The sequence below is a fragment of the Vigna umbellata genome, chromosome 2, assembly GCF_029865625.1.
Source record: "Vigna umbellata cultivar VRB3 chromosome 2, Vumbellata_1.0, whole genome shotgun sequence".
In the NCBI taxonomy this organism is placed as follows: Eukaryota; Viridiplantae; Streptophyta; class Magnoliopsida; order Fabales; family Fabaceae; genus Vigna; species Vigna umbellata.
This window is the reverse complement of record NC_142166.1, coordinates 45,019,632-45,091,260: the sequence shown is the minus strand read 5'-3', so window position 1 is coordinate 45,091,260 and position 71,629 is coordinate 45,019,632. Positions and strand designations below refer to the sequence as shown.

General features: G+C 33.4%; 6 protein-coding genes and 1 pseudogene across 8 annotated transcripts in view; 3 read left to right on the top strand and 4 right to left on the bottom strand.

Annotated features, from left to right (window-relative positions):
• MYB3R-4 (myb domain protein 3r-4) overlaps positions 1–5,151 on the top strand; it is a 7,960-nt gene extending 2,809 nt beyond the window's left edge. The window contains exons 7-12 of the mRNA XM_088107036.1: positions 479–607; positions 1,240–2,914; positions 2,988–3,265; positions 3,918–4,032; positions 4,115–4,348; positions 4,806–5,151. Of these exons, the coding sequence (XP_087963162.1) occupies positions 479–607; positions 1,240–2,914; positions 2,988–3,265; positions 3,918–4,032; positions 4,115–4,348; positions 4,806–4,925 (2,551 nt within the window). The 3' untranslated portion in view covers positions 4,926–5,151. The remainder of the gene's footprint in view (positions 1–478; positions 608–1,239; positions 2,915–2,987; positions 3,266–3,917; positions 4,033–4,114; positions 4,349–4,805) is intronic.
• Positions 5,152–6,370: 1,219 nt separating this feature from the next.
• On the bottom strand, positions 6,371–11,153 carry ASP3 (aspartate aminotransferase 3). The gene is made up of 12 exons (XM_047292382.2): positions 10,777–11,153; positions 10,260–10,331; positions 10,024–10,085; positions 9,852–9,935; positions 9,653–9,752; positions 9,442–9,562; positions 9,169–9,332; positions 8,761–8,898; positions 8,410–8,531; positions 7,920–8,014; positions 7,511–7,631; positions 6,371–6,600 (listed from the first exon to the last, which is right to left on the bottom strand). The coding sequence occupies exons 1-12, from the start codon at positions 10,981–10,983 to the stop codon at positions 6,516–6,518; spliced, it is 1,371 nt and encodes a 456-aa protein (XP_047148338.1). The 5' UTR covers positions 10,984–11,153; the 3' UTR covers positions 6,371–6,515.
• Positions 11,154–22,584: 11,431 nt separating this feature from the next.
• LOC124846963 (RNA polymerase I-associated factor PAF67) lies at positions 22,585–26,059 on the bottom strand. Its single transcript, XM_047324335.2, has 5 exons — positions 25,099–26,059; positions 23,733–24,221; positions 23,522–23,615; positions 22,935–23,006; positions 22,585–22,839 (listed from the first exon to the last, which is right to left on the bottom strand). Exons 1-5 carry the CDS (start codon positions 25,938–25,940, stop codon positions 22,795–22,797), a joined length of 1,542 nt encoding a protein of 513 aa, XP_047180291.2. The 5' UTR covers positions 25,941–26,059; the 3' UTR covers positions 22,585–22,794.
• Positions 26,060–27,415: 1,356 nt separating this feature from the next.
• On the bottom strand, positions 27,416–31,270 carry LOC124846964 (uncharacterized). Its single transcript, XM_047324336.2, has 3 exons — positions 30,587–31,270; positions 28,292–28,372; positions 27,416–28,166 (listed from the first exon to the last, which is right to left on the bottom strand). Exons 1-3 carry the CDS (start codon positions 30,963–30,965, stop codon positions 27,742–27,744), a joined length of 885 nt encoding a protein of 294 aa, XP_047180292.1. The 5' UTR covers positions 30,966–31,270; the 3' UTR covers positions 27,416–27,741.
• Positions 31,271–39,097: 7,827 nt separating this feature from the next.
• Positions 39,098–52,752, top strand: LOC124840597 (TOM1-like protein 9). The gene is made up of 10 exons (XM_088107035.1): positions 39,098–39,465; positions 40,473–40,551; positions 48,047–48,145; positions 48,242–48,355; positions 48,620–48,780; positions 49,823–49,904; positions 50,103–50,188; positions 50,334–50,558; positions 51,130–51,614; positions 51,905–52,752. The coding sequence occupies exons 1-10, from the start codon at positions 39,365–39,367 to the stop codon at positions 52,486–52,488; spliced, it is 2,016 nt and encodes a 671-aa protein (XP_087963161.1). The 5' UTR covers positions 39,098–39,364; the 3' UTR covers positions 52,489–52,752.
• Positions 52,753–59,098: 6,346 nt separating this feature from the next.
• On the top strand, positions 59,099–62,209 carry PEX4 (peroxin4). 2 transcript variants are annotated; one of them, XM_088107033.1, is made up of 6 exons: positions 59,099–59,237; positions 59,346–59,366; positions 59,648–59,767; positions 59,851–59,979; positions 61,181–61,310; positions 61,882–62,209. In XM_088107033.1, exons 2-6 carry the CDS (start codon positions 59,361–59,363, stop codon positions 61,968–61,970), a joined length of 474 nt encoding a protein of 157 aa, XP_087963159.1. In that variant the 5' UTR covers positions 59,099–59,237; positions 59,346–59,360; the 3' UTR covers positions 61,971–62,209. The 2 variants fall into 2 exon arrangements, with proteins under 2 accessions (XP_087963159.1, XP_087963160.1); XM_088107034.1 differs by having other exon boundaries at positions 59,139–59,237; positions 59,330–59,366.
• A 3,026-nt stretch (positions 62,210–65,235) lies between these two features.
• On the bottom strand, positions 65,236–69,044 carry LOC148204096 (uncharacterized; annotated as a pseudogene). Its single transcript, XR_015784393.1, has 14 exons — positions 68,810–69,044; positions 68,647–68,720; positions 68,432–68,548; positions 68,326–68,355; positions 68,104–68,247; positions 67,771–67,860; positions 67,070–67,122; positions 66,599–66,689; positions 66,453–66,523; positions 66,292–66,361; positions 66,103–66,155; positions 65,865–65,958; positions 65,662–65,759; positions 65,236–65,576 (listed from the first exon to the last, which is right to left on the bottom strand). The product of XR_015784393.1 is annotated as an uncharacterized LOC148204096 (transcript).
• Between the last annotated feature and the right edge of the window lie 2,585 nt (positions 69,045–71,629).

The following is a 71,629-nucleotide window of genomic DNA, read 5'->3' as shown; positions in this document are numbered from 1 at the left end:
TATCCCAACCCATAGGCTTATTGGTCCATTCTTGAATAATTATATTTTTTATATTAAAAATTATATATTACATTATTATATTTTTTTAAATTAATTATTAACTCAACATAACGATTTGTTTTGATAAGATGAATCCAACTTCATATAAGTTTTTAGATAGTCTCTTGAGTGATGTTTAAGGATTACTCAACCCTCTACTTTCAGTTGACCTATATTTGTCTCTGTGCCACATGATAATGTGTTCGTGTTACATAATAAACGATGGTGTTACTTATTTTTATTATTGGTTTTTCTGGTATTACAATCCAGGGGATGAAAAGTACATTTGAGTCATGTCATAACATGTATTAGATGGTTATTCAGGATAAGTCAGTAAAAAAGATGAAAATTTAAAAAATTGATAGAGGAACATAAACTATCTTCAGAGAATTTCAAGGATGTAGTTCATTTTTATTTATATGATTTGCATAATGTACAGGTGGCATAATCATCTTAATCCTACCATAAATAAGGAAGCATGGACTCAGGAAGAGGAGTTGGCTCTCATACGTGCGCATCAGATTTATGGGAACAAATGGGCAGAATTAGCGAAGATATTACCTGGAAGGTATATCGAGTTTTTTCCTTTTCTTTGAAAGAGGATTAGATTTTTATATTTTTGGGGTGGGGGGTTTGCCTTGCGAGAATTCCTTGTTTCTTTCTTCAGGAAAAATGGGCCTTGTACACAAACTTTCGTTATTGGGCCTTATAGCATAAAGGGGTGTTTATGCACCCCATCAAATTTTTCTCTGCATCCCATCATAGACTTTCCGGAAACTTTGATCCAGAATAGGAGTGGGATAAGTGTCTTCCGGAAAAAAATTTCCGGAATTAATCTATTGTATTCCAGAAAACAAAATTCGATTTAATGGGGTGAATTTTATTAATGGGATGCAGGAATAAACACGTCTAAAGTTGTAGTGGAACAAGTGGATGAGAAAAATAAGTCACATTTTCAGCAGAATAATAATTTTGAAAAAAATAAAGAGATATGTTCTTCAAGTTTGGACTATTTATTTAGGCATACATTTTAGCGGCCTTCACTCCATTTTTGGAGTTGTGGTTTCGTATGTAAGTTATGGGACTGATTTCGTTGGGTTTCTTCTGACCGGAACGTTCTTGGTTTTCCATGTGCGGTTGAAGTTCGTTCTTCTGTTTAGCTCTAAATATTTGTAATGTGATTATGCTTTGTGGAAACAGGACAGACAATGCTATAAAAAACCATTGGAACAGTTCCGTAAAAAAGAAATTGGATTCTTACTTGGCATCAGGCTTGCTTACTCAGTTACAAAATGTACCACTTGCTGGAAATCCGAATCAACCTATTGCTTCCGTCTCTTCGAGGTTGCAGCAGAGTGGAGAAGATAATGGTCCAAGGGGTACTGAAGGAGAGGAAGTTTCACAGTGTAGCCAGGAGTCGGCTAATGCCGGTTACTTTTCATCAGCCAGAGATATGAACAGTGTTGCTTTACGTACTGGAGAGGAATACAGGCCAAATGAAGAGCCTAGTCAAGCATCCTGTTCAGAGCCATATTACGTGTCTCTGGATGAAGTAACTGTATCCCTTCCAGACATGGCTGACCAAGAGATTTGCGTTGAACAGAAATATTCACACAACCCTGGAAATTCCAATAACGGGGAAGGCCAACTTGATTTAATTGACTTGACCAATATTTCCTCACTGGACTTTGGGCAGGAATCATCACAGTTCCAAAATGATTGCATGATGAATGTTCCGTTTCAGACTTCGGTGGGGTTAGGTGTCGCAACAACCATGCAACCGACATCTATGGACTCTGTTAAACCCGAACACATGTTGATGTCAGACGATGAATGTTGCAGAATCCTATTTTCAGAAGCAATAAGCGATGGATGTTTTTCTTCTGAAGATTATAATAAATGTGTAAATATGGTTGATTTATTAGAAGGCCCCTCATTTCTTTATCAGTCATCATTACCATCTGTCCCCTCAGTTGTTTCTTCTACTGGAGATAGGTTGATGTATACGGCCGAAGCCAATCAGTTGGTTGGCTCTGAGGATCAGCAGTTTGTCTCCAGAACGCAGGATAACATAATTTATGCCAGTGAATTGTCCAGTCCTCCTTGTATCCGTAGGATAGACAACACTGAAATGCAAGAGCCATCGGACGTTGTCAAAGATGATTCAAAATTGGTCCCTGTAAATAGTTTTGGCTGTGGATCAGATGCAAAGTCAACTTCATATGTGCATACAGAACAGGACACAGGTGCTCTATGTTATGAACCTCCCCGCTTCCCAAGCTTGGACATTCCTTTCTTAAGCTGTGATCTTATACAGTCAGGGGGCGATATGCAGCAAGAATTCAGTCCCCTTGGTATCCGCCAATTTATGATGTCTTCTATGAACTGTCTAACTCCTTTTAGATTATGGGACTCTCCTTCTCGGGATGATAGCCCAGATGCTTTGTTAAAAAGTGCTGCTAAAACGTTCACAAGTACACCATCTATATTAAAGAAACGAAACCGAGATCTCTTATCTCCATTGTCGGATAAAAGAATTGACAAGAAACTTGAGATTGAAATGACATCAACCTTGATAAAAAACTTTTCCCGATTGGATGTCATGTTTGATGACAATGAGGCTCAGGGAGCAGATTTGATTCCTCCATCTTCAATGCCGAAATGGGACTCTGGTACCTCTGTTGAAGATGATAAAGAGAATTGTGGACAAGCTGTTAAAGTGGAATCAGTAGGGGAGAAAAATAAGCATGCTATTTTGGACGACAAAAAATCTGAAAAAGATTCAGGTGATGGTAGTTCTCAGGAAAAAATTAAGCAGGAACCTGTTTCTGTTGATTCTGCGATCGATAATGATGGTAGCGCTGCCGAGGAGATTGTAAGTATTGCTCTGTTCTAATAAGCTGTTATAAAAAACTTGCAAAAGCTTATGCCATTATTTTGTTTGTCAGGTCCAACAACCGTCTGGAGTTTTGGTTGAGCATGATGTGAATGACCTATTAATGTATTCACCAGATCAAGTAAATTTGAAATCAGAAAGAGTTCTTAGTTTAAGTGCGAGAACTAAAAAAAATCCATGCTCAAGGATTAATTCACCATCTGTTTGGTTAAAGGAGCATGAAAGACTTTCAGTTGCCGTTACCTGTATACATTCTGTCAGTTCATCAGGCCCGGGGGAGAATTCGGGTGATCACACTGGAAATGATGGTGGTCTGGAAACATGTAGCATGTAATTTTCTTCAAACTAATTGTATTATAATTTTGTGTTACTGCCAACTGTTCATTATTTATTTTATTAGGGTATGTGTGTGTGAATTTTCGATCAAACTTTGATAAGGAGTGTGAGGTTTTGTGTTAGGATTTAAGTACAAGAGGAGAATTTAACCCAAAAGACCAGTCCATTAGGCAGAAGAATCTCTAAACATGAGTACCACATCTAAGTTTATTGTATTCAACATTGGATTCCTTATAGACCCGGTGGTTGTCCTTTTCTTCTTTAGACGACTTCACTTATTTTGATTATGATATTCAAGTTTGCATTTTAATCCAGACTGTAACTTTTTTGGTAACTCAACCCTCATTGAAAACACGACTTGTTAGGATTGAGTACAAAAGGAGTGTCCAACCCAAAATATTAGTGCAGTAGTGGTAGAACCTCTAGGCTTAAGTACCATATCAATTTAATCCGTTTAACCTTATATGATGATACTGTTGATTTTCTAAGTAGTTATCTCATTGCACAGCACTTGAAAAATTCATTTATTTAGTTGTTATTTGCAACGTTTTGAACTCTAATTGGTACCATTGATATTATGCTTTCATTTTAAAATTATTCAATGTCAATTTTCAGCGTTTCTGTCTGACTGCTTCTATGATTTCAGATTTGGTGGAACACCATTTAGGAAAAGCATTGAGTCGCCTTCAGCATGGAAATCTCCTTGGTTCATCAACACTTTTTTGTCCAGCCCCAGGATTGATACTGAAATTACAATTGAGGTACTGCTGGTTCTGTTGGATATTATTTATCTTGAAGTAGATTTTAATTTGACCACAATAACAAAAAAGAGCATTTTAATAGGATTTTGGGTACTTTATGAGCCCTGGTGACAGAAGCTACGATGCAATCGGGTTGATGAAACAGATCAATGAACAGACTGCTGCTCAGTATGCCAGTGCTCATGAGATCTTAGGAAATGAAACTCCTAAGGCGTTACCTAAAGGTAAGTCCAGAAACGATGGGGATGAAGACCGGGAAGATATCGATCCTAATAATCAGCGTGGGGACTGTTCTCAGTCAGCTTCAAGTGCCTTGGTAAAGCTTAATTTATTCCTATCCTTTCCCGTGAGACATAACCCTTTAATTTATTCTTGAAAGCTGAAACATATTTTGATATATGTTACGCCATATGCAAGAGAACCAGAGACAACATATAGTTAGATTATAGATCTCCTAATAAAGGGAAACATAACAATCTTAGTTAAAACTATCAGAAATTTATTATGAGGGATGCGTTTTCCTGGACCGTTTTCACGAAATTGCATCGAAGATGATTTAATTAAAGCTACAGCCCAAGTCTCTCCAAGCTTTTGGAGGAGGGTGGATACTTTTCCAGTCGCAAAAGTGAAAAAATCTTTGCTGTTAATTTTATTTTTCACACTTCAATTTTTAATGAACCACGAGCTTAAGAAGATTTCAGGATCCCTTTCTTGTGCAACAAATCCAGGAGTTTAGTCAATTTATAGCTTAAAAGGAATTTATTTGTTTGCAGATGGAACGACGTGTGCTTGACTTTAGTGAATGTGGAACTCCGGTCAAAGGTGATAGCAGCAAATCCTCAGCTATGAGCTTCTCAAGCCCAACTTCGTATTTGTTGAAGGGCTGTAGATAAGTTGGTCGTGAACTCAAATGCCAAAGCCTCCTGTTATTGTACCTTCATCTTCAAGTATAATTTACATATAGTTTACTATTTTTGAAATATTAATTTTTTTTATCCTGTTTATAGTGACAAGACTTGAATGCGTAATTGTAAGAAAAAAAAATTCTATTTCAATTTGTGACGGATCATGATTCTTAGTTTGTCACATCTATATAGTAGTCAAATACACATTCATGGATTTAGACTTCTCTACTGCAAAAGTAGCTACAGATTTGTCACATTTCATAACATTCTTCTTAGTTTATATCCTCTTTGCCAAATTTCCGCTGCACCCTACATTTTCAAACAGCTACGGCGGAGAAGGAGCAAGGAAAGCTCATTCTTCCTTTAGAAAAGAGCTAACAAAGAATATTTTTTTATTGATCCTACAGCTGTGTATTTGCCTTGTTAAAGAGGTTTGTTGGCTGGTCAAGATGATTTATGCGTGAAGCATATTTATGACATGAAAATGTTTTGGATGTCACTATATAAATTATTCAAGAAGCCAGCAAATCCAAAGGTTTTCAACACTAGAATCAACAAATGCACAATAGTATACTTAGTGTCCTAAAGTAAGGAGTAATGACACCTGCTAAAACATAAGAAAGTTCCTATGGATAATTGAACTGAAATTAGTGGCACGTCAATCTGAATTTGGAAGTAGAAAAAAATTGACCATGAAGCAAGGTATTTTTGATATGACAACTTTAATTGTATATTGAGGAATAATCATAAATTAATTAGTCAATTAGATTGTACGAGGATCTAATCCTTGTGTAATAATTTTGGGTTCCATAATACTGTAGTACATTATTGATCATAAAAAAATTGATATTGATTTTACATTATATCGAGGGACATACAAAAATGTCATAAGAATCAAGAGTTCTATGCTGGTTGATCAATGTTGGTATCTTAATTAAAAACCAATTATTATGAATTCTTGAAAAAGAATAAACTTTCCAGTGAGACATTCAACTTATTCTTCTCCAACGAAAAGAAAAGGTATTAGCTTATTATGGAGATTACCAAAGTAATTGTTCATCTTGAAGGAGTGTGCTGAACTGTGTTGGTAAGTCCAACTAATGTAATCAAATGGAAGAATATTAGACTTGGGATAGAGTCCATGATCAATTGTAATGATAAAATAATATCATAATATTAGTATAAATCGGATTCATGAACTTCTTATAAAAGTTTGCCATTATTAATAGTTCTAATTATAAAAATTTCCTCTCTTTTTTACATCAAAACCTAGAATGATAGAACTACCACTTTTCCACAATAAATACCAATGAAAATTGATTCTTAACCTAACCCTATGAGATATTTACTCATGCAACATTACGTTTATTATTATTTTCACTAATCAAAACTTAGTTTATTATTATTTTCACTAATCGAAACTTAGTTCCATATGCTAGCATCTCAAATGCATAAATATTGCCTTTAAGTCTCATGAAAGAAGGTATCATAGTTGATGTTGACAATTATTAAACAAAAAGATGGAAGTCTTCCTGTGGGACTACGGAGAAAGTTGAAAACTGCAGTTAGCAACATGTTTTAGACACCGCCGGTTACAGCTGCATGGATCGCATCAGCCAGATGTGGGACCGTTTTGGAACTTAGACCGGCCATACTAATCCTCCTGCAAAATAAACAGCGTATGTTAAGTCATATGGAATTCCGCCATAAATGCATAATTGTATATAAGGGTTTCTGAAGTATTAGCTTATATTGTAGGCAAGATTAACCCCAATAGCCAAATTATTAGCTTATTACAAACTGCACTCAATATATTATAATGTGGATGCAAGAAAGGAAAAGTCATTCACATCGAAAGGAACTAATCTTGCAACAAATCTTCGAATGTTTTGCTATCGTAGCAAATGAATAATGAACCAAAAGTTTAGCAAACAATACAACTGAATATCTATGGTACTAGCGTCTCTTGCATTACAAGGATCACGGAATTTAAAAACTGTACTTGATAATAAAAAATAAATTCTGGATGAGCATACGACTGTACTAAAAATACCACGGAAAAGACAAAAGAACATATGCACGACTTGATTCTGAAAAAAGCAATCGGAATAGTATTACTTAGAATACTGGGGATATGTTTGAATTTTCTCTTCGTTTTTTGCTTACCAGTTATTTGAAAGTTAAAATTCAAAAGTTTTAAAAGTAAAGCAGAAGTTGTCTGACAATTTTCATTTCTTATAATTTAAAAGTGATGACCCTGACATATATAATAGTCTATAGACGTATACTAGCTTCTGAAGCATTCAGATTCAGGTATACAGCAATGTAGTTATTCGTGTGTAACATTTTTTCCCTTCTTTATATTATCTTGTGTCAAAAAGGGCTTCAAAATGCAACCCCCCAACATGGGGGCATATTCAACTTCATGTGTATTTTACACACCCAAAAAAAAAATACAGAGGTGCGTGCTTCCATATTTACAATTCACTGGACCATAAAACACATCAAAATAGAATGCTTATCATATTCATTTGAACTCATTCAACAGAGTCATAATAAATATAGTATCTTACCCATCAGATGTCATGTATATATGATACTCATTAGTCATGAAGGAAACTTGTTCAGCATTCAATCCTGTGAAAGTAAACATGCCAATTTGTTTGATAATGTGACTCCAATCACCAGGTGTTCCTGCCCAGTTAAAGGAAAAATAAGTATAACTGCGACATATGTTTCACAGATACAAAGACAATACAGAGTAGGGGAAGAGAATAAAGAATGAGCAAACAAGGAATAGCCTCTGGCATACTGGAGCAACAACAATGATACAGATCAACCCAAAATGACAAAACTAAAGGAATTGCAAAAGGAACTCAATAGAGCTGACCTCGGGAATGTGAAGAGTTAAGAGTGCTCCAGGTACATTCCAAAAAGACAAAAAAATAAAGGAATTGTAGAAGGAACTCTGTATAGGCTTACCTCTGGAACGTAAAGCATCAAAAAGTTGTTGGCGCATACTGATAATTCGATCAGCCATTCCTTTCAACTCGATAGTCCACTCATTGAACAAATCTCTGAAAGAGAATAAAAAACCAGTGGGAACTTTTAGCACGGGAAAAAATTACCTAGCAAAAGAATGTGCAGTAGGATCTCCTCCTTGGAATTATTAAATATATAGACAAGCAAAATATGTGATGACCCCATCACAATCAATAAAATCACCATCTTAGATAAAGACAATGTTTACCAAATTCTACTTGTAAAACACATACATGAAGAATGAACTACGTAAATACCAAAGTGGTTACACAACTACAAAATACATTACCATTTGACTGTTCCATTTCAAGACTATCATTGGACTTATTGGAAAAAAAAAATGCAGGATAGAATAAGATAGTCAACATTAATTTTTTTTTTTTTTCTGCCTAGGTTCTCTTAGGAAAGCAGAAGAATCTTGGCTCATTACCCGTCCTTGAGAATGGCAGCTACAATGGATGCACCGTGAATGGGAGGATTCGAGTACATGGGCCTAATAACGAGTTTCAGCTGGCTCTCAACCCTGCTTGCAACATCAGCTGACTTGCATACCTAAATGGTTTTGATTATTTTATAAAGGGGAAACTTATCAAAACACTAGAAGCTGCCAGTCATAAAAATTAAAATAAAAGTATAACTGTAGATTAAAAAATCAGCACTAAGGATACAAAGATTCACAAAATAATCAAGAAACTAATAAGATTCAAGGAGACAAAGAACATTCACTTGTCACCAATGACAAAAATCTTATAGTCTCCATTTAATGCTTCGAAGTTCTTACAATGCTTAAGGCTCCAACACGTTCTCCATAAAGACCCAGATTCTTTGCATAACTTTGTGCTACCAGCAATTCACCCCCATCAGCAACAAACAAACGAACAGGTTGGGCATCTGCATCTAGACTGCCGCTAGCAAAACCCTTTAGAGAAAAAAATGATAGTTTAAAAATATTTTTTGAACAAGGCATCTGAAACATCGTAAATATAAATTCCTGTGCATGTATGATTCATCAATGACATTGTCAAGAAAAAGGAAGCTAGCACTAAGAGTTTGATTCTTTTTCAACCCACGCAAAAGATCAGGATCCCATTTGTTTCTACTGGACATATTTGAAATTTTAATGTAAACGCAAAATTCTAAATGTAAGAAGCCAGAAGCAAGACATTAGTAGCACACAAAAGAGGCTTGCCTGATAAGCACTGTCAAAGAAAGGTAACAAAGCTTTTAATCTTATTAGCTGCCTAATCTGCTCCCATTGCTCGAGGGTTGGATCAACACCAGTTGGGTTATGTGCGCATGCATGTAGCAAAACAATAGATCCAGATGGAGCAGAACCAAGATCTTCTAGAAGTCCTATAAGGACCGGAGGGTAAAATAATATTAAATAAACTTGATGAATATGAAATTGATCATGACACAATACGTAAAAAACACTTCACAGCTTGATACACTAATTTCCAACCTTCAAAGTCAAGCCCCCGTGTTGCTGGAGCATAGTAGCGATATGTATTGACAGACAACCCCGCTAAGTTGAAAACCTTGTGGTGATTGCCCCAGGTTGGTGCTGGCAAGTATATAGTCCGCTGAACAGACAGGTGCAGTAAAAATGTTAAAGTGACGTTAAATAAACTTCAGTTAAAAAAGAGAGAAAAGTCAAGAGCAAAACACTTTACTTGGTGGTAGTGTTTAGCCAAAAATTCACCCCCAACTCTTAATGAACCGGTCCCAGATAAGCATTGTACAGTGGTAACCCTGTTCTCTTGAATAGCAGGGCTATAACAAAAAAAGGTAAGCATAAACAATTAGGTACTGACTGATCAGGAAAAATCTCTACAAAGAAGAAATCACTGATTTTTTTTTTCTATTATTAACCTGTCAGCCCCAAAAATAAGCTTAGCACTCAATTTATTAAAATCAGCAAGCCCAACAATTGGAAGATATTCCTTATTGCGTGACCTGAAAATAATGCAGAACAGAACATTCTAAAAAGTTCCGCATAATATCATCGGAAACGAGAAGGGAGACAGTATAGTCAGGTACTAACAAGTCATTTATGAGTAGCTGCTCAACCTTCCTCACTACATTCAAAACAAGAGGTTTTCCTTCCTGGAACAATTTAAAGTATTAGCAAGAACTCACAACTTTCCAGTAGCCAGCCAAATAATATGCACAATGACTATATAATTGTATTTACGAATTAACGTAATCTAGTTTATCTCATTCTAAATAATGTAGTACCAGTAAGAAACAAACACAAGTGTAACAAAATATCAACCTCACCTCAGTTCGGTAAGCACCAACGCCCAAGTTGAGCTTAACTGGACTCGGATCTTTGTTATACGCAACCGTCACCTATTTTCAAACACGCAATCAGAGTAAGCCAAACTAACCAAATAATAACAAAACTAGAAAAAAATTCATGTGATTAGACGCCTCAGTATCAAATCACGTGCACTATCTTCAAAGGCAACGCAACACGGCATCGGCGAAACGTGCCGTGCGGCCTCGAAATTCACACGCAATCAAACACGACTACACAGCTCAAGATCACGCAACGAAACGGTAAAGTTCCGCAATAATCTAAACCTAGATTCATTAAATAAAAACAAGTTCGAATTAATCACTCAAACGATGCTGTTGTATACATGTCAAGAGCGCGATCTCACGAATGAGAAGAACGAAACGAAGAAAGTAAAGAACGCGATCTCATCTAATACGCGATCTCAGCTAATACGTTGTTACATAATCGTAATTGCGATGATTTTGAATATATAGCGACGCGAGAAGAAAATATTACCCCGAGGATAGGATCTTCAGGCGCACGAACGAGGTGGTTGAAGACGGAATCAGAAGCAGCGGTTGGCGAAGCGGAGATGCCATCGTTAGAAGCCATTGGTTGAAGAACGGTAATGAAATGTCTGGCGAGAGTGTTGAGTCTGCGATCACAGGGAGAGGTATAAGAATCAGAGAGAGAGGTAGTTTTGAGAATAACCGGTGGGCGCATGCTGAATGTAAACTCTCTATTTTCTCGGGTTTTGTTGGTCCCTGTAATAAAGTGCGTGCGTGCGCGTAATGAATAAAAGAAAAGTATTCCCTCCACAAATTACAAAGTTGGAAATGGAAGCAGAGTTTATTTCATTTCATTCACATTTTTCTCTCACTCTGATCTGACGATGGAAGAATGAATTTGTTTTGTCTACGCTATTACTATTATGCAACTGACAGATGATTAAAACGTTGCCATATGTGTCGTTTTGTCGGTGGGTCACGGGGGGTCACTCTATCGCCTTCTATTATTCAATTTTCCCGATGCAATAATAGCGTGACATTACATACCACCTTCTAAAATAAGCATTATAATAAACTAATTATTGAAAAATATCACCGAACAATGCGACAAGGTGTCTTGAATTTAAGGTAAGATAGGAATAACTCTTTGTATGATTTTCTGTACCTTCGTCATTGAAAAAAGAATGACAATGTTGGTGACACTTTACAGACTCACGACCAATTTATTTATATATTTATTTAATCTGCCTTTTAGACATATAACTCTAGTTGGATCTTGACTTAGTTAGTACTTTAGATGGATAAATTAAAATTATGCACATTCATTTAGATATTATTATCTATAACTAGAGCATAAAAAATTAGAATGAAAATTAAATTAAAAGATCAATTATACTGTTTTGAAATGAGTTATATTAATTCAAAAATATACTGCCGCGTTATACAAGAAAAATACAGTACGAAACTAAAAAATATTTAATGTATTTTGTAACATCTCAAAAATACAGTATAAAACTATATTATATAATATACACAATTAACAATATTACAGTTCAGTTCTGAAAGAGAAGAGGTACGTTTATGACCGAACGGCCTTACAACAATATTCCAGAATTTAAACTTTACAAAACAAAAGTCTAGACCGAACGGTTTCAAGACTAACTTACACAGATCGGTGAAACAAAATAGAACCAATTCTAACGACCGAACGGTCCTATGTTTCAGATTTCACTTGCACTTCTTCCAAAGCTTCTTTCAGCAAACACTCGTCCCCTTCTGCTCACATCCATAGGATGATCATTGCGACAGAAAGAAGAACCGGATGGACAACAAGACAAGACAGAAAAATAGGGTAAGCTTATGTAATTTAATTAATTTAGTAAAACATATATCTCACATAATTCTGATATAATTCAATAGTCAAGCATGCAACAACCAATCATGCATTTCCAACCATAACCATACATCAATGCATGCAATGACCGACTACTTTACTCTGACTGTCCATATTGTATGAATTCTGTGTAGCTACGACGTTTTTGCACCCGGGTGATGTAGTAGCTGGGATGCCCTCAACAGCTGCCACCCGAGGTTAGTCCATTATACTTCGCCCATCTTGACCTTATGGACTAGGACCTCCTGCCATTCTCACACATGATTTACTCCTCTCTACTTGAAAATGAGTAATCATAGAATATCAGGATAAACGCCACCTTACCATGACCACATTCATACTTTACAATTCCATAACAAATCCTGAGATATTCCTCCCTGGAATACTCTTTCATATCCATATTATTCCATTCATATCACATTTTAAATATCATCATATTTCATCATCAATACAATCAGACTGAACACTCAAAACCAAGATCCCATCTTAGAACAACAATGGAAGAAATAACTTCCATCTTAGAAGAGAGACCGAACGAGAGAATACTTTTTAGAATAATCTAACGGAACACTTAGTGTAAGATCGAGCGGTCTTTCACTTATTCACAGAACAGGATCGAACGGTCCATATAGGATAAAACTCATCAGAAGCCTAACACTTATGATAATACGGAACGTTTACTAGCTACTCAACAAGTATGATCGAAAGGTCTTTACTAGACAGAACTCAAAGAATGTATGGAATACAATATAATACATATAATTAAACCTAATCGAAAATGATGAAAGCTTTTATCCGAGACCTAATAGTTTAAACCGAACACTACAAACTAGGGCTGAACACTTTTATTCCAAAAATGGTATAATTGAGTATTATGATGAGACCGAGCGCTTGGTTTAAAATCGAGCACTACTGAGACCGAACGCCTGGTTTAAGACCGAGCACTACTGAGCTTATACCAAAATGAATGAATATATATATATATATATATATATATATATATATATATATATATATATAATACAATTACTTAACACTTATTTTCAATAAAGAATAAATATAATTTCTACGACTTTAAGTATTATAGAATATCTTAACTAAGCTAATTACAAAGAGGAAGCTATACTTAGACCGAACGCTTATTCAACAGTATACTAGGAGAAAACCAATCGGTCATTAACTGAAATTCTCTACAGAAGAAGAATCCAGTTCAGACCGAATACCCAAATGAAAAACCGAACGGTCAATAATGACTCTCGGTTTCAATCACAGAAATTACGCAGAATGCTGCAGATTGAAGATCAAACCCTATATCAACCCAGTTCACACCCCTTATCAATCATTCACCATACAACCAAGCATACAACCACATTTATAATTCATCTCAACCAAATATATATACAGAACACCAAACACTCAAGCCAACATTCAAAACAAAGAATCATAATTAAATTAAATAAGCTTCCCTTACCTCTTAAACTTAGCCGAACGCTCACTGTTGCAGGATATGCCTCACTACTGCCAATCTTATACACTTAGAGTTCACCGATTACGAAATTGAACCAAGTAAAAGACCAGAATTGCTATCAAAATTTAGTAGAGGAAAATGATAAACTCATGTAACCAGAAACTTGGCTTGCATGTGCTAAAAACAACCGTTCTAAAAGAGAGAATGAACTTACCAATTCAAACTATTTACTTGATCAGTGCAAAGTGAAGCCCTTGCCACTAGGAGAACTCAGGCGCTGCCTGAATGATGATCGGAAGAAGAAAAGGGTAAGATTTTGTAGAGAGAAGAAAAAAATTATAAAGAGAATGAGGAGAAAATGAAAACTCGGAAGGTTGAAGATGAAGGGTGCATGCAGAAAAAGTGGCACGAAGTTTGAAATTTTGCTTTAAATACTACCGTCATTAAACCGATCGGCCACTCAGCACTGCACACCTGTCTTCCACTTTCTAAATTCCAGAAACCCTTATACCTATCTTCCACTAACAGGGAATTTTAAGGATCCGGACATATTTCTTAAAAGAGGAAAGAATATTAAAAAAACTAAACAAAAATAAGGAAACATTTTAAGTTTACCTTTCCACGTCATGTCAGTGTGAATGTATTGTTGTGAAATGCATACACGTATGAATTTAAGTTCTACAAAAAAATAATTGAAATATAGAAAATTGACAATTCAACGTTGATTGTTAAAAGTATAATTAAAAATATGTTGTCATACTTAAATTAGGTCAACATCAGTGACTTGTACATAAGTGTTGGTCTTGATTGATCCTTTTAATCTCCTCTTTGGACTGAGTTACCTGATAAGCATTTCATCAAGTCAAACATTTGGCTCCACTTAATTTAACCTTCCATTAAATATAGTTTTAAATATAGTCATTCGAACAAATAATTAACTTTTAACTCTTTTTTTAGTCACAGTAGTAAGTTGGTTTTTTTATCTGAACTTTTTTTTAGATACTATTTGTAAAATCTCTCTTGTATTTTAATCCTAGTAATATATTAAGTTTTTGCTTTCTGCCTACAATATTAAATAATTTTATTTTAATACTTATTGTTGTGTTTGACCATAATTCTAAGGAATAAATTAGTTTTTTAAATCTATCAATTAAATCTAACTAAATCTATCTTTTTTATCTATTAATCTTTTCTTTTCTATCAATATTAAGGGAGTGTTTATGAATTAAAAATAATGTCGTTGTTTTCAAACTAAGAATTATACATTATTATTTATTTAATAAATATAACTAGACAAAACATTTGAAAATAAAATAAAATTCAAACAAAAGAAAAAGTTTTAAATATATTTAATGCTGCTGCAACAGTTTCTTTATTTTATTTTGGTCTTCATAAAATATTTTTTTAAAATTGATGTTGATAAAATTATCTTTATTTGAAATCTTGATATTTTGTTTTAATAATTGTACATGACTCTAAACCAAATCAATTTATTAACCACCACAATCATTTTGTTTTAATTAAACGTTTTCGTTAAAAAAATTATTCTTATATTTTATTAAAAATGAAAATATATCTCGTCAATAAATTGAACCCATTATCTCTAAACAAAAACAAGTTTTAAACTTGTATTTACCTACGAAATGATGTTGATTTGTGATTTGGGGTTTTATTAGGTTTAGAAAGACAATATGTTTATTAAAATATAATGTTAAATCGTTATATTCATCTTTATTTTTGTAAAAAAAAATCATAGGTCTTCTTATTTTATTGTTTTCAAATTAGTCCATAATTTGAAAAAATGAGTGCCAAGCCCTAATTGTTAACTACTTCAGTCAGCATTAAATAAATAGTGATTATGTACGTTGATGTGCACTTTTCAAATTATGTAGCTTAAAAACAATTATGTGATGTGAAATTTTGTTTTTAAAATAGAAAAGAGGAATATTTGATAAGACAAATTTTGTGGCCAAATTAGGGATCCAAGTCATGGGTTCATTCACCAACTTTAGGGATTGAAAGAGAAATTAACAAAATTAGGAGTCATTCAAGGAAATTTTTCATCATGGTTGGGAGTTGGTTTGTTAAAATCGCAGATTTGTTGAAACATAAGAGAATTAAAAGTCAGTAAATGTTCTTCTATTACAGTCTACAATTGATTATTCAGTGATTTTTGTCATGATGTGTTGTAGCGTTTGTGTTTTGGGAAACTATATTATTGGGGTTGAGGTATGATGTGTTTAAATGTTGGAAAATAACATTTTAAATATGGGTGTGTTGTCCCACCATGTTGAAATGTGTTCGTGTTGTGGTCCCCCATCTTTAAAGTCGTGTAGGAGTGTCCGTTTCAGTGCAGTAAAAGTTTAATATGTCCTTTATTTTGTCGATATATTAATATTTTATAGGTGTATCTATTTATATACTTGTGTGCATGATGGATGGGGATTTTAAGGTGGTTTTCCACCATGGAGTGATGGGAAGCTGATGTATGAAGCGAAAACTTCTATCTTATCGTTTGACGCAAATATATGTAGCTACTTTTTGGTTTTCAGTGTATTAAAAGGGATAAGGTATGTTGGATTGAAAGAGTTATGGTACTTTGTAGAAGGAGCTTCAATGTTGGAAGACAGGTTAAAGCTTTTGACTGATGATAATGGTGTGATGCATATGGTTAACATAACGAGGGTAAATGGTCAGGTTCATCTATTTGTGGTACACACAGTGTTTGAACCTCGGTTTAACTAACCTTGGGTTGACTAATCACGGGTTGACTAACCGCAGTCCAAGTAACTACAAGTTGACAAACCTTGGGTTATAACTGGTTGACTAACCTTGGATTGACTAACCACTCTCTAGTTGACTAATTGCGAGTAGTTAACCTTGGTTAGCTAACCTCGGTTTAACAAACCTTGGATTGTCTCTCGGTTGACTAAAGCAAGTTGACTATTCGTGAATAGTTAGTAGTTAACCTCTGTTAGTTAACCTCGAGTTGACTAACGCAGGTAGTTAACCTTGGGTTGACTAACTAACCGTTGGTTGACTAACTGCAGGTTGATTAACCGTAGGTAAACTAACCACAGGTTAACTAACCATGGATTGACTAACCGCCACTTGACTAACCATCGCTTGACAAACCAACGATTGTTGAACCGTAGTTTGTTGAGCCACAGTTGACGAACCACTAGTTCCCCAACCGACGATTGACCAACTACAGGTAGTTAACCTTGGTTAGTTAACCTCGGTTTAACTAACCTTAGGTTGACTAACCGTCAATTGACTAACCACCAATTGCCCAACCTCAGTTAACTAACCAGTGGTTGCTAATTGCAGGTTGACTACCCTTGGGTTGACTAAACGTGGGTTGACTAAGCATGGGTTAACTAACCCTATCCATTAACATATCCCTAACCTTAAACTCAAGTCATGATACTAACTCTAACTCTAACACTAACCTTAACCCCAACTTTAACACTGACATTAACCCTACGCATAACCTTAACTTTAATCCTAATCTTAACCCTAACTATATCCCTAATCATACACCTAACCCTAACCTTAATCCTAACACTAAATTTATCTTTAACCTTAACCCTAACCTTAACCACAATCTTAACCTTAACCACAACCTAACCTACCATAACCATAACCTAACTAACCCTGACTCTAAACTTACTCATAACCATAATTCTAACTCTAACTCTAACCCTAACCATAATAACCCCACTTTGACTCTGACTCGAACCATAACTCTAACCCTAACTTTAACCATAAAGATGACCTTGATCCTAATCCTAGCCATAACCCTAACCATGACATTAGAACTAACCCTAACCTTCACCCTGATCGTTTCTTTAACCCTAATTTTGATACAAGGACAAATTCTAATTTTCCATCCAAGTTTAAAGACTAAAACATATTTAAGCTTTAAGAAAATAATTATATACAAACAAAAATACTAGTGTCTAATATACCATCTCATAATAAAAATTATTTAAATTATCAATAAACTAATTATAATGTTTTCTTCATAATATAAACTATTTTAGTTAGTAATAACTTTTAATTTAGAAATTAATAAGTATAAATTAATTATTTTTAGTAATAAAATTAATAATTATTTATACATATTCTTATAATGATAATAATGTTTAATTCTTAGTTTGAAAATAACAACCTTATTCCACCACACAGGGCACCGGGAACAAAGATTCCAAATCTTGGGTCAGATCAAGCAGAGTTCTTCGTCTACAAGCCTTTCTTTTTGAGGCTCGCTTCAGTTTCGTCTTCTTGGGTGAACCTGGGCATTCTGGGATCACCGGGATTTTGTTGTGCGAGGATGTTGGAGTCGTGTAACCGTCATCATCCTCGTTTCCTGATCCCACGTACGAGGAAGGAATGTCCAGTTTGAAGGTGATGGGGCACACCGGTTTCGTGATAACGATGATGCTGTTGTGTTGGTGTTGGTTTTGCTGTTTTTGATGGCGACCCTTGTTGTCTTGTTGCTGTTGGTGACGTTCTTGCACCGATAGGTGTTTGAGTTTGAAAAGGTGGTGATCTTCTTGGATAAAAGTTTGGCACCCCTCGTTGGGTACCAGTAACCCAGTTCTGTATCGGCGAAGTTGGCCCCTTTGAGATCTTTGTCAGAGAGAAAGACTTTGGGATTGGAAGATACCCCCATGAAGAAAACAAGGGGTTTGGGAGAACAAAGGATGTTCAAGAAGATCGAGGTAGATGAAAGGGGAAGCGAAGAACATAAACTAAAGTAATTAACGTGATAATAAGATAGCTGCTATAGATCTGGGAAATGCATGGTGTATGAACACATCAAGAAATGAAACGAAAGAGTGTTTTTTTAAAGGATTTTTCTCTAAACCATGTTTGGATTGTAGCCTTGCAGGCATTCTTGGTGCATGTGAATATTGATTTTCAATAAGTGACTCAGAGTATAAAAAAATATTAAAAATAAGAAAAAAAGTAGAATACTTTAGTTTATTGGAATTATTATTTCTTTTGGCTAGAACAACAACAAAATCTTGTGAGTGAAGCAATATTAACCTAGAAAATTAGAATAATCAAGATCCTTTTCGAATAATGTTTTTGGCATTAAGGTCTTTCAATTTTTGCAAGAAGAAAACTATTATATAAAGACATATTAAATTACATAATTATTTGTATTTACATATTTATTGTAAAACTTTACTCACAATCTAATAATATATTGATAAGCGTTACTTTTAGTGTGGCATTCAGTTTTTATTATGCAACACAAATGTGGAATATATTGATAAGTGTTACTTCTTAAACAAATACTAATTCAATGATTTTTTAAAAATTAACTCATATTAAAAATGTTAGTTCTTTGTCTTTTATATTATTTTTTTCATTCTTAAGTTAATCCTTTTTATAGTTTTTAAATATTTAGTCATTTAATAAATTGTTGGATAATAACTTATATTTAAAATATTAATTACTTTTTTCATTTCTAATTTTATCTTTTTATTGTTTTTAATTATTTTTTTCATTTTAATACACTGTACATTATTTTTGTATAATCTTGGTAAACTATTATCTGAGATGGTGTTTTTTAAAAATTATATATAATCTTAAATGATCTAAACATATCTTAAATAAAAAAAATTTAATTGATTATTTACAATCTTGTATGATCTTATTAGTAAACTAATATCTAAAAGCGTTTTTTAACAAATTATATACTGTCTTAAATAATTTACTTATATCTTAAATAATTTCTTATACATTATAAATACCAATATTTAGTATTGGCATTTGATATTGCAAATTCAATCACTAGAAGCAGATCAAGAAAAAAGAAAGAAAATCAGACTATTTATCTTAAAGAAGACAAATTCATGACGAGAAGCTTGTTTCTCATGCTATTTGCAGTAGCAACCCTACTTTATGGCTGTGTTGCACAAACCATACACATGATGGGTGATTCTACTTTATGGTTGGATGGACGATCTATTTAAGGTTTTATTCACTTGAATGGATTGAGAAGAGTGATTGAATAAATTTGAGAAAATTTAAAGGTAAATTTTTTGTTGTTTATTTGTGTGGATTTGAAGACAAGTGATAATATATTTAGAAGTAAAGTTTGTGAGAATTAGTGTAGAATTTGATTGATGTGACAGATTAAAAAAACTTACTTTCAAATCTATTTCTACTTACCTCCAAATCCACTCAAATAAACAACAAAAAAATTACTTTCAAATCCTCTCAAATTCATTCAATCACTTTTCACTAAATCCATTTAAGTGAACAAAGTACAACGAATGATTGCTTTGTGAAAAATATTAAAAATACTTTGTGATTGCTTTGTAAAAAATATTAAAAATATGTATATGTATATTTTTTTTCTGATCTATCTGAACTCTTTTTTCTCTATCAATGTTGAGGTAGTCTTTATGAGGTAGAAATAAAGTTGTTCTTTTCAAACTAAAAATTATTTTTTTTCTAATAAATATAACCAAACAATACATTTGAAATTGAATAAATTCAAATAAAAAACAAGTTTTAAATATATTTATTCCTTCAACAGGTTCAATGTTTTACTTTTGGTCTACATATAATTATTTTTTTAAAATATACGTTGATAAAATTATTTTTATTTTAAATGATGATATTTTGTTTTAATAATTGAAGTATATATTTTTTTTCTTTTTATCCTTTTGAAATATATATTATTGTGAAAAGTGATACCAAAATTTTAAATCTTCTTTATATATTTATTGTATAACTTTATTCTTTCTAATTATTATTTTTCGATTAAAATACATATTTGGTTGTCTAATGTAAATTTCATCAATTTAAAGCTCAGGATCATAAGATTAAATGTGTGTCGTTTCACAAGTTGACATGATCCATAAATATAATCAACATTTGAGATATGTGATATGGTCTAGTTAGCAAATATGTGAATATTGATTTTCAATGAGTGACTCAAAGAGTATAAAAAAATATTAAAAATAAGAAAAAAAAGTAGAATACTTTAGTTTATTGGAATTATTATTTCTTTTGGCTAGAACAGCAACAAAATCTTGTGAGTGAAGCAATATTAACCTAGAAAATTAGAATAATCAAGATCCTTTTCGAATAATGTTTTTGGCATTAAGGTCTTTCAATTTTGGCAAGAAGAAAACTATTATATAAAGACATTAAATTACATAATTATTTGTATTTAGGGTTAACTTTTTGGCAAATATACCAAATCGTTCCAAGTAATACAGTGAATAAGTAAAAGTATCGTCTCCCAAGGGACTTCTACAACACATGACAATTCTTCCTTTTATAACTCAATTAGACATCAAAATGCACAAAACAACACAAGAAACTATTTTTGGTATTTTATCAAACAATTGGTGTGCAAGGAATTTATATTTAAAAGAAACTTCGTTGGAATTGGGTTTCATAAATCATATGAATATAAAACTCTGTTCAATATTTTATTACTTCATTCAAACATTCATATCAAGGCATAGTAGTCCTAATCCCTTAGCAACTAGTTCTAAATTAATATATTAAAATGATAATCCCTTAGTCAATTTAACATACAATTTGCATTAAGTCTGATGTTAAGAATGATTAAGTTATTGAGTCTATCCCTAGATCTCAATCACTTAAGTGCTCTATCTACGTTCATGTTCAAAGTTACTTTCCAGTAATCAAAGGCATTCAAATAACATTATATTTTCATACAATGATAATAAATTCAAGAAAGAGCATATGAACGAACAACGATATATTGAACAGGAAAATTAAATCACAGTGAGTTCATTACATCCAATCCCAACGAAAGAGAAATTTAACTACTCTTAGTCATCTAAAACGTACACATTTGAAGCAATCCCTTGCAACAATGGTGTCTTGATGCCTTGGAGTAGTCTCCGGAAGTTCCTGACATGTTTTCGTTTCTTTCTTTTGTCCGGAACTTCTGTTCGAAGAAGATGTTTCTGTCGCTCTGTCACGTCTTTTAAACTGCTGCTTTTTAACTTATGTTATTCGCTCAGCGCACACCATTTTTCTGTACAATATTTTACATAACCATCTACTACCTATCAATAATTACAAGATTGAACTCATTTATAAGTATAAAAACAACTCTTTTTCACACTTATCATTTACATATTTATTGTAAAACTTTACTCACAATCTATTTACATATTTATTGTAAAACTTTACTCACAATCTAATAATATATTGATAAGTGTTACTTTTAGTGTGGCATTCAGTTTTTATTATGCAACACAAATGTGGAATATATTGATAAGTGTTACTTCTTAATAAATTGCGCTATATCAAATTGGTCGTATTTTTCAGTATTAAGTTAAGAAAGTGAAGTGGTAATTCTACTGAACTCGCATATTCATAAAAAATGGAATTTAGGTGATGAAAATTGAAAAAAGTTTCTATAATGAGATTTAAAACAGTAGAGCACATTTCTAGCTAGCTAGGTTATGGTGAATTAGCCTACTACTGAAAGATGAAGGAGGATTTTATACCATGCTAAACCAGGACTGTTAGAATCTCACTCTTAAACATTTCTAAATTTGGTTGAAATATTATGTTCCATAATAAATAGTTTACTATACTACACGTAACCACACTCATCAAATGTATCACTTGTCTCAGACATACTCATTCTATTGAGTCGCGTCACTGTATTTATGCTGCGGGCATCCCTCCATGCTCGGCCTCTTACGTATCCAAATACATGAATTACAACTGAAACGCATCTCCTTTCTGGTGTAGCGATAAACCTCAAGAATAAAGATTTGCAAAAGACCACAGAATGAGAATGACAAAGAGATTTATGATTTCGCTCGTCGGTCAAACTTATTTCGCTGCTCAAGTATTTCATAATCTATACAGTATAACTTTATCGCTGGGGGCGGAAAAATTGAACTAATAATCATGACTTAAAACGAGTAGCCATCTGAAGAACTATTAACTTCTTTAAGCCCTCCTTTGAAACAATAAATGGTTAAGTTACTTAGTTAAATAAAATAAAGTTGACGAAAGAAAATTTTAGAATTACATGTAGAAAGCTAACTACACCCTCCGCCTCAAAACAACACACAGACTCCTCAGGGAAAACCTCGACCACGGATACTACGAAATTCTTCAAGAATCTAAAAGACAGCAACTCAATCCAGCTTTATACTGTCCATCTCATTGATCACCCCTTCAAGCTGCAAATAAAACAGAACAAATTGTTCATGTTAATATATACAAGGGAAGTGTAGCAAACAGGAAAATTATGAACCACAATGCAATGTAAACATACCTTGACAATCTGACGCAAAAAGTAATCACCATAACGTTTCCCAGGCTTGGACTCCACAACATGAATTGTGTCCTGCAGCGAATTGAAACGATGTTCAACATTTGCAAGCACTATTTAAGATAGAAACAGGAGAACTGCCAGAGTTAAACTCCAAAAGCCTAATTTAGCTTGAGTCGGAAAATCATATCAACTGTCCAATGTTTATAGCATTGGCACAAAGTCAGGGAGCCAGTTCACCACTATAGTCCCTTTGCACTAGTCTTATTCTTAATATACATAGAAGTAAAAACATAAAAGTTAATTAAAACACAGAATAATATCTATCAGATTCAAACCAACAAAAAGACCATCAATGGTGTATCAGTACCATGCCAGTGACTCCGTAATGCATATGGTAGTCAAAGCTCAGACTTGAACCTTAATTTAACAAAGACTTTGAGAACAAGTAAATGATATTATCAAAGAAACAAGTTCGACTAAAAAGGACAAGCGTGACAATATCGCCTGGAAAATTTATTCACTTTCCCAAACAGCAATTAACTTCAGTGAGAAAAGGATCATTCAAAAAAAATTGCAAGCAAGCTTACCTCATCAATATAGAAATCTACATCGGCATTGGATGTAATTTTCCCATCACTATCAACAGCATGTGTCTTGTGCTTGTATGTCATCAAGATAGTCCTGCCATCCATTAGAATGGAAATACACGAGTAAACTTTTGCACAAAGCATATATGTTATAAATAAAAAAATCTTGATATTCAAGGGGGAGGATGCTAAAATAATATTTTGTATAAACCTTAAGGTGGGTTCATCCACTTCCATATAACTCGCAAGTTTTGCAAGGGAGATTGTTGAATACACTTTCAAGAAGGTCCGAACACCTGATAACAACTGTTGCTGCTTTGCTTCATAAAGGAACAGTTTTAATTGAAGTCTATAGGCATCCTGATTATAATTTACAAGAGGCTCCTCAAAACTAGGAGCTGAAGGGGTAATGAACTTAGGGCATGCATATGAGAAGAGCTCATCATAGATAGCAAATGCCTCATCGTCATATCGCTGCATTCTAGACATCTTTTCACCATACTTCTCCCGTAACTGAGAGTTCACAGTTTCATCAACAAGCCTAGTTTGGGGACAGAGTGAAAGACAAATTGCCAGCAAGGCATACATTTGTTCATTTTTCTTCAGTATCTGCTCATACTGGGGTGATTTCTGGTGATACTGTTTTGTCTTGAAGATGTACAAGAGAATTTTGTTAAATTCTCGAATTGCTTCCACATATCTGTAAAAAAGGTAATTGGTTAGTAGGTCCTGTAATGAAATAAATAAGGGACAATGATAACATCAAACACAATTTTGTGGGATACAATACCTCAACAGACACATGAAATCTTCAAAAATGTTTTTTTAAATCAATCATTATTCTAAGCGAATAGCATGTGTACTATTTTCAACTTGTGACAAACTTCATCAAAATAAGTTATTGGCGGTGTATTGGAATATTAGTTACTATGATCAGATAAAATCTTGCATGTTCTAGGCACTCCAGAATGGATGAGTATTTTCCATTTTTTAATAAACTTTCAGACACTCAATTGTACTTCAGAACTAAAAACCAAGACAAAAAGACAAACTCCAAACCACACATGTTGTAAAATCGTGAATTGAATGATTCACATTGGGTTCGCAAAAAGATCCTAGAGAATTTTTATATGAATAAAAAACCAATCCACTTCCATTAAGTGATAGTAAAAGAAAGTTTTAATTTAATGAATTTAAATTGCATGATCCACAAATAATTAGAAAATTTAAAAAAATGAATAAAATAATTCAAAATAACAGAGAGATTAATGAAGTCAAACACACACCAACACTATCAACCTACAATAGCAAAAGAAGGTAATTCAAACAATAGGTAATGCATACAGGGCAAAGTGCCTCAAATGGATTAGAATCTGTAGATGGTAAAGTCCATTCACTGTCTTTCACAAGTAAAGACAAGAGACATTCACTGTGTTTGATCACATATGGCAAAATCAGCAAGCATTGTTCAAGCACCAAAATAAATCTAAAGAACATAGTCAAACTCTCAGTTCTTGAACTCCGTGTGGTTAAAGAACATAGTGATATCAATAGAGTCACAAAGCAAAAGTATTTACCTGCGGAGCATGAGATTGGCAAAACCATAGTGATAAATGGTGGTGATGTGACTCCCAATAACACTGGTATAAACCCCTTGCTGACTAATATCAATAGGAAGCAAACACTTGATCCCAGTGTGATAATCCCCCAGCAAGCAATGAACCCTAAGCAACCCCACCATACTAAAATACCCCAGCACCTTCAACACATTACTTCCCCCATTGTAATCATACCCATCCGTGGCAGTAAACTGTTCGAGCCCCTCCTTCTCCTGCTCCAGAATCTGAATAATGGTACTCTTCTCCACCAGCGCCTGAAGGAAGTTCAAAACCCCATACACATTCCAGGCCTGGTCGAACTGGCGCAAGAGCGCGATCTCCTGTTCGGTCTTGTTCTTCATCTTGGCACGGTATTGGCAGAAGCTCTGGAACTGGTAGACGAACTCGTCGACCATGTCCCACAGCCACTGGTTGGGGAGTTGCATGTTTACGACGCCATGGAGGACCACCTGGAAAAGGCTGCAGTAGTTGTCCCAGGAGTCGATGCGCTGGCGGAGCGTGGGCGTGAGGCGCGCGTAGAGATGGCGGAACCACATCTCGCGGTAGAGTAGGCAAAAAACGTGGTCGTTATCCACGTAATGCGCCACGGCGTCCACGGAGGGCCACGGCGTGTCCTTGAAGAGCCGCTCCGACAGGGTCTGGAACGAACTCTCATACATCTGGTGGATCTCGTACACGTTCTTCTCGCGGATGTGACGGTACATGTGAACCACGAACGATTTCACAGAGTCCGGGACGAAGTTCGGGTCGTACCCGAGCTCCTGCGTTTGTTGGCGCTCTTCGTAGTCCTGGTTCGCCATGCTTGGAACAGGGTTTGGGAAGGAAGACAGCTACCGCGACAGAGCTAGGTTAGGGTTTGGGCACTGGCAGTGAAGGGGAAGCTGAATATTATGTTAAGGAGTTTTTTTTTACGAAAAAAAACTAATATTAAAAATGAATGAGTTTCTCGACATATATTAGTGTATTAAGGCCCGCCAAAAGATATTGGGCTTACCTTATCTCAATAATAATACCCACCATCGATCGAGTCATTCCATTTCATTAGTTGGATAAAAAATATGTGTTAAAAAGTATATTTTAATAGAAAAGTATATATTAATAAAAAAAAGTATATATTAATTCTTACATTTATATGAGAACTAAGGTAAGGAAAATTAAGAGTGAAAATATCTATCATACAGTATGTGTATTCTTACATTATAGTTTATTATATGCCATAATGATAGTGAAAAAGTATAATGTATTCTTACATTATATAGTATGTGTATCACTTCTCAACATAAAATTAGTGTGTTGCTTTTGAAAGGAGAAAATTAAGATGAAAAACCATAACATATTATGTATAACATATACGCATATGGATATTAACTTTTTTTTTATAAAAAATAATTATTATTGTAATTATAAAAGAAATTTAAATAACTTTTACAATTTTATTGTAGGTAATGTTTATTTTTTGTAGATAAATTTTTTATTGTAATAGTTATTTTAGTTTAAAAAATAATTAAGTTTTAGAAAAAAAAATGTTAATGAAAAAAAAAATCACTTAAAAGGTAAAATTAGTAAAATAAATATTTTGACTTAAAAAAATACCTAAAGGATAAAATTGGAAACCAAATGTGTACATCAAGAGTCTCTTTATATAATAGTATAGAAGTATAGATTTTATAGTTTATTGCTTTAATTTCAAAATTCAATTGTTAAATAAATTTATTTTCAGTTACCGTTATAAAAAAAACATAACTGTTCATATAAAGTCGGATAGAGCAAGTTTTACATTTTTGTTAATTAATTTATATATAGTAAAGTAAATATGAGAAATGCTGATATATCACTATGATCTCTTATTTTAAAAATTGTCACCTTTCATGAGAAGTCAGCCAACAATTGGTTAACAGCTGAGCACGCGAGCCGGAATACTAGCAGGGAAAGTTGGTCTTGGATCTTAAAAAAAAAAAGGGTTGAAAGTATCTAGTTATTTTCCCTAGCAAGTTTGTTGAGGATGCATCTGGAGGACACTCTGCAACTCCTGCTGCTTGTACTAAGATTCATTATTTCCCCAACTCAATGAGGAAAGTTCCCCTATCATATATCTACCAGGAAATACTAACCACAAAATATCCCCTTTAACTAAAAGATTTGTCCAACACAACTGCATATCCAACTGCGGACAATGTGAACAGATTTTTTTTATAATGTTCATGCTTCTGATTGGTTTTACACGGATTCCTTTCTCGAAAAGCAATTGAGACAAAATTCACAAACAAAATTGTAATGAAACTAAAAAATAAGCCTCCATAGAGAAGATCAGCGAGCTGTTCAGCAAACATTTTGTAGTCCACCTAAGTAAAGTCAAAGCTTGGTCATTCCCGATTTAGTAATTATTCACAGACTAAACTACAGACTACCAACTCGACCAGACGAAATGGTAGTTCAAAGTCGAACATCAAATTCACACTCCTTTAATCAACATTTTTTTTTTGTCATATGATACATGTAAACATTTTTTGTCCAAAACTGCTTTCCACACCATACAGCATTCTTTAAGGCATGAAGGCTGGAAAAGATGATATGAAGCTCTTGACCCTGAATATATTGAGTTCAGACTCTTTGCCTGTTTGAGTTAGAACGTATGGCACTGGCACGAGGTGCCTCGTCATAGCTGTCAGCTTCGTCTTCTTCGTCAGAAGAAAGAAGGGATGGACCCATCCATGCTTTAAACCCTTCATTTACACGTCTTTCCACCTCTGGGGTAACTTCCAGGGGGTTCGTTTCCAACATTTCCAGCCCCAGATTTCGACCACTTAAATTTCCCTCGTCGAGAATTGTGGCCGCCTTTCTCCTCAAGAAGAAGGCAGTGCCCCCATATAGTACAACCAGTCCCCATGATGAAATTTCGTAGCACCAAAACAGAGGTTTAGAGCAGTTGCTCATCATTGTCAAGAGGCTTGAACCAAGAAACAAGGCAAGAAGACCGAAGATGATAGCAAATATAAGGTTTAAGATGGACAGACATCGTACCCCACCTGTTGGTTATCCAAAGAAAACAAAGTCAATTTTGGGCCGATAAAATGCTCAAGCATTAGAATAAGATCCACCAAAATTTGAGAGCGTCGCAAAGGAAAGACCATTGATACAGAAGAAATCATACCCCTTCTTGAAGCACAAAAATTATTTTCAACCACCTTCAAGCATCCATGCCTAGTTGGAGCAGAATATGCAACAGTCATGCCTGCAAAAACAATTGTCATAATTAAAACAAGGCATAACACAAAGCTTTCAGAACTAACAAGACAGTAATTTATGTGAAACCAAATAATGCATCAAGAACAATGAAATGGGTATTTATCCAACACATAACACTTGATTTCACTTTTTATCCCTTCAGTTTGAACTATGTCTGATGTTGGTCCTCCTAATTTTGTTGGAGCCAATTAAATATCTCTATCGTGAATTTTCAAATAGCTTCCTAAACTACTTTTTATTAGGTCCTCCCATGTAACTTTTTTTTAATTGAATTCTTAGGGTTTCTAAAACCAGCACTGTCATTTTTGTGTAAGTTTTATCCGGCCAAAAAACAACCAGTGACCCACTTTTAGATTAGAGACCCAATTAAGAAATAGTTCAGGGGTCTGTTTGAAATTCGCAAATATAGCTCAGGACATACTAAATAATTGACCCTTTTTTAAAAGTAAGCAAATTTGTTTCTCTATTCAACTTCTTTTATAACCAAAACCCTCAAATGATCCTGTTCGACTCAAAATGTTAATAAAACGAATTGGCTAAATTGTCTTTTGCTCAAAACTCACCAACCAAAACATCAGGTTTCACAAAAAAATACTCAAAATTATCTCTCTTCAAGATCTACTCTCTTATCTTTCAAAATCCTTCAAATTTTATCAAATGTGTACTAAATTTTAAAAGTAACTCATATCCCTAATCCTTATCTATCCCCACATATTTGGACAAAATATTATACCACAATCAAAGAATAGATGAATTATAAATAAAAATCTGTACAATTCAGTTAAAACATGTTTTGCATTAAGAGGGGGGGTATACAGTGTAGGAATTAGAGAGCACTCTTTTAACACCACAAATCATTGACCTAAATAAATTGAACATCATGAATTCCAAAAGAGAGGCAAAAGAGATCATAAGCCCTGCAAAAAACCTAGGCTATAAAGAAATGAAACATATTTCAAAACGTCACTATCTGTGACTGACATTCATCCACATCATTTCGCAAATCTGTAAAAAGAACCCCATGGTGAGATCTGTGGCATTATCTAAAATTTCAGTGAAACGGTTCAGGGTTGAATGGAAAATAGAAATACTGTACCAGAGTAATTGATAACGTTTGCACAACTACTGGATTCCCAATTTTGTAAAGTTTTCTTAAGTTTATAACAGAAAGCATTGACTTACATGAGTCAAACTGTAAAATTGCGTTGTGGGTCGAAGATTTTATAATGTAGAATTACTCTAAGAAGATGCCAGAAGAAATTTTAAAACAAGTGATCTACTTCCCCAGTACTCCCCTCTAGAATGCAGACAGAAATGCATACATTCCAATTATCAACGAAAAAAGTACAATGGTCCTATTGATCATATTAAACTTACTGAAAATAACCCACGTGTTACATCAATGCCCATAGATACTCCTCAAATTTTAGCGAGAATAAATCAAATAAGTCAATTGTATCAACAAAATCATTTCCTTCCATATCACAATAGGGAGAACAATCCAACAGCACTGAAGTATTTACTTCTCAAATCAAGAGGAACCACAACCCACGTGACCTAAGACTTCTGTCTCTCTATCCCTTAATCTTTTATTGACACTCTAAGAATTTATGTTTAAAAGCTAACTCAATTCCATAAAATCAGCTAGTTCAGTAAGGTTTCCTTGATCTTTTTAAGATGTATTCAAGTCATATCTAGTAATCAAAGTTGAAATTAAAGAAAACCCAAAAGAGGCTGCAATTAGTGCAAGGGTTAAAGTGACTGCAATCAAGATTATTTTCCAACGGACACCAACCATCTTGGTTCCATTTCTTATGATTATAGTTCAATTTCAAGGCTATTTCCTCCTAGCCATGAGATGTTAGAAGAAGTTCATTTCCTGATCAACCCCCTAGAGATTTCATGTTTTACGGCAATCGTGAATTGCACTTCCCGCATAAAAGGCAAAATCTACAGTTGACTCCCACAGCGATTCTCTAAAAAAGATTTCCAGCTGTCCCGTTCTTGAAACCCTTTAACGCTAAAAATGTTCTCTCAATCATTATATTATAGCCATAAATGTTTTTAACATCAAACTTAGTATCATATAAGAAACAAAACAAACACCAATAACAATCTTCAAAAATCGTGCATCAATCACTTGACAACAATCAGACAAAAAAACCCTCGTCAAAGGCAACATAGAAATCCAATTTCTTACCGGCAACGAGATACACGACCGAGAGCGCGAAAACGATCGTTGAAGGAATGAACACAACCATCCAGTAATAATCAGCAATCTCTTGGTCCGTGAGATAGAAACCGCCGGGAAATCGATCCGAATCGGAGTCACCTTTCATCCCTATCTGTATAGATTGAAGCCTTCGATCGACGCATAACGCTCTCTTCCCATCGCTACTCGGAAACACGATTTTCAAACTGATAACCGTGGACACGAATATAGCAAGCCCGATGGCAACTACGGAAGCCACAGTCACAGGTCTCTGAAGCTTGCCCCACGCTTTCTCTTCTTCCCTAAGGCTCTCGTACTCGCGCTTCGGCATGAACGCCTGGCGAAGTGCGTCGCCGATGATCGCCATTGTCGGAAGTAGCAAAAATCAAAATGACATGGATATGCAGAATTAGGGTTTGGACGGTGTTCCGAGATCGACTTCTCGAAACCCTAACACGCTGCTCCGATTAATCAATCAATTATGCTTTAGTAAATAATATATGGCTTCAAAGAAATGGGATTTGGAAGATGGTAAAGAGAAGCTCAAAATAGTGACACTGATAGACACTTGTAGTAACTGCGAGCTTACGTTTTGAATCGTGAATTAACAGATTAGAAGTTGAAACTAGACGTGAAAAAGATGATAAAGATTTTTCGATTTCGGTGCTCTTGGAAATTCTTTAATTTCTTGAAATACTTTTTATTTTTTAGGTGACGATGGCGAAGTTGCTTTCAGAATTCGCTGCGCTGAAGGCAAGGCTAAACTTTTTTTTTCTTTTTTTTTTTTTTGACAAATCATTATTATTTTTCCTGTTATACTTTGTCACGTCATTTAATTTCTTGGTTTTTTATTATACTTTAATTTATAGTTCTTTTAGTTACACTGTCATCTTGTCCTAATTATTAAGTTTGAATTTATAACGATATTCCAAAAATCATGTTAAATCACTCCTATTAATCAATAACATACCTTTTTACATATCATAAAACAGTCTCTCTTAATTAATTATTCTAAACATTTTGTATAAAAAGCGTATTACTAATCTTATCAACTGACATATTTTTTATACAATAACACAATGTTAAAATATTATAAAAAAATGTTATTAAAATATCATTATTTAAGGATTAATTGATAACATATCAATGATAGATTATCTTTCATCTTTCGATACAAAGTTAAGATACTCACTCTTTCAAAAATAAAAAATAAAAAATAAAAAATAATATATATATATATTAGTAAAAATATACTAAACTCATTAAGATTGGTAGTTAAATGGGCTCGCTAAAAAGTTAGTCTGATTTATATGTTTTTCAAGTCAACATATCAACAGGATTGTTTTAATCTACCCACAAATTGATTTTTATGGTTGTATTAACAATGATAATAGTGTAGGAATATAAGTATCACCATTATATGCTATTATTCAAAATATAATGAGACGTGATTTGACATTTTAAAAAATTTATATGTTTACAAAAGTTAAAATAAAAAAAATTATTTGTAACAGTATACTTATAGTTATATATTATGGAGATTTTTGGTTTAATGTGCATAAATTATTTTCTTATTTAATTTCTAATTATATCTAAGTTTCTATATTGATTTTATAGGTAGGAAACGAATATAAAAAAATAAGAAAACACATATTAGAGAAAAAAGCAGAAAAAAATGAAAAAGTGGTCATCACATAAATTAAAAAAATAATGATTCATATTTTACATATAATTAATTACAATGCATGATAAACAATATATTTAATTATTTTTTATATAACAAAAATATACAATAAAAAAGTAATGCATATATATTTTTATTTATGAACAAAAATTATATCACGGAATATAAACATTGAAACACAATAATATCATTGTTTTAAGTAGGATTTGTAAGAGTAATGAGTATAAAAGTTTCCAGTGAAGAAAGTATATGTGTTTGTAGGAAAATACAGAGACTAAAAGCCAAATATGACGTTTAGATGGACAAAACATAATATTTAAACATTAAACCAATATTAAAATAATATGAAGGTTTAAATGTTAAAATAGCTTAGCCTTCAGGTGGTTATGTTTGCATCTCCCTTTTCTTTCTTTCTTTCTTTATGCACTCCATAAAACTTGAACTTCCCAACCTACCTCATTAATGATATGATAAAAATTTATGTATTTTTTTTAATAGGATTAAATATGTTTTTAGTCTCTATACTATCAAGCGATTTTGGTTTTAGTCCCTCTTATTTGTAAGGTACATTTTAGCCCTCCTCTTAAGGAAATTTTGATTTTAGTCCTTCAAAACTAACACTGTTAAAAGCCAGCTGATGTGGCTAACGGTAGACTGATACGATTTTTTTTTTGTGCTGAGTCAGTGTTTTTCACCTTTTCTCCCTCTCTCTCCCTCGTCTCTTCCTTCCATCTTCCACCCAACCTTCCCACCCTATGCAAAAAGGTCATTGACACTGTCCTTGTCGTCCTCGTCGTTTTCGTTGTTGTTATCGTAGTCGGTGTCATCGTTCTCGTAAATCTTGACCAAGAGCTTCTCAACGTCCTTGAGGGGTGCGAGAATGAGAAATGGGGTGTGCGGATCAGAACACATTAGGGGTCTCCCATCTTCGTTCCATTTGCACAACAAGACTAGAGTCTCTTCTCCATAGTAGGGAAAAATTGCCTCCGCTGCACGCCGCGCCATAGCCTCCGCCGAATCAGCCACCGCTAGCCGCGAGGCGAGTGTTGCCAGCATCACCGATCATCGCTAGGGTCGCCGCCGGTTACGTAGTCAGTGCCACTACGTCGGATTCCTCTCTTTTCTCTTCTTTGCGCACAATCACGGATACCCTTTCCCTCTCCATCAAGTTCAAGACTGCCGCCACCCACGAAGCTAACCGCTGTTGCCTATGCCAAACCGGCCTGAAGCGACACTGGAGGGATGTTAAAGGATTTGGTGAGATGGGTGTCCATGGCCCTCCCTTGTTGGACTAAGAATGTCTGCAGTTGTGCTAAGATTGTGTTGAAAACGATGGTGCACGAGAAAATGGGAATAACCGATAATAATATCTTCACTTGCTCACAAAGAATATCGCCGCCTTGAAGCCCTTTGCTTCCATGCAGTGTTCTCCGCCAGCTAACAGATTGCACGGTGGTGGCTTCAACTGAGGAACGTGAGCTTGGACCGATAGCAGAATGAAACCCTGTAAAAATATAATTTTTTAGCAGAGTCTCTGAAGGAACAAGACAAGTGCAGATGGGCCAAACAACAATCCAACAAAACTAATATTTTTAAAGAAAAAAAGAATTTAAAATGAGTAGTTGAAGATTCCACGTGAAATGATGGGTGAGAAAATCTGATTTGAAAGGCAAGAAACGCCATAGATGTCCAGCTGTGACAATGGGGGTCGGGGCAACACATAGACTACGGAGTACAGACAGAAAAGAAAGGAGATGATAAAGTGGGTGTGGCTATGGTGATAGAGAGAAAAAGAAAGAGAAAGAGAAAGAAAAAGAAAAAGAAAGAAGAAGAGGAGAAGGTAATGAATAACTTATAGAAAGTTCTAGAAAACCAAAGATGAGCATTGTCCAGAAGCTGCCGAGGTGGGAGTCGGAGAGATAGCCTCCGAGGAGAGCGAGGAGAAAGATAGTCCCAACAAAGTTGGTGACGACGTTGGCGGCCTTGGGCAGAGGGAAGTGCATGTCATTGGTGACATAAATTATGAGGTTGTTTCCCACTGTTGCTATTGCCATTATCTCAAATGCAGCGCCCGCCGTGGCGTCGAATCCTTCCTCAGCTTGATTTTTCCCCGCCGCGATTCTCGAACGTTAAAGATTTGGGAATCTGCTATTGAACACTGCTATCCTAGAGGTGATTCGATTGGGACTCCGCTTTGGGCTTGGAGGTTTCTTTGTTGGAGGTTAAGAAATGAATGAGTGTGATTTTGATGTTATCTTAGTTAAATGGAAGCGGATTCGGGTTAGTGTTGGTATTTTGTCCTTGCAGGTAAGTGAACTTGGAGTTTTGGTAATTAGAGGTGAATTTGGAGTTCGGTGGGAGGTGATACCGGTAGGGAGTTTGGGTGGAAGATGGAAGGAAGAGACAAGGGAGAGAGAGGGAGAAAAGGTGAGAAACACTGACTCAGCGCAAGAAAAAAAATCGTGTCAGTCTACCGTTAGCCACATTAGCTGGTTTTTAACGGTGTTAATTTTGGAGGACTAAAATCAAAGTTTCCTTAAGGAGGAGGACTAAAATGTACCTTACTTTGAAAGAGAGACTAAAATCAAAACCGCTTGATAGTATAGGGACTAAAAACATATTTAACCCTTTTTAATATTGTTTGAAATAGGGTCATCCAACCTGATTCACTTATTTTCGAGTCTAACAAATTTGAACCTAGTCTGATTCATCACAGGTTGGTGAGTTAACACAAACTAGATTACTTACGAATCTGCGAAGGAGCACAATCCGAGCAACACCATCATCTTAGAAGCAACAATCAAAAAGAGTATAAACTGCTTGCAAAGGAGCACAATATGCTTTTAGAGCACAGTTTGTGTGCGAAGGAGCACAATCTGCTTGCGACGGAGCTTAGTTTGCTTACTTGTGAAGGAGCAAAGTTTGCACTGCATCAAATTAGTTAGTTTCCACTGCATCAAATCAGTTAGTTTGCACTGCATCAAATCAATTAGTTGCACCGCTTCAAATAGAGCATTTAAGCTTAGGATTTTTGTTTTTTTTAATATAATTTAAAATTTATGGGTGAGTTGGTAAGCTAATCCGACTTATCATGGATTCAATTCAAGTGAGTAAGTTTCTTAGTTATATTGAGTTCAATTTTAGCCTATGTTGAGTTTTGCAAAAAAAAAAATTAAATCTAACCCGGTTCAAACTTGTAGTGAATCAGATTAACTGATGAGTTTTAATTCATTCTAACAATTATACGTGATGTATAAGAAGATACTGTGTGCAGAAAAATAGGGTAAATTGGAAATAAAAATCTATGCATTTAAGTGTGGAAAGTAAATACATATTTAAGTGTATAAACCTAATTTTTTTTACAGTAAGATTGACTAAATTTGAAAACACTTTGTACTCTTGACTAAAGCTGTGATTTTAATTTGAAACCCCAAGGCCAACCTTGACCCTTCTTTAAAATAAGCCCCATTTTCTTAGCCCACGTTTCAGGGGGCTTTTTCAAAGCCCCTGACCCCAAAAGCCTTATGAAAGAGATTGATATTGGGTTAGGGCCGGGTCAGCCCCTTGACCCCAAACAACAGTTTTCTCGCACTCTCACAACTCCTTTTTTTGGCATCATTTCCTTCCCATCTCTTAGAAACTTTCCTCCCCGATCATTCTCTTACAAGCACAAACCTACTTCAATCTCTAAAATCCTAAATTCAAATGCAGAGAACACTCCCACGTGGGATATGGCCAAATTTTATTAAAAGGGCTTACTTGACAGTTCTACTCTTGACAACGAAGTTCAAGTATAGAAAAGGTTGTCTAGTGAAAAAGAAATTATAAAAGTTTTGAAAAATAAAAATATGTATGATTTTTTTTGTGAATGCAATCTAAAACATCGTTTTACGAAAAGACATTACATCTTTTAAATGAAAGACAATTTAAATTAAGAATAAAAAAAGTATTAGATAAATTTTACAAATATAAAAATCAAAATATTAATTAGACCAATTAAATATTAAAAAATAAAGTGTCCAATGCTCTATAGAACCATCCAATGTTTTATAAGAAGCATTACTAATATATTTCTAAAATTTATACTCGTATTTCGTTTACAAATACGTCAAAATCAACTTTTTAACAGAATTTCACAATAAAGATGATAAGTATAAGTTTTGAAATTGGTACAAAAAGTTACATGTGTGATTAAAAATAAAATACCATAATATAATTTATTTATTTGAAAAAAGGTAAAACTTTTATATTAAAATAATTTATTTGGATAAAGTATGTTAAATGAGTTTTGATGAAAAGTCAAGTTGATTATGTTTGGAACAAATGTTTATTTGAATCAGTTTGAGTTGAGTCAACTTGATTCATGATTGAGCTCATTTGGTTTTGACCAAAAGTCAAGTCTATTAATTTGAGATTGAAAATCGAATTGAGTTGTTCCATAGGTAAAGACGAATCAGACTAAATTAAAGATCAAAGTCAAAAGTCAAGACATGTCAACCCAAAATTAAAAAAAGAGATTAATTCACTGTGTCAGAAGTAAGGTTAGTTGTCTTGACTCAGAGTTAAAGGTCAATTAAATGAGAGGTTATGACAAGTTCACTAGTCGAAGGTCGAGATAAGTCTTACAAGCCAAGAGTCAAACGTTGTCAGCTTGGACCGAAGAATGAGGTCATTTGACTCGTAGCCAAATGTAAAAAATAAATTTAGATTAAAAGTCGAGACAAATTATCATAAAAATTGAGATTAATCGATTAGATTGAAGATTGAAACTAATCGTCAAATATCGAATGTCAAGCTAGATCAACTCGTATCAAATGATAAAACCTAAGTAAATCCAAATATTTTTTAAACATATTTTTGTTTTGAAAAAAAATTATTATTTTTTATCTAACACAATAAAATTTAAATTTAAAATATTTCAATTATTTAATTCAAATAAACTATTTCAAATTAAAAAAAAATAATTATAATTAATCTAAATATTATATATTTTATTTTTTAAAAAACTTTTCAAATTCATCATCCAAATAATCTCATAGAAGACTATTAAAAAGAGAAATACAATTATGCACAAAAGTAAGTTGTTAATGAATAAAAATATAAAAATATTCTCAATTACATGCCCCCAAAGGTTCATCTTCAATATTTTTTAAAATATATTATGACAATATATGTAGAGTTTATTATATACAAGAATATAAATTTATATATAAGATAAATACATTCCATCCTATGCAATGGTTTTTTATGCCATAGAGAATATCCGTTTGGGATGACTATTGTTTAAGCTGTTTTGCCTTGAAAAAGGTGATCTATTATTAGTTTATTCTAAGCAAAATTTTGTAGTTTGTTTCTTCTAGCAAAATTTTGTAGTTTGTTTCTTCTAGCAAATTTTGTAGTTTGTCTCTTCTTATTTTTAATTTACCATGAAAGGTGCCCAGTCATTGAGTCTTTAATTCTATTGGTTTTAGATACAGTTTCTTCAAGATAACTAACATTTTTATTATTATAGGCACAGTAATAATGTTTTATGTTTAGACGTTTATTGACTAATATCAACAATATCAAGGAATGTAGCATGAAGTTACATTATTGAAAAAAATTACATTATTGTGAGAAATGATTTTAAATTAACATATACTTTTCATTTCAGCCCTTGGATGTTGACCTTGTAAGAGATATGAATTTTTAATTTAAAGCATGAATTATAAAGTATATTTATCATGATGAGGTGTGATTATAACTCATTTGATGACCACAATACTAAGAATAAAATGTTAGTATAGCAAATATCTAGATATGAATGAGGCATATTCATATTATTTATGACCATCATATTTTGTAAAGAGAAAATACCTATAGACATCTTACAATATAAAATGCAAACATACAATAAATAAAATCCATAAAACAGATAATAACCTCGTAAACTATTATTTATTTCTATTATAATATATTTCATTTGGGATAATTCTGGTATCACCATCCATTGGTTATATCAACAGATTGTTGTGTATTAAAAAATTATCGGAATTGAGTGGTCTAGTTTATAATTCCTGTTGTAATAATAATATTTGTTATATCGCTATAACTAAACTCACTTAAACACCTTAACTTATGAAGATTTATTTTCATATGAAAGATCTGAGAGAGCTTTGTTAAATTATGACTGAACCAAACCAAAATAAAATGAATTTCTTATATATAATTTAAAATTAACTTATTCTGTTGAAATTAATCTAGTATAATTTATTAAAAATTTGATTTTAGATTAATGGTATGTCATTTTTATAATTCGTATTTAACCTTTTTTTTTTTATTTTTTATTATAATTATTTGAGATTGTATACAAGTATATTAAATTGACATAAGAAATAATAAAAAATTACTACAAACCACACCATTTGTAAACAAAACATATAAATAATTACTAGCAACAAATAGAAATGCAATAATTATTATAAACTATTTTCACTTGGTTTTGTATTAATTATTATATTATATTATTGTATATTAATCATATAAAATATGTGTATGAAGGTCTGACTAAATTTTGGAGAAAGAATAAAGGAAATTATTATGTATAAGTACTATTTTAGTTATTTCATATATCGAAATAAAAAAAGGGTTATCTATTTGAGATTAATGAAACTTTTTCTAAAGAAACAAAAGTTAATACCTAGAAAACGAAAGACTCGGTTGATATTTTTAATTTTTTTTCTAATTAATTATAATTATTCTCCTTCTTACGGTTTTGCGAAAACAACGTCCGCATTTATATTAAAACTTATTGACTAAGCAGATGCAAATCCTGTTTCTGAACTGTATCCCAGGTGTGGCATAGCGCAGCTCGCCTTCACACTGCCCACGTGGACTCTTATAATTGGTATGTGATTTTCTCACTTCCAATTCTACCCCTACTTTACCTCAACGGAATTCTTCGTTCAGCGACGTAGTAGCAAACTTTGTTATTGATTTTGGAGACCGAGGGAGGGTGGCCGTTACTTATATCTGTGTTATCACCGGAATCGCTCTCTCATCCCACCGGAAAACATTGATCCTGTCGTGGCCGGCGAGAAACGATGGTGAATGCCTTAGTTGAGCGTGCCACAAGCAGCATGCTTGTGGGTCCTGATTGGGCTTTGAACATGGAGATCTGTGACATACTCAATCGCGACCCTGGGTATGTATACCTTCGGATTTTTGCTTTTTCTTCATTTTTGACGTTATGGAGAGAGTGCGCGCGTTTTTTTTTTGCGCGCGTTTTTTTTTGCGCGTTCTTCTTCTTTCTCTTCGTTTTTGTTTTGATAGAACAGTTCTATTTTGCTTTTGAGATTTACTGCGGAATTATTATGAACAAAAAATGCGCGAGCAGATTTCTAGTTTCTTTGGTTTTCTGTTATGAATAAATTCTGACCTGATAAAATAAGTTGTAGATTGAATTATGAATTTGTTGATGGATGAAGATTACCAGTTGGCTTTTCCCCTTCCTTCTGTCATATGTTTCCTCTGTTTTATCATTTATTAAACCACAATGATGGTTGAGATTTCAACTTCGCATTGTTTTATTACATGTAACAGTAATCAAACACAGGAATTTGAAATAGGAAATTTCACTTTGTTGATTGAGGATTGAGTTCCGTTGTTCATTAATCAGTTAGGTATAGGGATAGTAGATAGCTATTATGGATTCTGCGATCCACTTGTTCGGCTGATGCTGTGTTATGTGGAATTTGCTTCTGGTTGCTATAAGTAGTCAGTTCCTTTGTATGGGACATTTTAAGCCTTCTAGGAGTTAATAGTTTTGTGTTTGTGCTCATCAGATTACTTTTCGTAATTTGGAATTATATCTGAAAAATCCTATTTATTGTTTTCAAGTTGACTGTGAATTGCTTTTGTCTTTTTTGCAATGGGAAGAAGGGGTGACAGATCTCTTTTTGTTCGTTATTTATGTTTCTATGCATTTCTGAGTTTCCACAGTTTGGAACTGGAATTTTCTTTTTTTAACTGGTGTTGATATGTAGTAGTTCGACCATAGGGCAAATATTCATTGGCCCATTGATGCTTACCTGGGATGAGCTGGAACAGATATAAATGTTTAACTGCAATATTTTGTTCAAAACTTTGATTTTGTTTCTTCCTTTGGGCTTTGAGAGTATGCTAACTCAGTTTGGTTATATGATTTATCAGGCAAACAAAGGATGTTATTAAAGGTATAAAGAAGCGGCTTGGAAGTAAAGTTCCTAGAGTTCAAATAAGCGCATTAACTGTAAGCTCATGTATTTTATACATTATTCAATCTGCTTTAGGGTCAATGTTTGTTTTATTTATTCACTTTTTTAGATTACTCAACATTATAGTATGATTTAATGTTTCTCTCTAATAGTCCGAAATAGACACACTAGTGCAGCGAAGGGCTTTTACCGCGGTTCATTTTCACTATACGTCGCGGTTCTTGAACCGCGGCATATTCAGCCGCGGTAGTAAGTCAGACACTTTATACCGCGGTTCGAACCGCGGTATATAGTCTGCGGAATATGCCGCGGTTGTCTAGGGAACCGCTGCCTAAACCCTAAAAAAAATTTTAAAAAAAAATTAAAAAATGCACTATATGCCGCGGTTGAACCGCGGCATATAGGCCGACGAATATGCCGCGGTTAGTGTCAAAACCGCGGCCATATGTCTCGTTTGTAAAAAAAAAACGAAGCACTATATGCCGCGGTTGTGGTTAGAACCGCGGCATATTCCCCTGCAGTTTTTTAAAATTGCAGGTCTGTTTTTGTGATATCCATTACCACAAAAACAGACCTGCATATAAAAACATTTACAGAAATTCAATTTCAACATAACAAACACATGTTCAAATGTATTTCAACATCAAATAAAGTAGAGAGTCTAAGAAAATTCTATCTAATCAAATGCATTGTTTAAATCTAAATCTAAGAGCTATTGTATAATCTAACTATATACTTCGCAGCAGCGTTCCTAATGAATAGTAGTGACTTCTCAGGAACTGGTGTAGTAGTCTTGAATCTCTGCAAAAGACAATTCATTTTAATTAGTGTATATGAATTCAACATTTGTTAAAAAATCAAAATTTGTTAAAGTTAAATATTACCGTTTCCCAGCTTCTTGTGATGTGAGAACGAACAATATGGGTCATCCAATACATTACATAGTATCCACACTCATATGACCCATTTTGTCTGTTACACTACAATATATCATCACAGTTGATAATAGTTAGTGAATAACATTTGTTATAAAACAATTATAACAAAGTCAGACTTTAGCATATGTCAAACCTTGAGAGAAATCCAAGCAATCTTTCTACTCTTAGCAATTGATCTCCCGTCCATCATCATACTTGCTGGAATAGAACTGTATATAAAAAAATGTTTTAGCATTCAGTTATATAACAAAGAAAGTCCAAACATTGAGGTTCTTACCAATCAATTGCTTGTCTGAGTTGTGTGGGAGGAGGCCTGTGCAATGAGCAGAACCACAAAGCATAGTTGTCTTGCACAGACATAACAAGAAGTTGCCAATGGCGCCTGAAATTCATAATAACGTAACTATTAAATATTAAAATCACATATGGAACATTATTATGTTAACAAAGTTCACTTACCCGGATATATAAGGCAAAAAGTATATTTTCTTGCCCCTTCCAAAACTTCTTATCAGACTCATGTTGATATGGTCAAAATCATTTGATTCATGAATTTCTTGGGGATCAATGAATCCATAATCATCAGAACGCCCCAACTTATTAGCGACCCCAAACATATACCTGAAATCAAAAATTAACTTTGATATAAGGATACTTGATATATAAATCAATTTTATATATAAATAATTGGTCATAGACTTACATCGTCCATAGTTGAATAATTGAAATATTCAACTCTTGTGTTCCCGACGCAAGCTCACGGACATCTTGGCTATTAAGGTATATTGGGACCTCAGAGCCATGCCCAAATACATTTGCATCATACTGAACCTCCAAAGGCTTATCATCAAGGATGTCAGCAAGTAGATGCAATGAAGAAAGAGGGTCATCCTCAGATAGAGGAATCTTCTGTTGTTCCTGCGTCTGTTGTTACATGAAAAGATAAGATAAGTTTTGACATCAAAAACCTTTAAAATTGAGAAGTGTAAAGAAGAATTTCATACCGAGGGGTCAGAAACTGGTTTAACCAAAAATCTAGGCCAAGTGATAAACGACTTATATGCTTGTTCCACAGTGAAAATCTCTTCCGTGGACAGTGGAACCGAGGCATCTGGCATGATCATTTCATCCACTGAGACCTTCACCTCATCCTCTAATAGTTGCATACCATGACATACAGTCGCTGACCTAAACTCTGTTCCACGAGCTACCAGCACCATCTCATCTTCTTCTAAAATGTATAGCAGACATGGACTACCATCGTCCATGTCATCCTCTGGGATGGCTGATGCGGAACAACTTCCTTTGCCGCTTCTCCCTGTCAGAGTAAATGTTAGATTATACAAGAGATAGAAATAATTGCACATAAATGTTTATTAAGTTTACCTGTGGGAGGGGGAGGGACCACATGTTCCTCTATAGGAGACTGCATCGGGCGCATGCTCTGAAACTGCTCCTGGTAGAGCATCTGGAATTCAGCCCTCACCTCGGCCCTGATCTCCTGCATAAGGTCTTGTCGGACCTTTTTTGTGATCTCTTCTGTCATCCTTTGTGTATCGCTGTACGAATATGAAGGCTGACGAGAAGAGCTCCCAAAATAATCTGTAATGCCTACTCCAGGACCTGCAGCACGTACACGTCCAGGGTGCTCAGGTCGTCCAATTGCAGCAGCAAGAATATCCTGGCGACCCTCTGGAGTGAATTGGCCTTGGGAGCTCTGCTCAACCAAGGCGTCCTGTAACATTACAAAACACCATTATTCTTTAAATAGTTTAATGTAGTATGTATAATGACAATATTTATTATTTTAGGAACAGTGATAACTTACAATTTTTTCAGAAATCTCTCGTGCAGTGTCGGAAGAGTAGGTGCCCGATGGTCGCATACGGGCCAACTTCCATTTCTCATGTCTAGACGGTGGAGAAGGAGGCTGAGGAGGGCTACCACTCTGAGATGGTGGTATAGCATCTGCCTTTTGCTTGAGGATTTTCTCCTCAAGCTTCCTATACCCACCACGAGATAATAGGTGGGGGTTTTTGTTCTTAGCACTTGTTCCTTGTGCTTTGCTTCTAATTGCCTGTCACATACACATTAATTAATGAGTTCATATGATATATATTTGTTAATGAGGAATTGAATAATATGAACTACACTAACCTGCCATTCCTCTGACATCCGACTCTCTTTAAAAACCCGCCAAGTCTCCTCATCAATGGACTTATATGCATTACATGGAGTTTTATGTTTAAGGTGTCCAAAGATGTACCTTGATGTCAACTTGCTTTTAAAGTTTCTGAAATTTTCTGCAACAGTTGACAAACACTTATTTCTAAGTGTTGGGACATTTGGAATGTCAAATGTCATCTGAAAAAAACATAATAAAGTTGTATTAGTACAAAATTATCAATATAAACAAATTATAATTCAAATGCTATTAACTAACTTACCAATATATCTTGCCAAATAATGTTCCGATCACCCTCGGACACATGATCAAAAGATGGAATGAGAATGCTAATCTTATCACGTGCCACTACTCCAAGGTATGATCGGAAGTCATCTGCATAGGGGCCAGTTGCCACACCCGTGGTGACATTCACATTCACCGGAGTTCTTTCACCACTATTTTTCCTGATTAATAGTTGTTTCATCCTAGTGGGTCCTCTAGTGGATCTGGGTGGGGGAGCCTCATCCCCTGAAGAATGTGGATGATCAGCCATATATCTGTCAAAATAAATAACAACATTAAATTTTCTTTCAAGACTTATGTAATATCATATAAATTAACAAAACATGTAATAGTATCCAAATTGAAAATTCATACATAAAGATATGGATTCATCATATGTATATTCCCTCATCATGATCTGACCGAATTGCATGTACATCATCGTCAACTACAGATTGGTCATCCAACTTTGTTGTAGTTTGAAATGAATGGTTGTCAGCAATATCAATATTAATTAGATTGTCTTCGTTAACTTCAATTTGTTTTTTGCCTTGAAGAGCAACATACCAATGGTCAGACGAAGGATCTTTGACATAAAAAACTTGAGATGGTTGATGTACCATGATAAACGGTTCGTCTCGATAACCCACCTTGCGAAAATCAACCAGTGTCATACCCGAGTCATCTATTTTCACACCACTCTTATTGTCAAACCACTTACACTTGAACAATGGAACGGAAAACTTGGTGTAATCAACCTCCCATATCTCTTCTATTATACCATAATATCTCATTGATCCAAGTACAGGAGATTGATCTTTTGATGTGGAAAATTGAAGTGACTCAGCTTCTAAACTGACTCCACTATTTTGTACTGTGCTTTTATCATCCAAAGTCTTCGTATAGAATGTGCAATTATTGACTTCATAACCTGTACAACACACGACATCAAACTTCAAACCATTTGCAAGCCACAATAAAGTTTCAGAAGAATGTGGCTCTTTGTCAATTTCAGATTTGAACCAAGACATAAATGTTTTGTTATGCTCCATCAATTGCCATTTCTCTGATTGTCTTGGATTTTGATTCTTAACAATGGCTTTGTGTGCTTCCAAAAAAGGGATCACCTCGTCTGTGTTGTTCAATATATAAAGATGCGCTTGCAACAATTCTTCGCGATCTTTTGTCACCACATTGACACCTCGGATGCTTTTACTTGTAGAAAATTTATTCAACCATGCTGTGCGAGGAACTCCTATTGGATTCGTTGATGTCATGTAATCTGAACAAAACTCGATACGTGGTAAATTAATCCAATTTCGATCCATATTCCTAAATATTACATAAATAATATTTTAAGGTTTATAAATAATACAAGAACTACAACACACATTACCAAAACTATAGCAAAAATCATACCATACATTACCAAAACTATAACAATTTCATGCATTATCAAAATTAAAGCAAAAATTATACCATACATTACCAAAACTATAGAACCTTCATACATTACCAAAACTATAGCATTATGCAAAAACTAATGAAGAAATCATCTTAACAATGCAAAAGGGCATAAATACCTGGAAGAAGAACGACGAAAACGCTTGGTGCAAAAAAAACGAAATCGCAAAGGAGTGGGAATGACGCGTTTCAAATGCTTTTGATCGGCCAAAAACTGTTGTTTATCGTCACAAATGAGAAAGAACCGAACAATTTGAAGTTTAAACGGAGAAAAATAGCGTATCGGAGATGATGGGAGTCGGAGGGAAAAGAGAAAACGCGAAACAGCGGCTTGCGGGAAGAAGACGATCACTGTTCAAAGTTTTAATTTTTAACTCTGAACGGGGGAATCTACCGCGGTTCACTACTTAACCGCGGTATAATAGGGGTATATGCCGCGGTTCTACGAGCAACCGCGGCATATACTTATTAAAAAAATAATACTAAATGGCATTTTTGAAATTATTTTCAAACTATATGCCGCGGTTGCCCGCTGAACCGCGGCATATACCTCGAAATATTTCAAATCAATATTAAATTAATTTCAGATAGCAGAATATGCCGCGGTTGCTCGTAGAACCGCGGCATATACCCCTGTAACGTACTCAACACAACTGCTTCCCAACTGCCTTCTGGGGAATTTCAGAAGTTACAGGGGGTATATGCCGCGGTTCCCCAGAGAACCGCGACATATACCCCCTGTAACTTCTGAAATTCTCTGACTGGCAGAGAAGTTGAGACGTTACAGGGGTATATGCCGCGGTTCCCCAGAGAACCGCGGCATATACCCCCTGTAACTTTTCAAATTCTCTGACCCAGTCAGCACCTGCAATAAATTGGCTGGGTATATGCCGCGGTTGTGCAGAGAACCGCGGCATATACTCTGTTATTTAATTTTTTATTCATACGTGGCGTCAAAGGCAATGGTTGACTGGGGTATATGCCGCGGTTCCCAGTAGAACCGCGGCATATATGTTCGTTTTATTTACAAAACTGCCACCGCGCACCATTATGCTGCGGTTTTCGTTGAACCGTGGCATAATGTGCGCTGTAAAAACCCGATTTTTTACTAGTGACATTTCCTTAAACCAACAATTCCTAGAGTTCAAATAAGTGCATTAACTGTAAGCTCATGTATTTTATACATTATTCAATCTGGTTTAGGGTCAATGTTTGTTTTATTTATTCACGTTTTTAGATTACTCAACAGTGTAGTATGATTTAATGTTTCTCTCTAATAGTCTGAAATAGACATTTCCTTAAACCAACAATAAGCTAAGAGCCTATAGTAAAAGCCTTGTCTGATTATAGATTCAAGTAATAATAGATGTCTTTAGGGACTGAAAGAATTAGGAAGAGAAAAAAAAAAAGATGTTAGAGAGAGATTCGGGAAAGAACAAGAAGTTTATTGAAACCGAGAGATGGAACTTTCAGAGTTTCCCATAGTCAACATTCCGAACAGAGGAAGTGGCTTTCTTGCAGGTACAATTAAAAATCCAAAGTTGACTCTTACAAACAACTGGCTTAGGTATGTATGTATACAACACCGCCTTATACTCACACACGTGACTACTAACAACCGGATGTAACTAATTCTTCTTTTTTCTAACATAAACCTGCCATGTCTTAGGAATCTTAGCCACATCTAAGACATGTTCTTCTATGGGCCTAACAATGTCATCACACATTCCCCAACATATATTCTTCAATCAAAATAAAAAAATTGTTGGAAGAGAAGAAAACTTTCAACTTGTATGATTCCTTGGATTAATTTTTGACTGTTGATAGATAAATAACTGGCTGGAAGCTTTTGTCTATTGACTATTATTTGGAGACTATGTAATGGAAATTTTAGCATAAGTCTCTTTTTTATGTTTATTCAATTATTATGGTATGCTTGCTAAACTTTTGAAAAGGACTCTTCCTCTAGAATGTTCAAACAACATTGTTTTATATTGTATGTTGTTTTCATCTTGGAAAGAAATTGTAAAATTTATTTTAGATATGTCTGCGTTGAGATGGTATTTTACTAATGTTAGGTTTGAGTTAGTGGTACAGAATGAAATATAACGGAATGAGATGGACTGGAATAGAATGAAATAATATTTCATTCCTTTATTTTGAAAATTTTGTAATGAAACAGAACCAAGATTTCATACCATTTTTGGAAAATGGAGTGGAAAGAATTATAACTTTTTAATTCCCATTTTATCATTATTTTAAACTTATCATCATCCTTCAGAAGCTGAGCTGATAATGATGTTAAAATTGGGTCGATAAAATACTTGATTCATAATCTAAAAGCTTTGTTCCACCAAGTACACTCCAAAGTTAGTGTGAAGAAAATTGAGATTCAGCAATGAAATGAAATGAATCATCATCTTCTCTGAATTGGTTTTGAGTAGAGGTCAACATTATGATGTATATGGAAATATAATGTTACATAAGGAAGTTACTGTTCTTTGTTCAGATTGTCTGTATGTTTGAGTTACTTTCCCTCCGAGAATACCTTAGAGCTGTATAAATTAGGTTTGCATAGATAAGGAAGATTCTGTATAGCCTGCTTATAATGAAAATACATGTTTCGTCTTTAATATTGGAAAAACTCATTTGTTTATCAATTCGACTGCTATATTTTAGCTTTTGGAGACAATAATTAAGAATTGTGGAGACATTATACACATGCATGTTGCCGAGAGAGATGTTCTTCATGAGATGGTTAAAATAGCAAAGAAGAAGGTACTGATATTTCTTAGAAGTTTCCAGAGCCTTCCTGTTTTATACGAAACTTCATCATGAAAAACATGTTTATCATATTTATTATGAAAACTGTAGATCAATTATCAGGTCCGAGAGAAGATATTGGCTCTTATAGATAGTTGGCAAGAGGCTTTTGGAGGGCCAAGATCAAGATATCCACAGTATTATGCAGCATACCAGGAGCTTTTGGTATGTTCATCAACTTATTTGCATTGAAATTTTCTTACAAAATATTTCAACTCTGCTTTCGATTACAAACAGGATGATTGGATACAGTTCTTAAAGGAGGCCCTTGCTACTTTTCTTTTGGACATAATTCTCATTATCTGATTGGTTATACGGGTTTTTATTTTGAGTATTCATTGTTACAATCAGGATATTTTCATAAATCTTTTTAAGTTTAATATTTGTTTATCTATTCCTTTTGTTCTATAAAGGATTTGTTTGTTTCAGCGTGCTGGGGCAACATTCCCTCAGAGGTCTGAGCGATCTGCACCTGTATTCACACCACTACAAACACAACCATTGTCATCATACCCTCAAAATATACGAGATACTTTTACTCAACAAGACACAGCTGAGTCCTCTGCAGATTCTGAGTTTCCAGCCCTAAGGTGCATTTCTATCTCTTGTCTTGTCATCATGTTTGTGGAAGTTGGCTTATATGTTGATAACTTCATATTGCTTGACATTCATCTATGGGCTTCTAATTCTCATGCTATCTTCAGACTTTTCTTTGATGGAATGTATTATGTAGTTCATTATCATCACTATCTATTACCGGTTTATATTTTTCTTTGTAGCTAAGTTGTCACATTTTGAAGGCATACACTTTCTTTTTATTTATAATTGGAATAGCATTGTGAACTGTTATCAATTAAGATGCTTGTTGCATCGTTTTTCTTTTAACCAATCCTAGCAAAATGAGGTGGTTTGTGGGAGTCGGTGACAAATGAAAGAAAATATGCAAGATTTTTCTTAAAGGAGGATTCAATCTTTAATAATTCGCTATTCATTTTTATCCATGTTTTTTTTCTTTATTATTTCTAGATGAAGTATCAAAGTGATAGGTAATTGAATTTTCAAGTTCCCTTTTTGTTTCTAGCTTTACCCAAGAGTATAATAAAAAGGCTAGTCTATATAGATTTGATACAGAAAATACAAATAGATATACGAGATGTCATTGTAGAGATAATATTCCTATTTATGCGATATAATAAACCTATAATTATCCAAATTCTAATCAAGTCAGGAAACTAATCATAAAATAGAAAATAAATATAAATTCTTAATCATCATCTACGATTCACTAAACTGATAAAAGATAAAGATATTATCAGATAAATTTCTCAAATTTTCTATAGACATAAAAGACACAGAAAATCATTTGATTCTTTCTTTTTAAAGCATTTTATAGGGTGTACTAAATTCTCTTTAACTAGTGTGCTTGGGCACTTGGTAGCATACCTAATTCTTTATTATCGTGTGAATTTCATGTGAATCTCACCAAACATATTCTTCATGGGGCACTGTATCCAATAATAGATTGTTATTATCATTTCTTTAATTATTTTGATGACAAAATTATGCTACATGGTACAAAGTGCCGTCAATAATGAAGCCTTGATTTGTTTTGATTGAACTTTCTATTGCCAGTTTGTCAGAAATTCAAAATGCACGTGGTATTATGGATGTTCTTGCAGAAATGCTCAATGCATTGGACCCTGGTAACAAAGAAGTAAGTTCTTTAATCCAAACTCTCAACTTTTGATGTACTTGAGTAAATAATATTTTTGAAGCTCAGGGCCTTTACCACGTTGAAGCATTGCATGATCTATGCAGTCGACCTCAAGTAGAGGGATGTTGTTGTTGTTGACTATTATCAACAAAACTACTGATTCTATTGAATGTGACATTTTTTGTATTCTATTTTCAGGGTCTTCAGCAGGAAGTTATTGTTGATTTAGTGGAGCAATGTCGAACATACAAGCAGAGAGTGGTACACCTTGTTAATTCAACTTCGTAAGGCCTCTTCCCGTTTTCAAGATGTTGCAAAGCAATTGCTGCCATATTATATATTTTTTACATGTTAACTCCACTTTTAGTTTTCTTTAAATCTAAAGGAAAAAACCTGTTAATAATGGTTCGCTTTTATCTACTTTTACAGGGACGAATCATTGCTATGCCAAGGCTTATCTCTGAATGATGATCTTCAGCGTGTCTTGGCCAAGCATGAATCCATTGCTTCGGGAACTTCTGCTTCAGGAACTTCTTCAGGAACTCCTGCTCAAAATCATACTGAGAATCTGAAGATTGCACCTACTGGAACACTTGTAGATTTTGATGGTCCTTTGGTTGATTTTGGAGATACCAGTAAACAGACGGATGGAAGGTCTTCCAGTGTTTCTTGTTGCACTTTATTATTGCTCTGCATTCATTACATATAATTCTATCAGTCTCACCCGATGAGAATCAAATAATTTTTATACCCTATTGGAATCCGTAATTCATTTCCATTTGTTATTTGTTTTTTACCCAGTAAGTTTTATATTTAAAATCAATTCCAAACTAAGTACCATGGATTGCTAGATATTTGTTTGTATTTTTGTCCGTGGAATAAGGTCTTTGCAGCTTAAGGCTTTGGAACCTTTTTGTGCTATTATTTTATTTTGGATACTTTAGTTTTTGTCATTCTTCATATTTGATCTTGGTAGCTGGGGGAGTTATCTGCTATCTGTTGTCAGAAGTCTCCATCTTTCTGTTTTGTTTCATATGTTTGTATTTGTTGCTGAATCTCATTTTTTTTTAACTTGTTAAAAAGCCTAGATTTGGCTGCAGAGTTGTAATATTATTGCTTCATGTATAAACGTTCAGAAGTAGATTAGTGTATGAAATTACAGGTTGACTTAATCCGTATGGCAACTTCTGGTTCTACGGCTTTTCATTTTAATTTAGTTTTGCAGGTCGTCTGCTAATGCTGAAACTGGGTCTCAATCTTTGAACCAGTTACTGCTTCCAGCGCCCCCAACATCAAATGAATCAGCTCCCCCTCCGAAGGTTGATCCTAAAGTGGACCTGCTCAGTGGTGACGACTATAACTCACCAAAAGCAGAGACTTCACTTGCTCTCGTTCCTTTAGGCGAACAGCAGCCAGCCAGCCCTATGTCTCAACAGAATGCCCTTGTTCTTTTTGATATGTTTTCTAATGGAAGCAATCCACCTACTTCTGTTAATATCCAGCCAATTAATGTTGCCGGTCAAACCAGTCCATTTTCTCCTCAATGTCAACAGCAGCAGACTTTCATATCTCAAGGGCTGTTTTACCCCAATGGAGGTGGGCCAAATGTTGGATCACCTCGGTATGAGCAATCACCGTATATGCAGAGCACAGGTCCTTCTTGGAATGGCCAGGTTGCGCAGCAGCAACAGCCTCCTTCACCAGTTTACGGTGCACTTAATGCTTCTCTATTTTAATTCCTGTTTGGCTCAAATCCTTTCACAAATGCTTACTCTTCTTTTTAGCAGTTGCTGTGATGAATTTTGATTTCTGACCCCTGATTGCTGCTTTTAAGTTGGTTAATGGCAAATTCATATCCCTTCAATATTTTCTTTCTCAATTGGCTTGCTGTATTTTTCTGGGTTGTTGACCGATTGGATTGGGGTGAATGTCAATGTATACGATTTGTGGTTCTCATATTTGAGATATTTTGCATCATTCATCCTTTTTCCGGTTTACAGGTACAACAAGTGGTGGATCATTTCCGCCGCCTCCATGGGAAGCACAACCTACAGACAATGATAGTCCAGTATCGGGCAGTCAATACCCACAACCATTGCAAGTCACTCAAGTGGTAATGACGCATATACAAAGTGCTGCACATCCTCAGGGACCTCAAGCGGCGGGGCATGACCAGGCTGTTGGAATGTATATGCAACCAAATGCTAGTCATATCTCAACAATCAACAACAATGTTCAAAGTAATCAATCAGGCTTGTACCCGCAGCATATTCAGGGTGTTGCCAGTCCCTATATGGGTATGGCTTCACATCCAATGCATTCCATGTATCCTCAACCAATGTATGGCAACCAATTCGTAGGATATGGCTATGGTCAGCAACCAGCGGTTCAGTATGTTGAGCAGCAAATGTATGGTTTATCGATGAGAGATGATGGTGCTCTGAGAAATTCTTACCAGGTCTCTTCTGCATCCTATGTGCCACCTATGAAGCCTTCCAAACCAGAGGATAATTTATTTGGGGACCTTGTTAACTTGGCAAAAGTGAAAGCAAAACCAACTGCTGACCGAACTGGTGGCGTGTAAAACTGTAATCGGGTTTGCATTTTTCACTTGTTTGCTATAAATCTTTTCTCTTTTTCTTAATTTTTTCATTTTCTTTTACATGAATATAATAATATATGTACATTGTTTAATTTGTTATAGTCTCAGTGTTCATTGTCCGGCAATTGGCAACAGATTATGTGCCTTTTTTTAGAGAAAAATACTGGACTAGAAGATCTAGTTATAGTTGTATTAAACGAATTCGCGTTCTCAATTAATTTTAAGCTTGTGATGAATTCGTAGGAACATAGTGGAATACATTCCCGATATTTGCCCTTTCCAAATCCACGTATTTACTATTCTTTAGCATGACGTTGTAACCACAGGTTCCCAATAACCATTGCCCCACACGTTTCTGACCTGTAATCCTACGTCCTGGAAAATAACCTTTTTGTTGCACTAGATGCACTCTTTTTTGTTGTTGCCTCCTCCAAATGAAACCCCTGGTAGCCATGTCAACACAATCACACATTTACTGTGGAAGTTGTTGAATCTGCATACTTTAGTAGACTAAATTCCATGCATAACCTGTGACATTATCTCATCTACCAGTTCAAACAAACAAGTATAGACTTTGCATCAGAAAATTTCAGCTAATATAGTTGTACCCTTTCTCAAGATCAACCTCAGACCACATCACCAAGGTGGAGGAATGTTTTTTTCAGCATGAAGAACGTGTGGGCTTCACTTTTGAATTTTGAAAAAAATGGTTTATGAAATATATTAAATTAAATATACTCTCAAATATTTTCCATTATAAATGGATTAGCTTTTAAGAGGAGTGTCTGTTTTAACTTTTTAAAGATTTTATTTCATTTCATTTTATGCAGTCTTATTATATTAATATTTTAAATAATTTTTAGTATTTTTTTTACAATATTTTTATTAAATTGCAAATATATTATTTACAAAAATGAAAATGTTGTTTTATTTTAACGATCCAGATTTTTATTTAACTCTTTATGAAGCCATATTAGCACTTCTGTACTAAAGTGCAGAATAAATCATGTATGTACCTGTTACATAGGACATACTTTTAGAAGGTATTGGGGTAAATAAAAAAACGTTCAAATGAGCAGTACAGAACATAAAAATTCCTGTGACTTGAAAGCATGATTAAGTTTAAAAAAAATTAAAATATCTTAATTAGTTTTTAGTGCTTTATAAATGTTGCTGAATTCCAGAATCATTTCCACAAGACTTGAATAATAAGAGGTCTTCATATTAGATTATTTTATATGATATAAAATTCAAAATACTTATTACCATTTTTCTTTTTTATGATGTATATGAAGTGTAGATTTTTTAAAACTTTTGCATTGGAGTAAAAATTAAAGGAAAATCTTGAAATTGATTCGTGAAACCGAAACCATGCAGACACAACTATTGAAAAGCTCTGTTCAATTCCAATTATAATATCTGAATATATATATATATATATATATATATATATATATATATATATATATATATATAAGTTTGTTAATTCACGTAAAGTCTTTAACAAGGTGTACCAGGTATTAAATTAAAAAAAATCTCTATTAAAAAAAATACTGTAAATCTAATATAATTTTAAAATTTAATTTAAAATAAAAAAATAAAAGATAGTTATTTATCATCCATAACTTCATAGTTATTACCAACTTGTACTCGTTATTTTTTTTTAAAAGTAGTTGTTTATCATCATTACTTCATATTTACAGGTGTATTAGTTGTTTTTTAAAAATGAATGGATCATTAATGTCAGATTTACAGGTGTATTAGTTGTTTTTTAAAAATGAATGGATCATTAATGTCAGACAACATCTTGATAACAGATTTCTTTTGCAACTTTATTTATATTTTTAATAACATATAAAATAATATGTATTAATCACTTCTAAAATAATATGGATTAATCACTTCTAAAATCTCACATTTTATGTAATCACATTCACACATAGTATTCGTGTAATAAGTGATTTTCTCTTATTATTAATAACTTGAAAATGGACAAAAACTATTATTAAATTAAAACAAATCCTCCATATTTTTATTTTTGTTTGTCGCAATTTTCGTAGAGGACATTTTTTATTCTTTCATTTATTTATTTAATAAATTTTTAATATAGGATTTTATAAAATTTTCATTTATTTATCTTTTAGTAAAAGTATAATTTTAAAAAGAATTAGAAAAATAAAGTTATACGTACTTTTCTCTTATAAATGATTTGTAATAAACTTTAATTGAAAATATTTCTTTAAACATATTAAACTTAAGAGAAAACTTATATAAAGAAATATAGGTACTTTAGTTATTATTCTTTAATTATATTTAACTGTTTTTTTTCTTAATAACATGTAAAATTTAATATTATAAAGTTTTATCTTTTTAGTAAATATGAGTATTTTTATGTTTCTATTTATAATTTTTTTTGTTCAACTGATAATCTAAATTTTTTATAATTTTCACTAAAGTTTCTGTAGTTGACTGTGTAATCTAACTATTATTTTACATTAACATTGTATACATCTCTACATTGAAAATAAAATAATGATTTAATTGAATTTTAATTATTTTTAATTAAGTTTAATAAAATAATGATTTAATTGAATTTTAATTAAGTTTCTATTTTATTTTTTTTATAAATTTTATTATTTTTATTTTAAAGTTTCTATTACAAAAGTTTCATTCTATTAATTATAATAATTTTTTATATTTTTCAATTGAGTTTTTATAATTAGTTAATATGACGAGACAAGTTGATTTTATATTATTAAACAAAACACTACAAAACTTAAACAATTGAATAAAAAGTGAAATTGTAAGAGCCTGAAAAAGTTTAAGGCCATTGTGCCCTATGTGGGGCAGCCAAGCCCATCAGCTTAAGGCCAGCTTAACCTTAGGAAGGGTCTCTCAGAATTCTTTTTCAACTTTCCTGAGCTCTTTCCTTTTCTCTCTCTAAAACCCTTGCCCTAAATGTTTTCTCGGCCTTCTCTCTAAATTTCCAACTCTCTGAATCGTTCAATCTTGGGTTGGAAGGTGCTCAGACGTTCACCACACCGAAGGCTTCCTTTTGAACCGATCGTATTTTCGTTTGGACGGGTAAGTCGTTTTTCCCTTCTCTTTCAATATCTTCGAACCTAAAGCATGCAACAGTACTGGTTGTACATTACTAGGGGGTGTCGTTTTCCTGTTTCTGCCAAATAAAGCTCTAAGAGTTGTTGCTGTCACCACTTTGGTGGTTTGTAGGGTTTGGATTGAGTTCGCGTGTGTGAGATACCCAAAAAGGGGCGTCCTTGTGAGCTTGGAAATACACTCTGAGGTAAGGGGGGCTAGTTATTTTGTTTGAAATTAATTTATGAGATTTATGCATGTTGAATCCTGAATTGGCGTGCTGAATTAAACTGTTATGTTCCTGTTGATGTACCTGTTGAGTATAAATTGGCTGGTGTTGTGATGCTGGAAATTGTGCATGTAAAAATGTATTGGTTGTAAGTTGTTATGATGTGAATTAGTGATTGTGGTTTTGGTTGGACTGAGTAATCTTTCAAATGTGATAAGTTTAAGGTTTGGGTTCTGTCAAAGGAGGGTTAGATGGAAGGTAAGGTAAGTATGCACTGTTCTGAGTAAATTGGTAGTAGTCCAAGTCAAATTAAGGGAAGTGACATAGTTATTTTGAGTAACATAGGTCTAGGGTGAGTTTACAGTGTTGAAACAGTTTGGAGGGATCAATTGTGACTTGTTGAGAGCACTTTGTTGGTAGGATAGAAGAATCTTAAAAACCTGAGTTGGCACATCCCTGATCATAGAGCAGCCCTGGCCTGGTCCAGTCAGTTGTGACTAGTCATATGTGCTGGCGTCGAAGGTGAGACTGATGCGTTCAGACATCTGATTCTTCTCCGATGACCAATTGGGTTAGGGAGATGTTGTTGAGGTGGAAATCCTGTGTTAGTCATGTTAGATGAGTAAAATGTTAAGAGAGTATTGTTTTTTTGGTCCTTTGAGAGGAACTGAGGTAGGGAGGTTGAGCATAGGTGGTCTTGAGTGCAATTGGATAGTGTGGCTAGCTTGTATGAGTCAATTAGAACAGGTTAGGGTCATAAAACTGAGTAAAGTCATGTTTAAAATGGTAGAATCAAAATTGGGTCCTTGGGTTGTTGAACTTGGAAATTTAAGTTGAAAACTTGGTAGTAATCACTTTAGAATAATGCTAAGAACGTTTATAATCATCTAGACAAGTTTAATTAGGTGTGATACAAGAATTAGGGGGGTTAGAAGTTGGGGAAAATAACTGAAAATGGTAAGGATTAGTGTGAGTGTATGATTCTGCAGAATTCACGTTCTGCAGATTCTGTAGTGTCGCTATGTAGAGGGTGCTCACTATCTTGGTAATTCGCTGTGCGAGTTGGTGCGCTGTGCGAATTACTAGAGGGTGATGCTCACTGTTTATGGACTCGCCATGGCGAATCCTGTCGCTATGCGACTGGTGGTGGTCTGGGATCACTACCCATTTAATTCGAAGAGCGAGTGAGATGCATAACGAGAGCTTTGGGGAGGTTGGTCTCTGTCTGAGTTCTCGCATAGCGACCTGGGTGTGCTATGCGAATTTTAGTTGTCCTGTTGTCAGGAAAATTCGCCCAACGCATCAAGGGGGGTGCGCTATGCGAATTTTAGCTGAAAAACACTCCCCTCGTCAGGAAAATTCGCTCAGCGCACCAAGGGTGGTGCGCTATGCGAATTTTTGTTGTATTGCCTTGCATTTTGGTGCGTTGTGAGACCTGGTTCAGTGAGTTTCATATTTTTCCACATCTGTTTGAGCTGTTTGATGTTGTTTGACTGCCAGGATGTATGTATATCCATATATTTGAATTGTGTGGCTTGAAATAATGTGACTGCAAATTGAAATGATGTAATTGAGTATGAAGTGGACATCTCAGGGCGAGATGATTGAAAGTGATGTGTGGGATGTTATTGTTGTTCTGTATAACTGTATGGAGCTTTGAACTGGTATGTCTATCCCTACACTCGAAGCACTGTTCATGCTCAAATAGAGGAGAGCAGTGTAAGTGGTGAGAGTAGAGGGAGGTCCTCGTCTATAGTCTTAGAGTTTAGACATAGACAGATGGGGGATTTACCTTGCATAGTGTTGGGGAGTGTCAGCTGAACTACGCAAGTGCAAAGACGACCAATAGTTCGACAGTTATACCAATCCGGATGAGTCGTGTTGAGTATTTGAATTATGGTTTAAAGGGTATGCTTTAATTGTTCTTTTATATGTAACTAAGCATGACGACATCAATTGATTGTATTATATGTTTGAATGACTTTTGCATGTCGTGTGAGGTTGAATAACATGCTTTTTATGTCTAGCTCACCCTTGCTTCTGTGTTTGTGTTGCTTGGGTATGTTTCTTTGGCGATGATCATCCACTTGGATGGGAGCAGATGTTGTCGAGGAGGTTCCCTTGGAGCAAGAGTTGGAGGATGCTGATGCTGCAGTGCAGTCTACTTAGAAATTTCCTATTTAAACGCTTGAAGTGTTGAATACTCTAAACTGTTTAAGTTTAAAATTTTGTCTTCAATTTGGATGACTGTAATTTTGTACTTAATTGTAAGTCATACTCTCACTGTTCTCTTTGTTTGGATGTTGACACCTATATTATATGATCGAGGTTATTATATAATTGGGATGTCACAGAAATTATCAAACCATAATTATATTAATGAAACTACATTGTTTTAATTTTTATTTTACCATTTACTTTATAAAATAAAACAATGTTGTTATTGTTATAAAGATAACTAGAGTTTTGCAACTTTTTTTTTTATTGTTTAAATATGTGGTGTTGTTTTTGAAATTGCAAAATAATATAGTCACTTCATCTTAATTGATGGTGGTGTTCTCAAATTTATAAAAAACTTAAAACCTTAAAACTTAGTCAATTCATTTTTATTTTCCATGTCTAGATAATAAACACTAATCTTGCAAAATAAGATGCACTACTTTACTTCAAGTGGAAAAAAAAATCAAATAGTATAAACTCGAAAACATATAAAAGTTTTAAGTAAACAGTAAAACAAATATTTTTAATAAAAACTTAATTAAAAACATATAAATTTATGAGAAATTTAAACTTAATTAAATTTAATATTTATAATAAAAATCAAATTACAAAAACAGAATTTTTAAATTTAATTGGAGAAAAGTATCTACTGTATTTATGAAATTTTATATAAATCTGTCCGATAAATAATTAGTCAATATTTAGTTAAATTATTTATATTTTTGTAACTAAAAACTACACAAAGTAAATAAATTCAGTCTTAAATTAATGATATAGTATCAATGTACTATTTAAAAATGAAAGAATTTAATTTAATATCTGAATATTAAAAAATTTCAAATCAATTTAATATTAAAACTTTATTACATAATAATATCTGATTTATTACTAAATCAATTCTTTAAACTATATTATAATTATGAAATAGTCCTAAAAACCTTAGCATGTATTTTTCATACATGTTTGCTACTAAATTGGCCATCCATTTTTTCTTATTGAGGGAAACAAACAAGCGTGCTAAATGGGTTCCAGACTATAGTATTATTGGTGGGGTCCATTATTTTAGGGTTTACTTATTGCAGATTTCTATTTTACTTTTTCATTCATTTCCGATCTACAAATCTCCCAACCCTATACATCAATTATTTATATTCTTTCTCGCGAAATCAAAGTCTCGGGAGACCGGGTACGATACTCTGTTCCTTGAATCTTGTTTAAGCTTTCTCAAATTTGTTCAAACGATGCATATTCAAATATATCAATCTCTTAATACTGCAGCTAAATTGTGTTTCAGGGTGCGGAATTCAGTATGCAGGTTCGTTTATCCTGGTATTTTTGTTTTTGTTTTCGTTGTCTGGTTAGAGTTTGTGATGGATGCAACTGTTGCGAGTAAATCTATCTGTGTGAATAGTAGATGGTGATGTGTAATTAATGTGAATATATGTTTTTTTATGGCGTGGGTTAGCTGTTGGACTAGGTGTTTTGAATTCAATTGGGTGGGTTGTTTGTACCTGGTTTTGGTTTTGATGCCATCATTTGCATTTGTCTTAAGGTTTATTCTTCAATAATAAGATGTTTGAGATTTTTTAAGTGCAGGCATCGAAGGCAAGGCTGTTCAAGGAGTACCATGAGGTGCAGCGAGAAAAGACTGCCGATCCTGATATTCAACTAGTCTGTGATGAATCTAACATTTTTAAATGGACGGCTTTTGTCAAGGTATGCTGAGTGTTAACCAGGACTTTGTTGATTACGACCTGTTTGTGATGATTCTCACATTTGTTTGTTTTGTTTACAAGTAGGGTCCCTCTGAGACTCCTTACGAGGGAGGGGTGTTCCAGCTTTCCTTTTCTGTTTCTGATCAGTATCCTCTACAGCCTCCTCAAGTCCGGTTTTTGACAAAAATATTTCATCCAAATGTTCACTTTAAGGTAGGATGGATCTGTCTGTTATGAACTAGCGAGTGTGATTTCTGAGGAAAATTACATTATCCTAATTTTTTCACAATTTTCACTGATGAATGGTTGCTGAAGTTTTCCAAGTGATGCATCGACTTAAAATTATTTATGGATTAGTTTGGTGAACGGAGTTGGAATTGCATTCAAAATTGTAATTCCAACTCCTATTCTGATTTGTTTGGAATTATAATTGCTATTCTGGTTGGTTTCAAGTTATAATTCCCATGTTTGGATTGTGTAAGGAATTAGAGATTAAAATTATAATTCTATGTTTAATTTGAATCCGTTTTTAGTCATATCTTTTTAATTAGGGGTATTTATCGGTAAGAGTGTAATGGGGGAGGTGAAGAGGGTAGCAATAACTATAGGAGTGGTGGTAGGGATAATGGGTATGGATGTGGCAACGGTGGTTATCAGTGATGGTAGGAGTGGCGGTAGTTATCAATGGGAATGGGGGATGTTGGTGGTAACAATGACTATGACAATTTTGACAATCAGAGGTGGTGGGGGTGACAGTAGAAATTCTTGATAGTAGTAGTAATGCCAATGACAACCACAATGATTGACTGGGGGTGCCATGGCAGAAATTGGTGGGAATGGGGTGGTGACGACATTGATGGGTGGTAGCTGGAGCAACATGGACAGCGGGCACAGCTGAATGGTGAGCATGAATTTAGGAATTGTAATTTAGAGGGTAGAGGTTAGAGGCAGAGATATGTTCGCTTTAATTATATTAGAATTCCATGGAATTGGACTTAAGAATTGTTGTTCTAGTTCTAGATGAACTTCTAAATGTCAATTCCAAATCGAAGCTCCTATTCCATTTCACTGTTTGGTGCTATTATGTGAATGTTTATAAATATGTGATGTTTATAAATGATGAGTGTTTGTGCTTGGTCTCAGATGGTTTAGTTTCCTTCCCAATGATGAAAAGACCAATAATGCTAACCTTTTTAGTTTAAGAAACCTAATGCATACTATTAATTATCCCCTTTTCAGTTTCACAACTAATTAGAAATTGAAAGCCTTTGATTTGATTTTAATTGCCTGTCAATTATTTTTTTTTTCTTTTTGTTCTGTTCTTTATATGTTAATAGATACATTTTTTTCTATTGGATTTGATATTCTTAACATTTCTCCATGAAAATTGGTTTAACATCTAGTAATTTTTCAGACTGGGGAGATTTGTCTGGATATCTTGAAAAATGCTTGGAGCCCAGCTTGGACCCTTCAATCTGTCTGTAGGGCTATAATTGCTTTGATGGCCCATCCAGAACCTGACAGCCCACTGAATTGTGATTCAGGTTGACAAACTTTCTCCTCTCTATTGTTTTCTCATTTGTCTCTTGTGTGGATCAAGAGTTTTTTTGTCCTATCTCTTTCCCCCAACTGACTAGAAAAACTGCAAGAAAGAAACTCGAATTCATTTGATACTCTGTTGTAGTGTACTTGGCCTTGATCATGGGATCTAATTAAATTATATTTGAGGGTTGAAAAAATGCGAAAGCACATTCAATTGTGCTTGAGAGAATGGATGGGAAGTTGGTGCACTAGAATCTGATGTTTCATTTGTTGTCTTTAATTGCTCGTGATGTATGAATTCACATGTATATCACTTGACTTTTGTTGTTGATTAAAAACTATCTACAAGAGCACTTTGGTATTTGTTGGGAAATTCAAGGATTTATTGAGATATTGATGGAAAACTAAAGAACTTCAAATCCTTAAGGTGTCAGCTCAGTCCAAAACTATGCCCTGATGTTTTTTTTTTCCATCTAATACGTTAACAAAGGTGAGGATGAAAAACTTGTAATAATGTTGACCAGGATGAAAGGAGATATTTTTTTCTGCCACTTATTTTGTTTATTGTTACAGGCAATCTTCTGCGTTCAGGCGATGTTAGAGGCTACCAATCCATGGCAAGAATGTACACAAGACTTGCAGCAATGCCAAAGAAAGGCTGAATGATTTTGTATGACTTGTTTAACAAGTTAACAATAGATACATCAGTTCTTTGGTATAATATTCATTTGTTTGAAATGTATACATTTTAAGACACGATATTGATTGTGTTGATGATGTGTGTTAAAGTAGTAGTAGTAGTGACTTGTACAGATTGTATCCGTTACTCCGTATATCTGGATTCATGCTGGAATTGATCTCAAATATATTCCAATAATACCTTAAATACTTTAGTTTTAAATAGCCTCATTTTGAACTTGCATTCCATAGTTTGATTCTCAACTATGCTGACGAGCTTGCAATTGCAAAAATTTGAGTCCAAAGCGTTTTAAAAGCGCCTGGATTATACTGAATCAACGGAATCACTTTTAATTGGTACCAGTAGAGGCTTTGAAATACTCTTTTAATAAAAGCGGTTTTTCTTATTGCTTTACCCTTTTTTGTGATTTTTTTTAAGTAACAGAGTGGATGTATTAAAAAACATAATGCTAGTAACTAATAATATTTACTTAATTGAATAGGTTTATATGGTCATTTATGGTTTTATTCTTCCAGTTTCATGGTTACAGGTTTTATATTCATGCAAAAAGAGGAAATAACTTCGTTTATTGAATGTGATAGGAAATGAAAAAGGACGATTAAGATAAAATAATTTCATATTAAAATTAGGAAATACATTTGATTAAACTTGATTGGATTATGAGTTTAAGAATAGACAAGAAAGAATAATGGTTACTTTTTATATTACAGAGAGTTTAAATTTATTATAATTATTATTTATAAAAACTAGTATATTTTATCATTTTTATCTTTAGACATAAAAAAATTATTCCTTATAGATAAAAACTCATTTCATAACGATTTAATATTTTGATATGAAAATTAAGATATAAAAATAATTTATAAGTTTTAAGTAAAATATGTTTTTTTAATAAAAGTACAATATTAAATTAAACTATTGGCTATAAAAGTAAAAATAATATATACAAAATTACCTTATTTATATCACATAAAAAAATTACTTATTTAAGTCTCTAAAAAATCTAATTATCTTAATTTAAATTGTATTTTAATGAGTATTCTCCAATTTCCATTTTAAAGAGGGACAGTGATTAAGAAAAATGACACTTAGAACAAATTTAAAATTAAAAGTACCAATCTTAGAAAATTGGTTGAAACCATAATCAGTCTGATTCAACATTTACTGTGAATCACAAGCAGAGATAGTTTTTTCTAACAAAATGGAGTATGTAGAACAAATAAGAACCATTTCTCTTTGGAGATATATCTAATGTAGGTACTGTAACGTTTTATGGCTATTAGAATTATCTTGAACTAGGAAGATAGATTTGATATGGAAAAAACATTTTGGTTTGTTCATATCATGGCAGATACAATCACAAAAAGAGAATTGAATGAGACAATGAGCCATAGCAAGCTAATTTATAATTTATGAACACATCTGATGCCACTAGCTAAGGCTTTAAAAACCTATCAAACCAATAATCAGATGATTCCTTCAGTTGTAATCTTGTTAATTGGTGTGAATCTTCGTATTAGGATACAAATAAAATTTCACATTAAATAAAACAAAATATGAACCTAAGTTTATATGCATATAAAATATTTTTATTAATTTATTAAAGTGATATAAAAAAATAAATTCGTGAGTACTTAATTCGAACAATGAAAAATGTCTAAGTGAATTATTAACTATCAGCCATTGCTACAAAACTAAAACATTTCTCATTCTGTCCTTTCAAAACATATTTCCAAACATACCCAAATAGAATCTCCAACTAACTGAGTTCTCATACCCACATTCTTAGTATCAACCGTCTTTCATTCATTTGAGAATATAAGCTTTCCAAAAAGTGTTTTTTACAATTTGGAAAGTCGGAGATGATATAAGAAGAAACTTGTAGTTGACATATTTTAACAAGGTGTATTCAAAATATGATTTCTTAATCGTATTATCCAAAAATATATGATCTAAGAGAAAAAAACAATGCAAATTTCACCATGTAAGTAAGTTTTTTTAAAATTAAGTTAGAACTACATCTATATTAATAAAGTTCTTAACTAAATAGGAAAAATATTTTGACAACCCGAATTCTGTATTATATCCATTTAACGTCTTCAAATAATAATAAAATATTAAATTAAAATAGAAAGTAAATCATTGAATAAAAATTAACAAACATGGTTGCGGATGATTGTATAAAATTTGGAGGTTTCAACTTATCACATCCAAAGCCGTAATGTTAATTTGAATAAAAACAATATTTTTTGTACAAAAATTAGTTCTCCTAAATCTTAATAACCATTATTCTTCGAGTCTAATTTTAGTTCACAATCACTGAAATAGTAGTCCAACTATTATTTTTATGTTTGGAACTCATTTATAAAGTTATTTGAATTAATTATGGTAATAAATAAGAGACTTGTATTATTAAACTGACTAAAACAACCACAGACAAATTGTAGAGAATAAAGTGAAGAGCTAAATTATCTTACAATTGCATACTTGACCAGTAAAAACAATTATAACTAGTTTAACGTCTAAATAAATTATATTAACTAATATAATTAAGATAAAAAATAATATTATAAATTGATATCGTACACTAAAAATTTAACCATTTTCATTAATATTTTACATATAATATTAAATTTAGTAATATAAACTAATAAATAACAAAATAAATAAAGTACTAAGATATACTATACTAAAATAAAATAGGTCAACATTTTAAGGATTTCAATTTTTAACTAATTATATTCTATGTTGTACTTTCTATTTGTTTATATTACATATAATTTTAATTATTATTATCATTTCTCAAAATTAATATATTTTATCATTTTATCTTCAAACACAAAACCTTTATTCCGTATACGTTACTTATACATTAATTGAAACCATAACAATTCTTGTTTATCTAATTTATCCGGAATCATTAAGAGACATATAAAATACGTTTGACATATAAAAAAAATTATTCATTATTTTTTAAGTTTAAAAGTTAACATATACTAAATTTTCAAATATAGACGAATTTGAATTTTACATCAAAATTCAAAAAATAAAAAATAAAATTAACTCAATATTTTACGTTGAACTAGAATAAATATTCTATTAGAAAAAAATATTTTGATTTGCCGTAAAGTTTTTTAATACACTTCTTATATGGTGTATCTATGTGTTCAATACATATTAAACATTAACATACATACAACACTCGTACATTAAATATCAATAAAGTGTTAAATTTAAAAGACATTATTTTATTATTATATAACTTTGATAACATCTTACATAGATAGACGTCCTACATTTAGAGATTACACAAGTGTTCGTTTTCAATGTGTATACCCAATAATCTAAAAGAGACAATGGAATGAAGCAATTAGTGAAGCATAGGAAGCTAATGTATAATTTATGAAGACATATGAGGACACTAGCTAAGGCTTCTTTAAAAAGCTAAAACTTCGTTTCCAATATGCGAACACGTCAACTAAGGCTTCAAAAACCTATCAAACCAATCAGATGATTCCTTCACTTGCAATCTGGTTAATTGGTGTCCAACTCCAGCTTCTGCAATAAACTGCATGTAAAAGCTACCAATCATTCTGATGAAGGAAGTCACTGTTATAATGAATATTTTTCTCACCAAAGTGACCAACAAATACCTTAAAATTATCTACACACTGAAAAGCTTGGTATGCCTGAATAGCCTTTGACCTTGTAACTTCCAAGCCTGCAACGGGACACTGTGGATCTTCCGCACCTACATTTCCCAAAACCCAACCAAATGTTTCAGTTACAAATATTCAAAAAATAATTAAATAGGGATGGATGCCTGCTTTATATATGAAAATGAAAAATGTCTTACCATTGATAATAAGCAATGGACGTGGTGCTATAGCTGGAATTGAATAGGGCGCATCAAATTCCGAAGTTAAACAAGGAGAAACATGATCAAATACCTTATCAGAAATATTAAATCATGTCATCAGTTTCTAGTATCCATTTTCCACAAGTTTAAAGTAATTCGAATAAATCATGTTTTGTTATACCAATAAATCAAAGCATAAAGAAATTGGAATTGATTGCAAACAAACTCGGCTGACCTTCTCCACTACTTCTTTGTCCATACGATCTTTACACAAATTATGACGACCCACTGCATCCAACAACATTCTTCTCACTTCACCATATAATTTTATTGGATGTTTATGACGAGTTGTTTTAAACTTCCTTAAAAAATTTGAAGAATTTATTAGATGTTCATATGAAATCATAAAACATGTGCTGCATACCTTCAAAGAAAATCTCCATACTATCAACTTGACCCTTCCATTTATCGTTGTCTATGGCCCATTGAAATCCCTGCAATATATAGGACATAAGTTTTCGGGTCGTTGTTTCAGAAACACAATTCTCTAAACAAAAACTCCATTCAATCATTCAGCAGTGTCACCCGAACAGCAATCAGAGGAACAACCACAGAATAGCGAGTATCAGCAACTGCTGCAAACCATGCATGAATTCCTGCATCATCCAATAATTATATATACAAATTATGAACCATATCAAACAAGTTCCTTTCAACATCTCTCAACCAACCTCCAAGTGATATTCCGGTGATTCCTATTCTAGAAGGATCTATATCCTCTCTTTCTGTTAGATAATCTGCCAATCTCATCAAGTCGCAAACCTGCTACAACATGAAATAATACACCATTATTTTTTAACCCAACAAATCAATCTTAAAACACTTTTTGGACCAAATCCCACTCGAGAACAGGCAATAACCCGTCACAGAATGATGATATCACATTGACAACCAAATAATCTTTAATTAATCTAATATTGAAGGTTTTAACTTATCACATCCAAAATGGTAATGTTAATTGATAAATAACAAAGAGATTGGTTATATTTATAATATAAAACAGTTTGGTTCAGTGATCTAATCACAAACTAATAAGTGTAATATAACAATTATTATCTAATCTCAAACTAACCAATACAAAACAATAATTTTAATAATGTCATGCTAACAGTGCATAATCATTAAAGTCAATAAGAAATTACCGGTTCATATATGAATGGCGACGTGCAACAGAACTCCACGCATAAGTAAGTGCCTGAGTATTTTATGTTTTTTATGGTAGAGTTGCCGCCAAAACAAATAAAAGAAAACATGGTTAGTTTTAAATTGAAAAAATATTATTTGACACATTTAAATTTTTTAGCATTATTCTTCTTTATTTATAGGAAAATGTTATTTGGACAACAAAAGTTTGACACAATTTTGACAACGGCGACGTGGCAGCTGTGCATTGGCTCAGTGAACCGGGGTGAGGGGTATTTTGGGTTTTTTCTGGTTTGTTTTCAATTTACTGAGCCAATGCACAGCTGCCACGTCGCCGTTGTCAAAATTGTGTCAAACTTTTGTTGTCCAAATAACATTTTCCTTATATATATAACTTCTTTTTAACTTTCCAATCTTAATATGTAAGCAAAAGAGAGTCCATTTCTTTCTATGTATATGAACAACACAGCAAACATAAAAATAATATCTTTTTATAGATAAATCAGTTCTCCTAAAGTCTAACCATTATTCTTCAAGTCAAATTTTTTGTTAACAAGTTTTTGATAATTTTAATATAAGTTAGAATAATACCTTTTTATTTTAATAAATATTAAAATAGTTAATCTTTATTTATTTTATTTATTATTATTGTTTCAAAAAATAGACACAACTCATACGTTTTTTCTTGAGAAGCACGTACATCTCTATAGGCGTGTACTGTGTACGTGGCACGTTCTCCATGGTAACATGCATCCACCGCAACGGTTATATATCCCCGCGAAGCATACGCCTAAAACCAGAAAAACAACATACTATAAAAAAATGATTATTATTATAATAATTATTGAAATAATAAAAAATATTAAATTATATAATAAATTTCATAAAAAGTAATTACGAAATTAAATAGTTTTATTATAGATAATGTATATATTTTATATGTGAATATTTCTTTTATTATAAAGAGTTGTTTAAATTTAAGAAAAAATAGTAATGTATATATATACAAAAAGGTGTAGGAAACAGCAACAACCTTAAGCAATGGACGGAAGAACTCTTTGTTTTTATTCATATCGTGAAGAAAAACAACCGCTGGCCTTTTCTTATGGTCATCGCTTTCCTTTGGTTTATAAATTAACACCGGCACCCATGGTATCCTTCTTCTGGATCTAATATCCTGAGATCCAAAATCAATGAACCAAAACATCAAATCAGAATAAGAACTCCCAAGAAAAAGAATTAATTACTGACCAACCACAAAATCAGGAGCGTCGGCGAAATCCTCCTGAACCACAAAATCAAATCATTAACAAAAATACCGATTCAAAATTCAACTCCTAAGCAATTGATTAGTGACCTACCTCATCACCAGATTCACTACCTCGGTTCCAGTTCATAACCAAGTAGAAGTTCTCCTCCTGAAGCAACTCTTCAAGGTTCTCTCTGTCCACCTTCGGACACGATTCCATTATCTCCATCTATAATTTTCAGCCGATTCAACCACCAAGACATTGAAAATTAAGAAATAAACAAAAAAACAAGCAAAAGACGTTGCAAATGTCAATAATCACAGTACCTCTTCCTTCGTCGGAGGAGAGTTTTCATAATAAGGAGACACCACTTTCCTGTAATGACGAACCTTGGGAGGAACTGATCAAGCATCACAAATAAGAATGAGATTCAATTAAACGAATCGTTGAGAGATTGTGAAAGTTAACTAGCGAAGTCGATTCTTATACATTCACATTCTCGTCTATTACTCCAACGAATTTCTCGAAGGAGCTTGAATCGAAGCTTGCTATGAGCTTCTTCAATGGCTTCTTTTTCCGCCATTTTTGTTTGGGATTTAGGTTGAGAGTGAGTTTGGGAGACGGTTCTTATAATTACGAGACTTTGACAGTTGGGTTGTAATGATTGAATGTTGAAATTGATGATGAGCATGTGTCAGCTGACCCAAATAATATGGATGAAAGGAAAAATATTAGGTTAATCAAAGGCTCAAGATTATGATTATTATTATTATTAGTCTATGGCTTAATATATATCCACACATTTTTTTGTCGAGGGTGACGGGTCAAAATTATCAGAATTGTGTCTCTCTTGTCCCAATAGTCTATTAGTTTTTTTTCCCTTCCAACAACTTTTTTGGATTAAATAATAAAGTAGACTTTCGGATAAATAAATTTGAATTCACAAGTAAAATTCAATTTTTTAAACTCATTCATATAATGTTTAAAAGTTCAAATATATTTTATTTAAGATAAAAGTATCATCGCAAAATATAATGTTTAAAAGTTCAAATATATTTTAAATCTAAAAAATAGTAATTTATCTAGATTTCTTTCCTACAAAAGTATAAATTTTTTTATATCTTGACATTTTTAAATAATTTTTTTATTATAGTAAGTTTAACATGAAAATAAAAAAATATTAACTAATATAATTAAGATAACAAGTAATATTATAAATTAAGATAGTACAGAAAAGAATAACTATTTTCATGATTATTTTATATATTTAATATTATATTTAATTATATAAACTAAAAAATAAAGTAGATCAAATTTAAAAGTAATAAGATGTGTTGTACTAAAACAAAATATGTCCGTCGATTTAATTTTTTTAAGTTAATTATTTTATAATTTTAAATTTTATAATGCACTATAAGAATTAATGATATTATCAATGGCTAATTATATATGAATTTATATTTATCAATAATGTATATTTATCGATAGATTATGATTGTTTAGTTACTAACAAATAGATTAGTCGATAAATGTATGTATATGTAAATATTTGTCGGCGAGTTATCGATAAAGTCTATGACTCATTATCGACGGTTAAGATCCGTCGATAAACACTTGAGTGAAATTGATTAGGGATTTGGAAAATCAATTTTCCCTCTTCTTGCATATTTTCCTTCCCTTTCTCTTTTCACAACCTTGTTCTCCAGAGCATTGTTTTATTCTTCATATTGACATTTCCCTGTTTGTAGTGCCAAAGCCTCATTCCGCCTCATTCCTTCATTCACAGAGGACATCTCCATCATTCGCTCAGAGCCATTCACAGATCCTTCATCACATAGCTACTTTTAGCGCCTCGTTCTTTGTAAAGGCAGGGGTCGTTCCTTCATTCGTAGAGGTTGTTTGCCTTATTTGCATACAACCATTAGCATAGCCTCATTCACATAACTACCTTTGACTCCTCGTTCCCTCATTCGCATAGCCTTGTTCCCTTATTTGCACAAAGGCATTCCCAGAGCCTCCTTCGCACAACCACCTTTAGCTAGTCATGGTGTTAGATAATATGAAATCTAAGCAAAAAGACGATGAAGGAACGAAGGAAGAAGTCATGAAAATAGTCTTCAATGTATCGATGTTCCAACGCTCTTTTCTCTGTGCTTTATATTAAGATTTTGAGCCATTGTTGGGAGAGCATTAAATAGAGTAATAAGAATTTGTGTTTGTTGGACAAGATATATAAACAATTTTCATGCTATTTGTATCGTATCTAGTGGAGACCGAACGGTTAACATTTGACACCGTTCGGTCCATCCACTCAGGACCGTTCAGTTCATCCGCTACAGTCAATCAGGTCAAAGATTGGGTCGCAATTGAGCCAACGTTTAAGTTATTGGGCCAATAGTCCAGCAGATAATAAAATAATCAAGAATATCTAATTAAAGATATTGATAAGTTGTTTATCAATAACCAACTGAATCTTCAGGTAAGTTTGTTATTATTCCGTCTATGAAGCACTTATAAATACAATGACAGGGCCAAAAGCCATGTACGTTCCATTCACAATCTACTCATGCTCGCACTTCATAACACCCAACATTCACTAAATATTCAAGCAAGAGTCGAGGTTCATTCGCGCCTAACTTGAGCGTTGGAGTATCTTTTACAGGTACCTTCTACCTAGAGCGCGAAGGCAACCGATCAGCCAAGACTGACGTGACCGAACGATCTAGACGAAAGTCAACCGAGCGGTCTAAACGGAAGGAGCAGGTGGAGATCATGATTCAAGCGTCAGAAAGATTTGTGTCTTGGTTTCAAAAATATCTACCGAAACATTATTTGTCTTTAAGCTCATTGGACACAACTTAACTCTTGTTGGATGAGACTTGGTAATCAAAATGCATTGCTCTCTCATCCATGTTTTGGCTGCTTAAGGAAAAGGCTTATTGAACATGAAGTCATTGTCGTTGAACAAAGAATAATTTTGTGGCTGAGCTACATTTTCTTCTTCCATGTTTTCTTTTTCCTAACTTTTTCTTTTCCTAAATCCTACCACAAAAAAGTCCTAAAATACTAAATATATCATAAAATAAATATAATTAATTTCTCTTTTTCTATAATTGTAAAAAAACTAATAGAAAAAGCATAAATTTTTTCTTATTAAATATGTAAAAAGATAAAATAAGCAAATATTATATTTAATATACTAAACATAAACAATTTATTTAGTACGCATTTAGTCAATTTGTTTGAGTGTGTTAAGCACTTCCAAGTGCACTTAGTCAACTGTGACGTATTTTACTAATTTATTGACCA

What these genes read in the sequence shown, in the direction of transcription:
- ASP3 (XM_047292382.2), bottom strand. Translation starts at nt 10,983, where the DNA reads ATGCGCCCACCGGTTATTCTCAAAACTACCTCTCTCTCTGATTCTTAT. An exon ending in TTGGTGCTTACCGAACTGAG is followed by an intron (nt 10,086 to 10,259) that starts GTGAGGTTGATA and finishes AAATTGTTCCAG; the next exon opens with GAAGGAAAACCTCTTGTTTT. An exon ending in CAGCTACTCATAAATGACTT is followed by an intron (nt 9,936 to 10,023) that starts GTTAGTACCTGA and finishes CATTATTTTCAG; the next exon opens with GTCACGCAATAAGGAATATC.
- LOC124846963 (XM_047324335.2), bottom strand. Translation starts at nt 25,940, where the DNA reads ATGGCGAACCAGGACTACGAAGAGCGCCAACAAACGCAGGAGCTCGGG. An exon ending in GTGGATGAACCCACCTTAAG is followed by an intron (nt 23,616 to 23,732) that starts GTTTATACAAAA and finishes AATGGATGGCAG; the next exon opens with GACTATCTTGATGACATACA. An exon ending in TAGATTTCTATATTGATGAG is followed by an intron (nt 23,007 to 23,521) that starts GTAAGCTTGCTT and finishes AATTCGCTGCAG; the next exon opens with GACACAATTCATGTTGTGGA.
- LOC124840597 (XM_088107035.1), top strand. Translation starts at nt 39,365, where the DNA reads ATGGTGAATGCCTTAGTTGAGCGTGCCACAAGCAGCATGCTTGTGGGT. An exon ending in CAGCATACCAGGAGCTTTTG is followed by an intron (nt 48,356 to 48,619) that starts GTATGTTCATCA and finishes TGTTTGTTTCAG; the next exon opens with CGTGCTGGGGCAACATTCCC. An exon ending in CACCTTGTTAATTCAACTTC is followed by an intron (nt 50,189 to 50,333) that starts GTAAGGCCTCTT and finishes CTACTTTTACAG; the next exon opens with GGACGAATCATTGCTATGCC.
- PEX4 (XM_088107033.1), top strand. An exon ending in AATGGACGGCTTTTGTCAAG is followed by an intron (nt 59,768 to 59,850) that starts GTATGCTGAGTG and finishes GTTTACAAGTAG; the next exon opens with GGTCCCTCTGAGACTCCTTA. An exon ending in CCCACTGAATTGTGATTCAG is followed by an intron (nt 61,311 to 61,881) that starts GTTGACAAACTT and finishes TTATTGTTACAG; the next exon opens with GCAATCTTCTGCGTTCAGGC.
- LOC124846964 (XM_047324336.2), bottom strand. Translation starts at nt 30,965, where the DNA reads ATGGCGATCATCGGCGACGCACTTCGCCAGGCGTTCATGCCGAAGCGC. An exon ending in GGTCGTGTATCTCGTTGCCG is followed by an intron (nt 28,373 to 30,586) that starts GTAAGAAATTGG and finishes TTGTTTTTGCAG; the next exon opens with GCATGACTGTTGCATATTCT. An exon ending in TTTTTGTGCTTCAAGAAGGG is followed by an intron (nt 28,167 to 28,291) that starts GTATGATTTCTT and finishes GATAACCAACAG; the next exon opens with GTGGGGTACGATGTCTGTCC.